Source organism: Salmo salar, chromosome ssa05 (genome assembly GCF_905237065.1).
Source record: "Salmo salar chromosome ssa05, Ssal_v3.1, whole genome shotgun sequence".
Classification (NCBI taxonomy): Eukaryota; Metazoa; Chordata; class Actinopteri; order Salmoniformes; family Salmonidae; genus Salmo; species Salmo salar.
Genome location: NC_059446.1, coordinates 21,047,066 through 21,119,154, shown reverse-complemented (window position 1 = coordinate 21,119,154; position 72,089 = coordinate 21,047,066). Strand labels below are relative to the sequence as shown.

Below are 72,089 nucleotides of genomic sequence, written 5' to 3'. Positions count from 1 at the left end.
GGGGCTCTGTCGGTGCCAACTTCCAGCACCCCCGCTCCGGTGCCCATGGAGTTGGGAGGGGCTGCGTGTAGGGAGACTGGAGGAGGAACCATCACGTGCACCATCTGTGGCCGCAGAGGGCACACTGCCGGTCGGTGCCGTGTTGGTTCCTCTGGGAGTCGAGGCAACAGGCAGGGCACTCTGGCGTCACCCCAGGTGAGTTCGAACCACACTCATCCAGAGTCCTCTGTTGAGCACCTGTTTATATCTGTTTGTTTCACTGATTTTGCCCCGCATTCCCAGCATAAGGCACTAGTCGATTCAGGCGCAGCTGGGAATTTTATTGAGAGAGCGTTAACCCTTAGCTTAGGGTTCCCCATTATTCCTGTAGTTAGACCTTTCCCAGTTCACGCTCTGGATAGTCGACCATTAGGGTCCGGGTTAATCAGGGAAGCCACCATCTCCCTGACCATGGAGACGCAAGGGGGTCACGAGGAGAAAATCAGTCTCTTTCTCATTGACTGTCCTGCGTTTCTCGTGGTACTAGGCCTTCCCTGGTTAGCTCTTCATAATCCCACTATTTCCTGGCAACAGAGGGCTCTTACGGGGTGGTCGCAAGAGTGCTCGGGGAGGTGTTTAGGGGTTTCCGTTGGTGCTACCACGGTGCGCATCCCCCCAGAATATGACAATTTGGCTCTCGCCTTCTGTAAAAAGAAGGTGACTCAATTACCATCTCCGGCCCGGAGGAGAGGTGCTGGGTTCCGGTTGCGGATGTTTTGGATCCCGAACTGCTGCGGGAGTTTCACCGTCGCCGGCCGGATCGCCCTGCGCCTCGCCCTCCGGGTTGTCCCCGAGGCCAGTGTCGGTGCGCCGCTGGAGCCACATGTCAAGGCGGGGGTACTTTCACGACTTCCACCGAAGTCGGCTCCTCTCCTTGTTCGGGCGGCGTTCGGTGATCGACGTCACCAGCTTTCTAGCCATCGCTGCGCTATTTTTCATATGTCCATTTGTTTTGTCTTATTCCATTCACACCTGGTTTTCATTCCCCAATCAATCTACATGTATTTAGTCCTCTGTTCCCCATCATGTTGTTGTGTGTAATTGTTCATTGTTAATGGTGTATGTTCACGCGCGATACTTTTATAGTTTATGTTCCGTGGTTTTGGGAACTTATGTCATTTTTTGTGCCTATTGTTGAACGGAATAAAAGTGCGCCAGTTTACTCTACTCTGCTCTCCTGCACCTGACTTCGCCTCCGTTACACAGCCTTAACAGATACTGGGTTTTTCCCATAACCGTATGATACTGGGTTTCTCCCATAACCGTATGATACTGGGTTTCTCCCATAACCGTATGATACTGTGTTTTGGTATCTACACCTATCATCTGAATCTGGCATTGAGCCAGTGGTGTGTAGCACATGCACTGTAGATTATTCAATAACTGTCTGTATCCAATAGAATGTTCCCCTAGGGGACAATAAAGTTGATCCTATTCTGTCCTGAGATAAACAGATAGACTTTTCCAACTTGGACAACCCAGGGTCATTCTAAACAGCTTTCTGCAAAACACACACACACACACACACACACACACACACACACACACACACACACACACACACACTGCACTAGCCATCACATTATGGGGGGCTCAGATCAGATGATGGTGGTGAGAAGGCCAAGGCCACCTTTGTTAGTCTGACCATTGTGTTTCATTCTTGGGCAACACTCTGGGAGTGGGAGAGCAGAACCCAATCCTTCAGTCTATGGATAGCAGGGCCAGAGAGGAGCAGAAGAATGGCAGAGGGTTAGGGTGTTCCCTGTATCAGACACTCTGAGAGGCCAACCTTTGGATCATCCCAAGTCGTTCATCAAATATTTAGCTCCTCTGTCGCTCGTCAACACCCAGGCAGGCCAGACCTGGATGAGACAGTCCCTTTTCACAGTTGCTGAGTAGATGCCATTGGATAGGCTAATTGAGGAAGCTTACCAGACATATTGCATCAGAGTAACTGTTTCCTCTGCGATGCTCTTGCTGAAGATAATATGTAGAAGATTAGCCTGGTCCCAGATCTGTTTATGTTGTCTTGCCAACTGCTATGGTCATTGTCATGCCAACCAACCATAAGAGTTGGCAATACAGCAGATCTGGGACCAGGCTAGGATAAGATTTGTTGCTGGAATTATCTGGCTCTCACTGGTAGCTTGACATCCTACAAAGTTTCTGGTTTCCACCAGGGTAAACAAACACTAAAAAACATTGTCACTCTTTTGGAACCCAAATTCCTTTCATCCCTTTGATAAAAGATTTCCTGACCATTGTCAACTTGTTATAACCTCATTGCATTGACTAAGGGTTCATATTCCTCCCAATGGGGATTGATACCTCAAGTTCTTTTGTGAATGTGTTTTGGAGAGTGGAGAAATACAAATATGTGGAGATATAGAGAGGAGCCCCGCCAGGCAGTACCCACCCCTTCACCACTTCTTTATTGTGCCAGTTTAGGGATTAGTTACCAGATACGACAGATTTCAATGACCATGAATTTCCAAACATCAGAACATCAGAACATAATGGAGGGACCTTTAAGTGGTAGTAAGTCCTGTCAGCCGAACAAAAGGCGCAGAAAATATTTTTGTGTCGACTATAACAACTATAATGTTTCAGGTGACATTCTCCCGCGATACACCTGAGACAGGTGACTTTTGCGTTGGGAGGATTATCTGTTATGCAGTATGGAGAAGTCCCCATTGTGACAGGCCAAGGATATGAATAACGAAAGAGTTGGCTGCGAATAGGGGGAAGACGGTGACACTGAACATCCCGAAAGATAACAATGTATGCCAATCAAAACTATAAGCATGAATTAATAAACAAGTAAAAAAATACTTTAGGGGTACCTCTAAGTACTCCCCAAACGCCTCCTGACAATGAAACACTAGCACCAGTAGCTTCTGCATAAATCATTGGGTATCCAAATTTGACTCAATTATTCAGAAGATAATTGGCCCAGCTTAATTGGTTGTGGAGCATAAAAGATTCACCTCGCCTCTTAAGGCACATCAGACCCCACTTATAATGAGGACAGATGGCTGTTTGTTGGGTAGGGTGTCAGGTGGGAAGGCTTTGTCATATTTACACTTCCCCTTGTTAGGGGGCGGATTAGATTATTCCTCCCAGCGCGCAACGCAGTTTCTCTTTTTTAGGGTCCAACTGCTGACGCTGTTGAATTATTGACACACTGTTCACTGATGAAGTGACAAATGTTTTGTTTGTTTTTATTTTGGCTTAGTAAAGGTTATGCAGTTTATTGGTCAAAAAGGTGTCATGTAAGGAAATGTATTCATGGCACAATTCGGATTTCAAAAAGTTTAATGTGTATCATGTTGTATTCTTGTTGTATTGTTTTGTATAAAATGGGCTTGCTTACTATGACACATTTCCAACATCAACACAAAATGTGTTTAGCCCATAAACAGTTAACAATTGTGACTGAATAGGGCTGTGCTCTTTCTCTCTCCCCACTTCCCTGCAGGTTGTCATACTATATACTTTCACATCAAACAGTCCTCACATCACTTCCATGCCTAATGGATCTCCCATTATAGGGATAAAGCCAGTTGTTCATGCTTGTGACACACAAGTAGTCCCTGTTAAACATGGTCCCAACTCCTGTAACATTAATATTCTGCAGCACTGACCCTCTTGAATAAAAGAAGTATTTCATCCAAGGACAAACATACAATTAAGTTGACCACAAATGTATTTATTTTCCCCCAACTATTGCTCTCAAAATTACCAAAACTCTCGCGAGGAACATCCATCAGCTTATTTTTATTCATTAACACTACATTAATACAAGGGTTAATTGCCTCAATATGGCCTGGCGTATTTAAGCAGAAAAAACATCATTATTTTCCACTTTGTCATTTCTCAAAAGTGTTTAATCACTAATGATATAATTAGTGTTCAAAAACACACACAAAGTTAAGAACTAGCTTGCTGATTTTTTAAGAGAAGCCTGAGAAAACTCAGCATTGTACAAGCGAGCTGTGCACGATATACACACTTCATTTCTTTGTGTGTTCAACGTTTTGTACATTTCCCGTCCCTAATGGTCTAATAATTTGAACACACTTAAGTCAGCTCATTAGCTGTATATAGACTTAAGGGGAGGAAACACCTGTTCATTTAGTTAACGAACTCCGAAAACACCTCACTAAATTCAGAGGTATAATAATAAACGGAGACATGGCCATGACAACATCGTGGTCTCAAGACACACAAACTTTTAATGGCACGCTGATACTGAGGTAAATATCAGGGTGGTTTGGGGAAAATGGCAGACCTCAGGTTATAGCCTAAAAGGGGATTGTAAATCAACTCTCCCTGTCGTTTTTTAAACGAAAAATTCAAATCTCCCTTTGCACTGTTGAACTACTGAGTTAGAAATAATGTAAATATCCTAGAGGAACACTACAATGTTTGTGCATGTGTTCTCACGTGTGTGTGTACATGCCCGCGCGTGCATTAATTAATGAATGTGTATAAACATTTACGCATGTGTCAACATTTACGTGTGTGTGTGTGTGTGTGTGTGTGTGTGTGTCTCACCTGGGACCAGCAGCGGCTCAGCCATGTCACCCATGATGGATGAGGTGACCTTGGGATGGACTTGGCCCATCCAGCCTAAACCTTTGGCATCGTCACTGCTACCCATAGCTCACACCTGGAAATCTAAGAGCGCAGGCCACAAAGGACTGTGTTAGCCATCTCACCTCCTCTCTCAGTACAGTAATTAACCTGCCTCTCACCTTCCTGTCCAGCAGCACCCACAAAACACCCAGATAATCACCAGACACTTCACACAACAGCCGTCGCACGGGAACTTGACCATTGGGCCTCTTTTGTTCTGTTGTGCTCTTTTCTCTACACTACTTCTCTTTCCAAATTAGGACGGACTGCCAGTAGCTGCCTCAAAGACACGCAAAGTTAGCACCTTGTGTAGTTTGTTTAAAGGCTCTGTGTCTGGTTACAAATGCTTTTTTTATAACACTGAATTGATATTATTTGATATTTCAGAATGTGGAGAGAGAGAAATGCTCTGTAAGTAAAATTCCAAGTGTTCAAGCTACATAAATGATGGACTGTACTTTCACTCCAGACACAGAGTACTTTAAAAGTAAGAAAACATTAAAGAGTTATTAACTTTTAGTGACCTACACTTTCAATTTAGGTAAAGAAATATGACTATGCTAAACATCAAATACAAATCATGAGTCCTTCGCTGGCTCGTGTCACTACAAAAGCAGGTCCTAAATCAAATAGGAACAAGTTTGTGTTGTTCTAAGCACGGTCAAGCTCTCCAGAAACTCTCCAAATCGACCAAACAAGTCCCAGCGAGAACGTTCAGAGCCAGCATTATTTCCACCAATGATTTCCTTCACTCCCCCTGATGACCTCAGAGAATGCTGGTTTTGATTAACAGTGCTTGGTACCAAAAGTTAGACCTGGAAGGTCTATGAATTTTGCAGGTGCAGACCGGGAGCAAAAATCGTCCTGGGCATTTCTTACACAATGGCCTACCAGTGGCAAATGGGCCGGTCCACTATTTTGGGCTGCTGTATGTGAAATGGGACAGCAGTCCATTAGCAAAAATGTTATGATGATTATTCTCTCATGAAAACATTAATTAAAATTTTAACAAAACATTTTTTTTTTTAAGTCAATGTCCAAATCACAGTGGAGTGGAAGAACATTTCCTATTAACCAACCAAGCAATGTTACAGGCACCTTATGAGCTGTCTCAACATGTCTTGAAGATATTATGTCATGGATATGGATGTAAATAATAGGACACATGATGATATTTTCATTCAGTAGTTTCAAAACATTTTTGTGAATAAGTTGTATATGTCATGCTGACACTAGCTTTTGTTCATTGATACAACAGTTTTTTTTTTAAAGTTAAATATCTGTGTTGCCATCCCATGGCATAAAATACTGCCCGAGTATACCATTGTAACAGCATAAATCCTCTGTGTACCCTAATTAACTAAAGCATTCCCAGAAATCACCTGAATGCAAACTCATACCCTATTTGTTTCATTGTAGGGAGTGGGATGGTACAGACAGACCACACATTTTAGTGGTTTAAGAGCTTGTCCCATGAGGGAAACGGACACCCACTCCCCGTCACTCATTGATGTCAACGCTGGAGACTTGGCTTTGACATGATGTCTTCTTAATGTTCTATTCTCTCTCCTCCTTTGAGGAGGCCACAGATGGGAATAGCCAGACTCTGCAGTGGATGTGTCCCAAATGCCTGGCTCTGGTCAAAAGTAGTGCACTATATAGGGAATAGGGTGCCATTTGGGATGCATACACTGCATAGGAGACTATACCACGCCAAATGACTTTTCCAGTAAGTGAGTTATAATGTGGAGCAAATGTTCCACCCTGTCACAAGTGAAATGGGACGTATTTGAGGTGCCAGCGAACATGGAATTAGCATACTTGTGCGAATCCGTAAAAGGTTATGCCCTCAGTAATAAGTAGTATTATTCAATTCCGTTTGGTCAGGACAATTTTTTCCCCATGAAACCATAAGGTTATCTTACTGAAGTGTTTTATTCCCAGAACAAAATGTGAGGGAACACCACAGCATGCTATTCTCAGATTTTTCTCTGCGAAGAAAACACTTCAACATCTCCTAAGTACGCTTTTGAAGAACTACAAAGCTCCTTCTACAGATAAATACTATTTTCAGTCGTGTAATGAATAGCACTTAAACGCACTGAATGGCTCATGTATCATGTTTGGGATCCTCAGTATTTGGGGGAACAATACAAAATTAATGACAAAGAAAAAGAGCCTTGAAATCTGCCTCACTCTTGACACTCACTTTTTTGTGTGTTTTTGTGAGGACGGGACATCCAAGAAGTGACATCCAACTCAGGTACCACCCAGCAACTGTTCAGACACACAAGCTTGGATTCAGGTGACGAAGAAACACTCATAAAAAAAAATATCATTGTGGTTCTGTCGAAAGGAGGAGATATTTATCAAACACAGGATTTCCACAGGCCTCTTATCTCTAAAGGTATCTTATCACCATAGGCCTCTTATCACCACAGAAAGGGATATGTTCATTAATCACTGACTGCTAGTGGGCAGTTTCAGCGGTGTCTTTGTGTTGAGTCTCTTTCTCTTTAACACACACACGTGAGCACGCGAACACACACACACACACACACACACACACACACACACACACACACACACACACACACACACACACACACACACACACACACACACACACACACACACACTATCAATCAAAAGTTTGGATACACCTACTCATTCAAGGGTTTTTCTTTATTTTTACTATTTTCTACACTGTAGAATAAAAGTGAAGACACCAAAACTATGAACTAACACATATGGAATCATGAATTAACCAAAAAAGTGTTAAACAAATCAAAATAGATGTTATATTTGAGATTCTTCAAAGTAGCCACCCTTTGCCTTGATGACAGCTTTGCACACTCTTGGCATTCTCTCAACCAGCTTCATGAGGTAGTCACCTGGAATGCATTTCAATTAACAGGTGTGCCTTTTCAAAAGTTAATTTGTGGAATTTCTTTCCTTCTTAATGCGGTTGAACCAATCAGTTGTGTTGTGACAAGGTAGGGGTGGTATACAGAAGATAGCCTATTTGGAAAAAGACCATGTCTATCATTACTTTAAGAATTCTTCAAGTGCAGTCACAAAAACCATCAAGCCCTATGATGAAACTGGCTCTTATGAGAACCGCCACAGGAAAGGAAGACCCAGAGTTACCTCTGCTGCAGAGGATACATTCATTAGTTACCAGCCTCAGAAATTGCAGCCCAAATAAATGCTTCACAGAGTTCAAGTAACAGACACATCTCAACACCCACTGTTCAGAGGAGACTGCGTGAATCAGGCCTTCATGGTCAAATTGATGCAAAGAAACCACTACTAAAGGACACCAATAACAAGACGAGACTTGCTTGGGTCAAGAAACACGAGCAATGGACATTAGACCGGTGGAAATCTGTCCTGGTCTGATGAGTCCAAATGTGAGATTTTTGGTTCCAACTGCCGTGTCTTTGTGAGACACAGAGTAGGTGAACGGATTGTCTCTGCATGTGTGGTTCCCACAGTGCATCATGGAGGAGGAGGTGTGATGGTGTGGGGGTGCTTTTCTGGTGACACTGTCTGTGATTTATTTAGAATTCAAGACACACTTTACCAGCATGCCTACCACAGCATTCTGCAGTGATACTCCATCCCATCTGATTTGCGCTTAGTGGGACTATCATTTGTTTTTCAACAGGACAATGACCAAAAACACAGCTCTAGTTGACCAAGGAGAGTGATGAGTGCTGCATTAGATGACCTGGTCTCCACAATCACCCGACCTCAACCCAATTGAGATGGTTTGGGATGAGTTGGACCACAGAGTGAAGGAAAAGCAGCCAACAAGTGCTCAGTATATGTGTGAACTCCTTCAACCATGAAGCTGGTTGAGAGAATGCCAAGAGTGTGCAAAGCTGTCATCAAGGCAAAGGGTGGCTACTTCGAAGAATCTAAAATATGAAATATATATTGTTATATTGTTTACACTTTTTTGGTTACTACATGATTCCATATGTGTTATTTCATAGTGTTGACGTCTTTACTATTATTCTCAACGTAAACATTTGTCAAAATAAAGAAAAACCCTTGAATGAGTAGGTGTGTCCACACTTTTGACTAGTACTGTACATACTATCAGAAACAAATATTTATGTACATTAAGTGACCTCAAAATCAGAAAATAGGTTGTTGACTTGTGAAGTATGGTAAGGTGGTGAGTGAGTACTATAGAAAGGGAGACTTTCAGTCGTCTGTCCCTGTATGTGCTTTTCCTGTCTGGTCCTTTCACCAGACCACCTGACTATAAATAAGACCGTTAAGATTTCCCACATCCTTGCCCCTAAAATAAATCCTCCACTATATGGCCAGAGCAGAAACCCGGCACCTATGAGGGACCGTGCAGTCTGACAGAGCGAGCCAAATAAGAGGAGCATTATCCACAGCATAGTTCCTCTGTACACACACACACACACACCACACACACACACAGCATTGCAGGAGGGGCCATCCCCTACTTGCATGGGAACTTAGTTCTGGCTCACCTCAAGGCGCTGGTTGTGGGTGCCAGTAATGTCCTCTCTGGGCCCTGACCTGCCTTGCCTGTCACACTCCCCTTCCTGCTGGCCCAGTGTACTGTAACAGAGTACCACAGAATGGGAGCCAGTGTGGGGATCTGGGGACTGCATCCAAAATGTTACCCTTTTTCCTATATAGTGCACTACTTTTGACCAGGACCCATAGCGCTCTGGCGGGCCCTGGTCAAAAGTAGTGCACTATGTAGGAATTAGGGGCCATTTGGGATATAGCCCTAGAACTCATCAGAGGGGTTGACTCAGTCCTCCTTGCTCCCTCAACGCTGTGGGTCTGGCACACTGCACAGGTGGAAAACGGAAGACAGTGAGTGGCTAGTCATTAGGGTGTTGGCCCCTCTCTGCCCACTAACTTTATCCACAACCATAGCCTCTTACTTACTTGTCATGTGCGGTTTAAAAACTGTCATCGCGGAGTCTTACCAACAAGAAACAGTCAGTGAAAGAGCAAGGGGGTGAAAGGGGGGGGACTAGAGATATTAAAAACAGTAACGCTGCCTTGATGATGCCTACTGACTTTGAGATAACACAGGTCTGTACACTGAGAACTGAGCTTCTAGCAGGCCTACATAATTATATGTGGAAAAAAAGATTCTCAGCATTGTAGAACAACTTGCCATTTAACTTGTTGTAGTTTAAAGGCCCAGTGCAGTCAAAAATAGGATTTTCCTGTGTTTTATATATATACTTCCACACTATGAGGTTGGAATAATACTGTGAAATGTGCAAATTATGATAATGCCCTTTTAGGTTAAGAGCTGTTTGAAAAGACTGCCTGAAATTTCAGCCTGTTTTGGTGGGATGGAGTTTTGGCCTGCCTGGTGACATCACCAGCCAGTCAATAAGTTAACAGACCAATAAGAGAGTTCCAAACCATTCTGCCAATAACCACTAGTTTTCAGTTTTCCACTCAGACCACTCCCAGACAGTCCTTGCAAGATTCTTGCTTGAGAAATTGCTATTTGTTAAAAAGTTATTGTTTCTTTCTGACCATTTTCATTGAAAACAATCACAGTAAGGTACTTAAATGTTACCCAGAAATGATTTGATATTGAGATAAAAACAGATGCATTGGACCTTTAAACAACGCACAAGTCAATATGAACAGCATCCCATATTTATTTTTACAAATGTCCATTCACTCTCTTAAATTCACGCAATAGGCTACTTTCCTTTTGTAGCAAACTTTCCATTTGAAAAGAACATTCCCAATTTTAAGCATACAATCATTCATAATGAACAAACTCTCAGCTGAGAAACAGGAAGGCAAAATACTCAAACCCGCTTGCCAATCAATCTGTCAAAACCTTGCCCTTTTCCTCGCATTATTGTCCACGGTATTATTATTTTTTCCCGTCTTTTTTGTGGAACTTCACTGTTGTTGAGTATTTAAACTGGAAACTGTCTGCAGTTGTTTTCTTTACTAAAACACCTGTCTAAACAGTAGAAAAGCCAAGGGTGAGTCTCGCCTGTCAGTGTTGGTGACAGGTCTTGACAAAAATTCAGTAGAGACGATCCTAAAGACGCCCACTCAAGCGAAACAATGCACGTGTGCTGGAATGACTCCAGCTGTGTCTGTGTTGCAATGGCTCACGTTTCTTCATGAGGTAAATGTTTTGTTTAGCAACACAAAAAAAGCAACAAGTAAACTAAAAAAGGCAGTTTCCTCCTTTATATTAGTTCATTAAAGGACACCTATCTTAGTTTTGTTCTTCTCTATGGTTTCCATCACCTATCAACCATTGTCTAAATAGGCCTACAGAAAGGTTTTCATGACCTTGACTCAGCAAAACAGTTACACCTGAAACCAAACCCCTCTTACAATTTTGTGAAGAGGACAAAAGGCCTAACTATTTAAGTGATTAATTAATACAACGGCTGGCATTTGGAACATCTGTAGGACCCGTTTCAGTGCAGATTTAAGGAACAAAAGCCAGGTGCCTCATTAGCTTTTGGAGTCTTTACTCGGTCTGTATGGGGGGGGTGGGGGGGGGGGGTGTTACCTCCTATGCTTAAATTTCTCATGGATCCTTAATCTGCTATAGCTAGGCTACCTGACCTTCCATCTCGCCAAGCTCCTCAGGTCCCATGGGGCCCCATTCTATTGGTTTGCTTTGTCCCACCTGGGGTGAAAAATGGCACTGTGGCCTTGGGCCTCTACACATCATTATACTGTGCATATCCATAGATGACAGTCCCTTTATTTCATGCTGAGGGGTATTACTCTGTTACTTCACTTTATCTCTGTATCAGTTGCTCATTGTACACCTTTGGAATGGGAACAGCCAATGTTCCCTCTCCTCTTACTATAAATTTGGATTTATTAAGAACATCAGGTTCAGCACAACAGAATAGAGTCCATTAATTAATTAAGCAATAAGGCCTGAGGGAGTGTGGTATATGGCCAATATACCACAGCTAAGAGCTGTGCTTATGCAACACAGAGTGCCTGGATACATCCCTTAGTCGTGGTATATTGGCCATATACCACACTCCCTCAGGCCTTATTGCTTAATTAATTAATGGACTCTATTCTGTAGTGCTGAACCTGATGTTCTTAATAAATCCCAATTTATAAATAGAAGAGTAAAAATAATAATTAGAAGAGTAAAATACCAGGGCTTTCAGTCAATCAGCATTCAGGGCTGGAACCACCCAATTTAAAATCAGTTTTAGATAATGGTGTTTAACATACAGGATAAATATGCACAAATGAACCACATTGTGTGTCCAGACCAACGTACAGCAATATGTTGGAAAATCACATGGTGATCAGTCATCATCAGTCATGTCAATCAATTACAAGTGTGTGTGCCTGCATGACAGCGCACGTGCACACACACGCACACACACATGCACACGCGCACACACACACACGGGTAATGAAGCATACACTCACATTAACCTCACAAACTAACATAACAATAATTATTTCCTGAAATCCACCTAGGAAACTATATGCATCAGTAATAATATATAAACTATTGCACTTTATAGCAGTTTTATTGTTCATATACAAACACAATGTCTGTACCACTTTTGAATGTTCATTAAAACAACCATTTTCTAAGTGTACAGAGGATATACCATTATTTTTCATACTTAACTTTTAGATTTTGTGTTTATGACAGAGGCAATTACATCCAATGAGAGGAGTTCTTGACATCTCACTGAAATGTGAGCAGCATTTTATAAATAAGATCTTCCACAAAACAATGCAGATAATTTACAAATATATAATTTACACAAGGCGAACACCATGGTTTACAGAGTAAAATCCAACCATGTCACCATGTCCTGTGATGTATTTTCTGTTGTACTACAAATACAATGTTGACATCCTCTGTGTACAAGTACAACATATCGGTCGAAGAAAACATTTTGACAAATACAAACTACAAGACAAAGCAGGGACGAGTACAAAACAACACATGCCTTTAATTTATGTATGTATACACTCTTAGAAAAAGGGTTCCAAAAAATGGTTTGGCTGTCCCCATGGGGGAACCGTGGAAAGGGTTCTACATGGAACCCAACATATTTATTGAAACGGTTCTCCCATGGGAACAGACAAAGAAACCTTTTAGCTTATAGATATAACCTTTTTATATAAGAGTGTAAGTTGGCTATTATTCAACTTGTTTGGACAAGATGAAGATCCTATGAAGACATTTCATGTTTCTAAGCAGTTCTTCATTGCAGTCTTTTCTGTTCTACAACAGACAGTTGAATAAGGCTATAAACATACAGCTAAGATGAATTGTCATACCTTTAAGCTGCTCCAGTTCATATTTAAATTTAATATTTTTATCCATTGTCAAGGTTAGAAATAGCAACAGAATTGTTCTATGCCAAATATATTTCAACTAGGACTACATAGGTTTTCCCCCAAAATATGGTCTTGATATGCATCACATGAAACTGAATGATGCTTCAATTAAAGATGTAATCAAACACAAAAATCAACACAAAAATAGAAATCAGGAAAATAGAAAAACTGAAATTCCTTATTGATCAGGTTAAATCAAAGTTTCTTTTTTCTAACTAACATCTGTTATTAATGTTATTATTAAGTCTTGAAAGTAATGGGAAAATCACAGTTGTTCAAGCAAGCTGCTAATTGGCAAGTGAAATAAAACTAGATTCCATTGACTACAGTGCCTAAACATCTAAACCTTTCCTTTTAGAAGGGCACTGTGTAGAGCACTCAGAATGCAGAAGCTATATATATTTTATAGTGACATATTCCTTAAGCACACTCTAAATGAAGCCAGCGGTTCATTTTACATTCAGCACATGGTTTTTACAGGTATTGGATCTTACTTTGAACAGTATTGTTGTAGCAAAATAATCCTGCAGCAACAGGATTTAGTCCATAATGTTGCTTGATCGGTGGTTGGGCAAAATTAGGCTACATGAAAAATGCAACACTGCTAATATAACTGTGTGTTGGTGCGGGTTTTCAGTGAATTTATGTAAATCACAAATCTCATCTGCATTTCCTGCGGCGCAGAAAAATTCACATCAACAAAACAGTGTTCAAATTAAGATTATAAACCGGGTAGTTCGGCTCCTGGATGCTGATTGGCTGAAAGCCGTGGTATATTTAAGTGATGATGCCCGATATATATCCTCCAAACACCGGCTTTGAGGGCATTATCGCGTCTATACAACGGGTTACCAACATGTTCAAATAACGATTTACATATTTTAATAAAAAATGTTATTTTCATAAATGTATTCATACTATTTCATTCTTCCACAAGATATAGTCCCGACACAAATCCAGGGTTGCTACCCAAGCCGGCTGGTTGTTCGTTCTATTGGTTCAGTTGCCAGAGACGCGACCCAGTCGTTCAGTGTTTTTGTTCTGTATCTATTGGCGCGACCCAGTCATTAGTTTCTAAATGTTCCATTGCCAAACTGCCTGGCAACGTTCTTATCCCTTGCTTGCTAGCTAGCCAACTATGACTAACTTACAGTCAGAATAACAGTAAAGTAGCTGCAATTGCACAAGCAGTTTTCTAGTGCCATTTATTTGGATACATCAATAACAATGAGCTAATGAGGTGCGATTTCGCCTGGCATAGAAAATGTGCTCACTCGTCAGGACACTGTTGTTCAGAGGAGCTAATTAACAACACAGCTAACACAATCACTTCGAACTGAAGCTGGAAAGACTGCAAACTAGCTGCACTTTGTTTCGTTTGAACTTTTTTCAATTTACATTTATTTGTACATATCCATTTATTTGTACATATCCATAAAAAGGATGCCAGCTGATTCATGACTTTGACTGGCTAAGCAACGCTGCCTGCCTGTCTCATCCCGACACATTCACTATTATGGGACAGCTGGAGATTGAATGTGATATTGAAACAATGTTGCAAATGTCAGAGAGACAGATAGCAAGGTTTACAGTATACAAATCTCTGCTGTTGAAAATTAAATGTTAGTCTAAAAGAAATTAGATGATGTCTAGATGCTTTTTATAGTGGAGATCAAGTTTATAAATTGCTTGGCTAGGCTGATGAGAAAGTGGATTGCGCATTCAGATGGAACAGAGTATATAGGCATGTTAATGTCATAGATTTAGCCGGTGGTAACTTGTGGAATAGACACCGGCTGGAATGCGGTTTTAACCAATCAGCATTCAGGATTAGACTCACCCGTTGTATAACAGACAATATAAACCGGGTGGTTTGAGCTCTGAAAGCTGATTGGCTGAAAGATGTGGTGTATCAGACTATATACCACAAGTATGACAAAACATTTGTTTTTACTGTTCTAATTACGTTGGTAACCAGTTTATAAAAGCAATAAGGCACCTCTGGGTTTGAGGTATATGGCCAAGATAAGGGCTGTAGCCAGGCACTCCGAGTTGCATTGTGCATAAGAACAGACCTTAGCTGTGGTATATTGGCCATATACCACACCCCCTATGGCCTGATTGCTTAATCGTACATCTGTATACCAATGAAGCAGCCCCTTCTTTCTTCACCACTCTCTGCTCCCAAATAGCTCCTTGCCCCACCGACCTACCCAAGCTCATCCCAAAACTCCTGTTTCAGCACTGGGAGCTGTGGGAGAGGGGGTGTAGTGGGAGGTGTGGACAGTACCACTTAGAGCGATAAAACTAATCCTGATATCTAAGCATACAGATATCGGATCTTAATTTGAGGCAGTTTCACACAGCAGGAAAATAATCCTGCAGCAACAGGAATTGTAAATTGTTATGCGATTATAATTAATGGATATTTTCAGTTATGGCAAATTAAGTCTGAAAGTGGAAAATACTAGCTTTAGAAGCCTTTTTAAATGTTGAATACACTACAAGTTTGCAGGAAAGTTCCTGCAACAACAGGATGATCAAATTAAGATATGGCATCTGTATACACAACAGCAGAGGGAAAACACATTCTATCATTAAAACTACATTTTGGAAAACAGTGGTTTATGTATATTTTTCTGTTATAGAAACCAACTTTTCATATCTATATACAATCAAATGGTCCTTTAAAGAATAATTGACAATGAAGATAGTAGAAAAAAGATGTCAAAATAGTAACAGTTTCTCAAAAATAAAAGAAATATTGACAAATGTGTTTAAACTGCTAAAAAAGTGGAGGTCCCATTTCCTTTCAGCATAACTTTCAACAGGTGTCTGCTGTAGCCAAAGCTGGTTACCACTCAAAAAATAATTCATGAAAATATATTAAATACTGAAACCAGGAATATACTGTGGGGTCGCTGTAAATATACATACTGTACATACAGAGAGATTCTCATATATAAATCTTAAAATATGCAGTACTTGGTCCGATGACCCTGACAACCTTAAAAAAAGGAAATACTGATATACAGACTTTCTGAAGACTTGTGCGTTGAGAGAGAGAAGGGAGGAATCGGTGTGTGTGTGTGTACAGCAGAAAGAACCAGGCCAGCTCAATTCTCCTGCTCTGGCTATGGGCCAGTGTGTTGGGGCAGCCTGCTGGTCAGAGGCCCTCACTGCTGTATTCAGTTTGTGGAGGGGCAAGAGGGAAGGTGGGGGGAGAGGGGGTCACTGCACCACACAAATCGAGCTGCGCGGGGGGTTGACTGTCCTCGCCACAGGCTCTTGACTGTAGTTCACGATATCTGCCTTCACCACACGCTATGGAAACACACAGACATAAAGACAGAGACATAAACAGAGGCAAAATATGAGAAAGTTGCCACTAGAAAATCCATCTGATTTATTCACAAATTACACATTTTAAGATTAAATTACCTAACTGATACTACTAAATATTTGTAATTTGTTCTGGCATAGTCCAGATATCTATATTGACCACTTAAAGCAGACCCCAGGTCTTCCTTCTCAGGCCCCAAAGCATACTTGTATAATTCAAATGCATTAAATTTGTCAGATTCAGAAAAACATGTAAACTCAAGTATACAAGCTAATGGATGAATGTTGTGGTAAAAATAAAGATGAAAAATCTACAGATCTGATCTACAGTAAATACAGTTGAAGTCGGAAGTTTACATACACTTAGGTTGGAGTCATTAAAACTCATTTTTCAACCACCACAAATTTCTTGGTAACAAACTATAGTTTTGGCAAATTGGTTAGGACATCTGCTTTGTGTATGACACAAGTAATTTTTCAAACAATTGTTTACAGATAGATTATTTCACTTACAATTCAAAGTATCCCAATTCTAGTGGGTTACATACACTAAGTTGACTGTGCCTTTAAACAGCTTGGAAAATTCCAGATAATTATGCTAATTGTCGGAAGTTTACATACACCTTACCCAAATAAATTCCTGACATTTAATCCCAGTAAAAAATCCCTGTCTTAGTTCAGTTAAGATCACCACTTTATTTTAAGAATGTGAAATGTCCGAATAATAGGAGAGAGAATTATTTATTTCAGCTTTTATTTCTTTCATCACAGTCCCAGTGGGTCAGAAGTTTACATACATTCAATTTGTATTTGGTAGCATTGCCTTTAAATTATTTAACTTGGGTCAAACATTTCAGGTAGCCTTCCACAAATTTCCCAGATTAAGTTGGATGAATTGTGGCCCATTCCTCCTGACAGAGCTGGTACAACAGAGTCAGGTTTGTAGGCCTCCTTGCTCGCACACACTTTTTCAGTTCTGCCCACACATTTTCTATAGGATTGAGGTCAGGGCTTTGTGATGGCCACTCCAATACCTTGACTTTGTTGTCCTTAAGCCATTTTACCATAACTTTGGAAGTATGCTTGGGGTCATTGTCCATTTGGAAGACCCATTTGCGACCAAGCTTTAACTTCCTGACTGATGTCTTGAGATGTTGCTTCAACATATCCACACAATTTTCCTACCTCATGATGCCATCTATTTTGTGAAGTGCACCAGACCCTCCTGCAGCAAAGCACCCCCAAAACATGATGCTGCCACCCCCGCGCTTCAAGGTAGGGATGGTGTTCTTCGGCTTGCAAGCCTCCCCCTTTTTCCTCCAAACATAACGATGGTCATTATGGCCAAACTGTTCTATTTTTGTTTCATCAGACCAGAGGACATTTCTCCAAAAAGTATGATCTTTGTCCCCATGTGCAGTTGCAAACCATAGTCTGGCTTTTTTATGGCGGTTTTGGAGCAGTGGCTTCTTCCTTGCTGAGCGGCCTTTCATGTTATGTCGATATAGGACTCGTTTTACTGTGGATATAGATGCTTTTGTACCGGTTTCCTCCAGCATCTTCACAAGGTCCTTTGCTGTTGTTCTGGGATTGATTTGCACTTTTCGCACCAAAGTACATTAATGTCTAGGAGACAGAATGCGTCTCCTTCCTAAGCGGTATGACGGCTGCGTGGTCCCATGGTGTTTATACTTGCGTACTATTGTTTGTACAGATGATAGAGGTACCTTCAGGCATTTGGAAATTGCTCCCAAGGATGAAACAGACTTCTGGAGGTCTACATTTTTTTTCCTGAGGTCTTGGCTGATTTCTTTAGATTTTCCCATGATGTCAAGCAAAGAGGCACTGAGTTTGAAGGTAGACCTTGAAATACAGCCACAGGTACACCTCCAATTGACTCAAATGAGGTCAATTAGCCTATCAGAAGCTTCTAAAGCCATGACATAATTTTCTGGAATTTTCCAAGCTGTTTAAAGGCACAGTCAACTTAGTGTATGTAAACTTCTAACTCACTGGAATTGCGATACAGTGAATTATAAGTGAAATAATCTGTCTGTAAACAATTGTTGGAAAAATTACTTGTGTGTCATACACAAAGTAGATGCCCTAACCGACTTGCCAAAACTTTAGTTTGTTAACAAGAAATTTGTGGAGTGGTTGAAAAACAAGTTTTAATGACTCCAACTTAAGTGTATGCAAACTTCCGACTTCAATTGTAACTCAATTCCCACAATTAAAATACAATGAAAACAGCTACCATTACCACCACAACCACTTTATAAGATGCTTTAATTGTGTTTTTACACCAGGCACTAATAGATATATTTCAGGAGATAAATACATCTATGTGTGACTGTGTGTAAACATACTTCCAACTACTGAACAGAACAGATTTTGCTCTGATTGGTATCTTGTCTAATGGGGGCTTCGTCCTGAGGGTAGTCCACCAGCTCAGCTTTCACGATCCTCTGAGCAGCATAACACACCACCACACCAGCAGAGAGATGGAAGGAGACAAAACCAGGCAGGAGAGAGGGATAGAAAAGGAGGTCCGTGGGTAGAGGAGATGAGGTGTGGAATGAAAAGAGAGAGAAGACAGGAATGAAAACAAAGATGCAGACGGGAGGTACAGTTGGTTGGAATGGAGGATGGGGAGAGGTGAAGACAGGGTCGTGGAGGTGACGGAGAGAAATGAGAAAGACAAATGGATTTAACAGAAGAACATACTAATGACATGTTCCCGGGTTTACACAGCCAAATGTCCATGAACAAGATACATTTATGAAACATTTCTCCATGTACAAATGAAGAACACTCATGTATTATAATACTCCCAGCATGATATGAATGGTGTGCCAAATGTTGGTATATCCATAAAGATCTGGGAGTGAGACTTTACATTTGTTTAAGTTTAAGCCACTAGTCTGCACTTCATTAACTGTTTTTGGGTGTGCGTTCTCAGCTCCTCATCTACAAAGATGTTACCATGCCAAGTTTTAAATCAACCATTACATCTTCATTGAGGAGAGGTATTAGAGGTCTCCTCCCATGTCCATGTAATCTTATTAATTATGATCTAAAAGGCTAAACTGATTCTAGATCAGTACTTCTTCTCTGAGAAGCTTTATGAATACGGGCCCTGCATATTGAGTAGCAGTAATTGGACGGATGGTTTCTGAACTTACAGTTAGACCTCACACCTGGATTGGGGAGTGAGCAAAGAGCAGAGATCGTGGTTGTAACCCAGGCACTGGTTGGCTATTCTAATTAATGAGCTGCCGATGCCTGGTGTCGGACCCTGTGAGTGATCAGCGGCCCCAGTATCTGATCTTCCAGACAGGGGACCATGATGGAGTGGGCTCCCAGGCCGATAAGATCTTGTCAGGGTCCCTGACCCCCATGTATAGCTCTCTAAACCTGACAGCTGATAATCAGGCTGTTCTGCCTCCCAACAATAACATGGAGCTGCCCTTGACCTCCTTCCCCAAATCCATTTGGCTACAAATCAGAACATCACTCCTCCCATTGATAACACTGCACAGCAACAATATATTTTTGGCAGACAATCGCCCCCCCCCATTTATTTTTCTACTTCTTTTTTCTTTGTCGATCTCCTGTGAATGTTGAGGCCTTCAACTACTGTAGCCTAGAAACCTGACCCATTCTCTATCCAAGATGAAGATACACCATTGAAGTGGGATAGTCTTCACTCCACTAACATATTACTTATTTTATGTAGAAACATTTATTGGGTTAACTTGCATCCCTGAAGTGACCCATGAACATCATAGATTACATCTCTGTGACAGGCAGATCAGATCAGATCAGACTAGGGCGGTCATGAAATTGTGTCAGACGGTTATTGTCATGCAAAAGACTGCCGTCTCATGGTAACTGACCATTAATAAACAAACTAATTTAGCATTTCCAGGTCTCCACGCTTACAAGCCACATACAAGCCACTCATGCGCGCCTTTGGAACATCTACATTTTAAAAAGTTGAATAAATCAATTTATTATACACCATCACAATAAATCAATTTATTTTAGGCAGGTCTAAAGAAATCTTATGATAGGAAATGTATTTCAGAAGAACAGAATATGAGTTGGCCTACTGTATGTTACATTCCCCGGCTATGCTCCATGCCATAGGCTGTAGGCTTATTCATTTAGCTGACATGATATATAAAATAATAGCCTGGGACTTATAAGCATATGTTTTTATAGTAGAAATAATATAATTGAACTTAGCTGAATAAAATAGAAAGGATATTTGTCCCATTCCGGGGCAAGTGTGCATATGAAGTAGCTTTGTTGAGCGTAAAAGTAATCATTTGAAACAGGTCCTATATGCTAGATTTAGAGTTATTTGGCAACTTTAGTTGTGAATGATCCAAACCTTAGAATGTCAAACATATATGGGCTACATAATGCGACTATAGGCTATTGATGATTTGAGAAAGTCTTCATTTTTCAATCATGCCGGGTAGGCTACTCTGGTTTTATAGCAGAGCATGTGCTTAATATGAGCAACCATCAAAACCCTGCTTTCACACGGGATTACATAAAAGAAATGTCTGGGCTTATAAGAACACCTATTTCACTCCACATATCAACCACTGTTTGAGGAGCACACTGTGCGACAGAGCACTTGAGAAAGGAATGAAGGAGAGAGAGGAAGAGATGGAAACGCACGATGGTGAGATATCCTGTAGCTAAACGTAATGTGTCAGCCTATTCATTATCAAAATATAAAAAAATGCCCCATTACTAGGCTATTCAAAATCAAATACAAATTCACTATAAGTGTAGGCTAACTCCGTAAGCCACCCTGCACTATCAACGAACCAACAGCATCGCCTAGGCCTATAAGTTCTCTCCCAGACTCATGGATAGACAGTTTGTAGCGTAGCATAAGATAACCAATCCATCCAGTATGCATAATAATACAGTCCAAACTCAGAATTTACTAGAATTTGTTTAATTTTGGAGTATAGGCGAGACCAATTATGTACCAAAGACATCTTAAAATCAGTAAAAAAAAAAATATGTTTTTCTGCTGTGCGTAACACACAATAGGCTATGTATTGTATTATGGCACAATCATTTTAATACAGGTTTTTTTCAGGCTCATAAGCCTATGCGTATGTATAAGCTCTAATACAGTATGTGTATGGGTGTTTTGAATTAATCATCACATTAGAAAGCGCTGTCCATTTCGTTGGGTTAGGCTTTGAAACAACATCCACAATGACCATGTTTTCCACTCAGTTTCAACCTGCTGTTAAACTTCTTTCTTCAAATTGATCGATCACAGTGAGGCGAGTTTTAAAAGCACGATACTGTTTTGATGATAAGTGTTTGATGTGATTTTCCATTGCATTTGTATTGATGTCAGAATGTCCAGAGTGCATAAGAGGAGATTACCGTGACTCTATGGTCACGTCGAATTTTACTACGGTCATGACTCATGACTGCCGGTGTGGCGGTAATACAGTCACCTCAAAAGCCCTAGATCAGACCACTCATCCAGCTTGTTTAGCTTGGATTAAAGCACTTGGGTTTATTGAGGTAGCTATCATGGGAGGTGACGGAGGGGAGCGGAGATGGACACCTTCATTAGCCTGCCTGTTGACAGCAAAAGAGGCAGGGTGGGGGTGGAAGTGTGTTTGAGAGTCGTCTCCTAGCCTACACTCCCTTGGTTCTCTCCCTTCTCTTGGGGTCCTGACCTCCCCATAGCCCCAGCCTCATCAGCCACTCTCTAGCCAGCGTGGCACCGACCAGTCATATCACAAGCAGGATGAATGCCTCTGGGGGAGGTGCCCTGAGTAATCCCACCTCTGTCACCAGTGACGGGGCCACCTGGTCTGGCTGGTTCGCAGAGGCCGAGCTCGGAGAGAGATAAACTCAATAAATCAGAGGACGCATCCTAACCTTCCCACCCTACACCGCCAACCTCTTCACCTCTCACCTCATGCACGATTGGGCTCTAACGTCGTCAATGTGGCTGTATTTACAGATGGACAGTCGCAGGTACAGCATAACTTGAGTAACAAGGGTCCTGTGACCTGGCACACACTGTTTGACCTTGTGTACATGCGTGTGGTTATAAGAAACCATCCAAACAATGGCAACATGACTTGCTACATAATTTACTCTTTGCTTAGCCCTGCCCCAGAATTTTGGGCAACCAATAGCAGCGCTCCAATGGATAGGAAAGGTCATTGAGTCCGACACCTTGGACAAGCTCACGTTTGAAACACATGAAAACCACTGAGAGCATTACAAAAACTGGAGTTTTCATCCAAAAACAAATATTTTAAAATGGCTAAATAATTTAACAATGCACTGGGGTACTGGTACTGTGATCTGAAATGCAGAGCCTGTTGGGTTATTTTTCTAATCTGAAATTATACTTTAGTTACATTGTTTGCTAGCTGAGCTGGTTAGCTAGCTCTCAGTCTCATCGACCAGCCAATGTTAACCCTAGCTAGTCATTGAATAGCTGCCAGCCAGCCAGCCAGCCAGCCAGCCAGCCAGCCAGTTAATAACCTATTTTTTCCAAATGAATACTACCTTGCTACAGTGAGCTCCAAAAGTATTGGAACTTTGACATTTTGGGGGCTTTGCAATCCAGAACTTTGGATTTGAAGTGATACAATGACTATGAGGTTAAAAAGCTTTAATTTAGAGGGTATTTTCAATCATATCGGGTGAACTGTTTAGAAATTACAGCACTTTTTATACTTAGTCCCCCCATTTTAGGGGACCAAAAGTATTGGTACAAATTCACTTATGTGTATTAAAGTAGTCAATAGTTTAGTATTTTGGACCATATTCCTAAAACGCAATGATTAGATCAAGTTTGTGACTCTACAAACTTGTTAGATGCATTTGCTGTTTGTTTTGGTTTTGTTTCAGATTATTTTGTGCCCAATAGAAATTAATGTTAAATAATGAATTGTGTCATTTTGGAGTCACTTGTATTATAAAAAAGAATAGTCTAAACACTTGTATATTAACGTGGATGCTACCATGGTTACCAATAGTCCTGAATGAATCATGAATAATGATGAGTGAGGAAGTTAGATGCACAAATATCATACCCTCCCCAAAAAACGCTAACCTCCCTGTTATTGTAAATGATGAGAGGACATCAAATCAAATGTTATTGGTCACATACACATGGTTAGCAGATGTTATTGCGAGTGTAGCGAAATGCTTGTGCTTTTAGTTCCGACAGTGCAGTAATATCTAACAGTAATCTAACAATTCCACAACAACTACCTGATACACACACATCTACACTACCGTTCAAACGTTTGGGGTCACTTAGAAACGTCCTTGTTTTTGAAAGAAAATGGACACATTTTAATGGACACATTTTTTTGTCCATTAAAATAACATCAAATTGATCTCAACGTTAACAGTGAAGAGGCGACTCCGGGATGCTGGCCTTCTAGGCAGAGTTGCAAAGAAAAAGCCATATCTTAGACTGGCCAGTAAAAAGAAAAGATTATGATGGGCAAAAGAACAAAGACACTGGACAGAGGAACTCTGCCTAGAAGGCCAGCATTGAGACCGGTGTTTTGCGGGTACTATTTAATGAAACTGCCAGTTGAGGACTTGTGAGGCATCTGTTTCTCAAACTAGACACTCTATTGTACTTGTCCTCTTGCTCAGTTGTGCACCGGGGCCTCCCACTCCTCTTTCTATTCTGGTTAGAGCCAGTTTGCGCTGTTCTTTGAAGGGAGTAGTACACAGCGTTGTATGAGATCTTCCGTTTCTTGACAATTTCTCACATGGAATAGCCTTCATTTCTCAGAACAAGAACATACTGACAAATTTCATAAGAAAGTTCTTTGTTTCTAGCCATTTTGAGCCTGTAATCGAACCCACAAATGCCGATGCTCCACATACTCAACTAGTCTAAAGAAGGCCAGTTTTATTGCTTCTTTAAATCAGCAGAACAGTTTCCAGCTGTGCTAACATAATTGCAAAAGGGTTTTCTAATGATCAATTAGCCTTTTAAAATGATAACGTTGGATTAGCTAACAACATCCCATTGGAACACAGGAGTGATGGTTGCTGATAATGGACCTCTGTATGCCTACGTAGATATTCCATTAAAAAAAAAAGATCTGCCGTTTCCAGTGTTGATCAATTTGATGTTATTTTAAATGGAATTTTTTTTGTTGCTTTTCTTTCAAAAACAAGGACATTTCTAAGTGACCCCAAACATTTGAATGGTAGTGTAAGTAAAGGGATGGAATATGAATATATACATATAAATATATGGATGAGCGATGACCGAGCGGCATAGGCAAAATGCAATAGATGATATAAAATACAGTATATACATATGAGATGAGTAACGCAAGATATTTAAACATTATTAAAGTGGCATTATTAAAGTGACTAATGATCCATTTAGTAAAGTGGCCAATGATTTGTCTGTATGTAGGCAGCAGCCTCTCCGTGTTAGTGATGGCTGTTTAACAGTCCGATGGCCTTGAGATAGAAGCTGTTTTTCAGCCTCTCGGTCCCAGCTTCTGGATGGTAGCGGGGTGAACAGGCAGTGGCTCGGGTGGTTGTTGTCCTTGATGATCTTTTTGGCCTTCCTGTGACATCGGGTGCTGTAGGTGTCCTGGAGGGCAGGTAGTTTGCCCCCGGTGATGCGCTGTGCAGACCGCACCACCCTCTGGAGAGCCTTGCGGTTGAGGGAGGTGCAGTTGCCGTACCAGGCGGCGATATAGCCCGACAGGAGGCTCTCAAGTGTGTGAGGGTTTTAGGTGACGAGCCAAATTTTTTCAGCCTCCTGAGGTTGAAGAGGCGCTGTTGCACCTTCTTCACCACACTGTCTGTGTGGGTGGACCATTTCAGTTTGTCCATGATGTGTTCGCCAAGGAACTAAAACTTTCCACCTTCTCCAAGGTGTGGATAAGGGGGTGCTCCCTCTGCTGTTTCCTGAAGTCCACGATCATCTCCTTTGTTTTGTTGACATTGAGTGAGAGGTTGTTTTCCTGACACCACACTCCAAGTGCCCTCACTTAGCATGTCTTGGGGACATGATATTTGTGCGTCTAACTTTTTCACCCATCATTATTAACAATTAATTCAGGATTATCTGTAATCATGGTAGCATCCACATTAATCCACAGTAGAAGTCTTTAGAAACTTATTCTATTCTTATTTACAATAAAAAGTTAATCCAAATGTAAAATGACACAATACATTATTTACCATTAATTTCTATTGGGCACAAAATAATCTGAAACACAAAAGAAACAACAAACGATTCCAACAAATGTGTATAGTCGCAAGCCTGATGTAGTCATTGTGTACTATGAATATGGGACCAAATACTTAACTTTTAACTACTTTAATACACATAAGTGAATTTGTCCCAATACTTTTGGTCCCCTAAAATGAAGGGAGTATGTACAAAAAGTTCTGTAATTTCTAAACGGTTCACCCGGTATGGATGAGAAATACCCTAAAATTAAAGCTGACAATCTGCACTTTAACCTCACAGTCATCGTATCATTTCAAATCCAAAGTGCTGGAGTACAGGGCCAAAACAAACAAAACAAAAAACACTGTTCCAATACTTTTGGAGCTCACTGTAAGTTAGCCATGTTATGAATACAACTTTCATCTGCTGTCGACATCAGGATACGATTTGAGAGCACTAGTTAACTCCAAACGTGGTTAGTAACTTTGGCTGCATGCTGACAGTACATTCAGAGCCATCAAGTGGCTAGCCACACTACAACCTTCATTTTACCAGGTTCCTGTGATTGAAATGATCGTAATGAAAGTCCACCACAACATACCAGAGGGTTTCCTGATTACCAAGGGGTAGTCTGTGTTTAATTTCATTGTGTATTAAAAACACAGTTTGAGATCATTGTGAGGGGATTTCGCCAGTGGTTAGAAGGGGGAATGTTGTCTGAGGTTGCAACTGTAACCAAGGCGGGCAGGGCTTAGCGAAGGGTCAATTCTCTCTGGGAAATGTGAGATAAAAGGCCTAATGAAGGCGAGGCTCACCTGGGACTGCTCCATCTCCGCTTTATTGAGCTTCACCCCCAGAATCTCTGCAGCCACTCTCTGAAATGCCAGGAACACCTGAAGGGAAGGCAGGACATGAAAGAAGGAGAGATGAGCAAGAATATAGAATACATCTTCTTCTTGGCAAAACATCAGTATTTCAGTAGCCATTTCTTTTTATATATGGTGCGTGTGTGCCACTTTTGATGTGATTTACTAGGTAAACCGACTCACCGAGTCTCCAGACTTGGCAGATACGAACTGACTGATGAGGCTGTTCTCTTGGCAGAAGCGCTGGTGTTTGTCAGCCTTCACTGTCCTCATATGCTCAAGGTCGACTGTGGACAAAATGTCAGAAAATTGCACAGATAGCAAGATTGACTTGACACAAGGTTATACTGTACAGAGACAGGGCAAACCTCATATCTGGACTTGCACAGAAAAGTTAAGGTTTACACCAGCTCAAGATAGACTCAGGATTTGCCTGCTATAGATAACTGGCAACATACTTGAATTATTGTGTGTCACATTCAGTTTTTCAGAAATATATTTTGAGAAGGTCCTTTCAGAGGAGGAAGTGATGAATTCAGAGACCCCTGGCCTCCATTTCCAGGTGTGATTAGCCTACAGCTCAGTGTCACACATTCCATAACTCAGTCCTGGTACAGTTACACCCTGAAGCCATGCACCTTTATATCTACCTCCACATGACCCAAGTCAAAAGAGCCCGGCTGTGGCTCTTCAAACACAATACATGGATGACCAAAGACTTCAGGCTACCCCAAAGTATGGCTGTCTGCTGAGAGAAAGCCATGACATATCACGTAATGACATATTGAATTAAATCAGGCCTTTAAGGTGCACACATGGGCCTATAACCTAGCTGTGGCTGATGACGGCATGCGCACAATGACAGAGACTATCTTTCTAGCCACTGTGCCTGCGTCTCTGTGCATTTAACTCTGGTGCAGTGATACCAGGCGTTTCACTTCTCCCCTTCCTCAATACGGGGTCACACCAAGGTCACAAGGGAAGGTCACCTGGGGGTCTCGCTGCTGAAAGCAATAGCTTCCCTCTTTATTTCTGGCTTTGTCTGACAAGGCGGCCACGCCCGGTATCTGGTGCATACGTGTCTATGGGAGCTGGAGGAGGTAGTAGGCTACTGTATGGTGTTGCATTTCTCTCGCCCCCCCAAGTTTAGCTCTTTGTGTGAAGCTTCATTCAAGCTGTCAATGTTTTCTGCCGTTCTCATGCCCCTTGGGTTAGGTGTGTGTGTGCGCGCAGGGTCGTAATCTGATTACAAAAAAACAAACTGTAATCAGTTATGTTACCAGCTAAATAATTTTAATCAGATTACAGACACTTTTGAAAAACGCGAAAATTACTTCTACGATTACTTTTAAATTCAGAACCGATGTTGGCAAAAAAAATACAGTACATTAACACCTTTGTATTTTCTCAATGACATTCAATTCAGCATTGAAAAAAGTCACAAGTTTAAGTTTGTTCCACCTGAGGGTCTGACTACAAGTCAGAGACCACTATGATACTTTTGATGGATCCTTTTTGTCTTCTCCTAATGCCTCTTAAGGGGAAAGTAATCCAAAAGTAACAAAAAAATTATCAGATTACGTTACTGAGTTTGGGTAATCCAAAAGTTATGTTACAATTTTGTACAGGTAACTAGTTGGTAACTTACACATATTACATTTAGAATGTAACCGACCCAACCCTTTGTGTGTGTGTGTTCTAAAGAGCAATATAAACAGTGTCCTCCAGTATCATTAATAACATAGTAGGTCATAGTGACCCAAATATAAAAGGCCAGACACCATCCATAGCAACACACAGCCATCCATAGCTATTTCCGAGAGAAAGGCAAATTTTTTACAGTGTTTTGTCATTTTTATGTCATGTGAATCCTTCTAAGAATGTTGACACCACATAACTTGGAAAAGGTAATTGTATATGTCATGACATATGAGTCCAGAACTTAGACAAACCTTTCTAGTCCCCCTGGACACACACATACAGACACCAATTATGCTACAGACCAAAACAGGTTGTCTCGTCTCTCCGCATGCATAAACATGGCTATCTTGGAGAGGTCAGCACGTTATTAATTCCCGTCACTAAGAGCGGAGGTACCCTGCATGCTACCAGAAGTAAACGATGCTAATCCTTTGGATCCTGAACACTTGGGAGGGGTTATCAATCATCTGTCAGAGTCAGATTAGCCAACATTAACAGACTGAGGCCGGGGAGTGGCAGGACACTAAGTAAACCGGACCATGGGGAGAAGTGAAGATGAAGTAATTAAACCCAGTGACTAAGGTTTCTCTGTGCTGTCATGACTGACAGGGAATACAAGGAAAAACAATCCTCGTCTTCTATTGTTGTATAGTCATACATGTGACAGCTAACACTCTTCGACCTGTCATGGATGAAAATAAAAAGATGTGTTCAAATAATTAACATACAGTATATCCTTAGAAATAATAGAACACATGATTTGATGATTTGCAGAAACAATAAAAAAGGCTGGCTAGGCTAACCAGTGATGCTTTTGGTAAGCCATTGTGTATGTAAGGACAACAGTGTTTCCCCTATATTCATTTCGCAGCGGTGGCCCACTGCTGCTAAATTGTGGCCACAGATGCATTTTTATATACACTACCGTTCAAAAGTTTGGGGTCCTTGTTTTTGAAAGAAAAGCACATCTTTTGTCCAAAATTGAATATCTACATAGGCGTAAAGAGGCCCATTATCAGCAACCATCACTCCTGCATTCCTATGGCACGTTGCGTTAGCTAATCCAAGTTTATCATTATAAAAGGCTAATTGATCATTAGAAATCCATTTTGCAGTTATGTTAGCACAGCTGAAAACGGTTGTTCTGATTAAAGAAGCAATAAAACTGGCCTTCTTTAGACTAGCTGAGTATCGGGAGAATCAGCATTTGTGGGTTCGATCACAAGCTCAAAATGGCCAGAAACAAAGAACTTTCTTCTGAAACTCAGTCTATTCTTGTTCTGAGAAATGAAGGCTATTCCATGTGATAACTTGCCAAGAAACTGAAGATCTCGTACAACGCTGTGTACTACTCCCTTACCAGAATAGAAAGAGGATTGGGAAGCCCCGGTGCACAACTGGGCAAGAGGACAAGTACAATAGAGTGTCTAGTTTGAGAAACAGACACCTCACAAGTCCTCAAATGGCAGCTTCATTAAATAGTACCCGCAAAACGCCAGGCAACAGTGAAGAGGAGACTCCGGGATGCTGGCCTTCTAGGCAGAGTTGCAAAGAAAAAGCCATATCTCAGACTGGCCAGTAAAAAGAAAAGATTAAGATGGGCAAAAGAACAAAGACACTGGACAGAAAAACTCTGCCTAGAAGGCCAGCATCCCGGAGTCGCCTCTTCACTGTTGACGTTGAGACTGGTGTTTTGCGGGTACTATTTAATGACGCTGCCAGTTGAGGACTTGTGAGGCGTCTGTTTCTCAAACTAGACACTCTAATGTACTTGTCCTCTTTCTCAGTTGTGCCCCGGGGCCTCCCACTCCTCTTTCTTTTCTGGTTAGAGCCAGTTTGCGCTGTTCTGTTACGGGAGTAGTACACAGCGTTTTACGAGATTTTCAGTTTCTTGACAGTTTTTCGCATGGAATAGCCTTCATTTCTCAGAACAAGAATAGACTGACGAGTTTCAGAAGAAAGTTCTTTGTTTCTGTCCATTTTGAGCCTGTAATCGAACCCACAAATGCTGATGCTCCACATACTCAACTAGTCTAAAGAAGACCAGTTTTATTGCTTCTTTAAATCAGCACAAGTTTTCAGCTGTGCTAACATAATTGCAAAATGGTTTTCTAATGATCAATTAGCCTTTTAAAATAATAAACTTGGATTAGCTAACGCAACGTGCCACTGGAACACAGGAGTGATGCTTGCTGATAATGGGCCTCTGTACGCCTATGTAGATATTCCATACCTAATCAGCCGTTTCCAGCTACAATAGTCATTTACAACATTAACAGTGTCTACACTGTATTTCTGATCAATTTTATGTTATTTTAAAAATGGACAAAAAAAAAAAGCTTTTCTTTCAAAAACAAGGACATTTCTAAGTGACCCCAAACTTTTGAACGGTAGTGTGTATATATATATATATATATTATGCAAATATATATATATTTGCAGACACGATTTTAAACAGATAGTCGTTGGCTCAATGACTGGAAGTTTATGGAAACAGCTAGCATGTTCCATAGACTTGATCACCCCCCCACCCCGCTAGTAGCAATGAACCTTCCCCCCTTACACTTGCCCCCACTGCAAAAAAAATACAAAATCCTTTGGGAGACACTGGATCAGGCCCAATTCTGCCAGCCAGAATGGCCTAACAAAATGTCACTTATTTCACAAAGCAATAGACAAAATGTTTATTTAAAAAAACCTGCTCCATAGTTACTAAAGACTAACGTATAGAATTTGTGACCCAATCCTAAGACATGGGAGAGTAGGCATGTGTTATTTTGCTCTGGCAGTCGCAGGGAGAGTTAGGTTATCACGTTCCCTCACAGGAATACCAGAGAACAATCCTGACCCAGAGACTCAAAGTGCCTCCCTAATGAAAATATAACATGGGCTATGTATACATTTGGATTAACAAATTGGACAATTCATTATATTTTCATGGATGCCAAGAAAAGACTTAATAAAGTGCAGTAAATGACTACACATAAAGTATAAAACAATACTGTATTTAATAATATAGGAATGCAATGATTGATATGTTAAGGCATAAATTCATGTATTTTTTGTTAGAATTCAAATTGCCAGAAATAAGAAATGTTTTCAATCTTGCGAGGAGGACTGCCAATGACAACAAGTAAAAATGTAGAACAGCAAATACTGTTTAAAATTGCCAAAAACCACAGTTTCTCTCCCAAACAGATTCTAGCTTCATGTGTCGTCGGTCTGTGGACACTGAGCTCACGAAAAGCCTACAGTTATGGAGTTTCTTTTTATAACCCGTGTTAATGTAGCCATTTTCACTTATCAGGTTGAAACGATCTTCCTCCGCTGATCTGGTTTCTCTCCTTTCCTGACAAACTGTACGTCACGTTAACTACCTCCAGGAAGTGACTGCAAACACGAAATCAACTGTTTAGGCCTCCTAGCACATAGAGATAGCAGAATGGATCATCACTCGTCAAGACCGATGACTCCATCACACCCCAGTCACCATGAGTGTTTACTTTAAAAGCCAGTCATCATTGTGGTGAATCTCAGAACATTTAGAGAGACAAATACATTGGAAGAAATCATTTGTTAGGTCAGAGCCAAAGGGAGAAATATAAATGATAAGGATATATTCCCGGACTGGTTTTAACCTCTTGACACAGTCAGCTGTGTCAAAGTAATACAATGAAGGGACTTTAGAAAATCAAGTTAGTTAGCAGCCTAAAGGCTAAACATTAGAGAAATGTAAACTGCCTTCCTCATTGGTAGATTTGGGGAAACACAATGAGTGTCCATGCTAATTACACTGTTTTCTTCTGATAAACAATACAATTTGGTCAGTCAAGAAATTAAGACAGTATTCAGATTTGTAATAGGCCAATACATTTCACACATTCCCACTAACAAAGGTGTATCATTTCACAGGAGACAGTGAGTATAGTGCTGTGTGGTCCCCGGCGTCATGGCTTTTTAAAAACACAGTGATAGCACAGGGACTTGTTGCACTGTTCCACTGCGTCGACTGCTGGGGACCAAGTGGAACATTTAATCGAGCGAGTAACTGCCAGCGAATAAACTTGACATAACACAGTTAATCGCCGCCAACCTCATTTAAAACAAACAACTGTTGGAGCATTGGGGAGAGTTGGGAAAATGACTTGAGGGGGGTCCGGGGGTCATACCCCCCTAGTGAAAGTTGCAGGGTTTAATAAAACCCGAGGGAATACCTCTCACTTCCAACATTACCTCACTGTGCCTTGCAGACCCATCAGTAGGGGGTTCCTTTCCCTTCAATATCATCCATAAATTGACATTGAGCTACTACCCTTGCTGCTGGATTTTGAGAGTTGTCTCTACTCCGAGAGTGTATCGAACTGAACCGTAGCCACACCCAGACCACAATCTCTCACAGTACTTGGTGGTCTCAGCCAAACTTTCCTCTTCAGGCCTACTCTGTATCCACTGGAAGAAGACAAGAACAGGATGAATCTTCAATCTATCTTCTCCCAAATCTATACTGTCCTCCCCTCACACCTGTACTATTATAATGACTTATGCTCTATTATGGTGTCTAAGGTGCCATTACTATGATGGGTGACAGAGGCCTGATATCAAAGCACTAGGCAGCTTTATTCGTCCTCCCTTTTGTTGGCATAGGGAATGAAGGAGGTATCCTGGAATACGGACCACCGGCACACCCATTATGGCAGATGTGCAGCTCAATAAAACAGCTCAACAGTCCACAGCATGGCCAACTGCTGGGTTTTGACCTCTTGGGTCATGTTCAGTAGGGCACACCGTAGCATTTTTTTTGTCACGGTTCGTATTGGACAAGTTGAAATGCCTCCCTGTTTCAAAACATTTCCTTCCTACTGAACACAATCAATGGATTATGGATGTGTACTGGACTGATGCCAAAATAAGAGTCAGAGGTGTTCAGCTGAGTAGACACCAATACCATCCTCTAATAGTGTGTCTGAGACAGGCTCATGACATCATGAAAGGATTCTACTGCAGCTGCACTTTTTGTGGGATTTATTTTCTCTCCAAATGTGATATAGAACCCAGGTTAATAGCAAGTGACATTTTATTTACTGTTAAACTTACTGTTTGTTACTAGACGTGGAAAACTTCTACAATCTCACAAACGTATTACAGAAAGCCTTCTCAGTGTAATGTTTAATGGCTTTCGGCATTGATTGTGCTTTTTGTGCATGAACTGGCCTGTAAAATTAAACTGTAACACCAATTCATGCAGCACAGTTAACCGATTAATACCCTACTGGTTTACGTGACATGAGCACAGCTCATAAAAAGTGCAGAGTTGGGAAACGCAAAAGAGCTTTGGTGCTTTGAAATTTGCACGAAGAACAACATGAACATACCATAAATGTCATGCCATAATTCACCAATCAAAACAGGATAACACGGCCACTGTTTGGCTCCACCAACAAACAGCTATGCTTTATCCATCATCAGCAAACTCCTGCTAATCATTCTATGATTTTCATCTTTTGAGCAGAGTGAACTGTTAAGGTCCGTTTAGGCATTTGCTTTAAGTCAGTCTTGCCTCTGGAACACCATGCATTCATTCAGAAGCCATGCAGTAACCAGAGCTTGGGAGTCCAAAATGCTACTCTAGTGCATTTTTATTGGGCCTAAACAGTCTGGGTATTGTTTAAAGCAAGAACTGTTTATTTCTGGAGGAATGGGGAAAAAAATACTAGATTGATGTTACAAAACATTAGTATGTCAATGAAATACTGTTTATGGAAAAGTATGATTTTGTTTTGCTAAGGAAGTACATCTAAGGTAATTTCGACAGGCCTACACGTTTTAGTGCACTATATTGCCATTTTGTGAAGCCACGTGTTTGATTAGCTTGCTCATCAAAAGCGAGAACAAAATCTCTGATATTCAGCATTACCTCCATTTATAATGTCTCATTTTCAATGGTGATTTCATAGTTATCAAAATCTTACATACATTCAGGGGCCAAAGGACTGAATCTGAGTCAAGTAAAATAAGTGTTTCATATCAAAAGTCAGTAAGCTCAAATGGCGAACAGTAATTTGTGTCAAAAGACTTGAGTGACTCAGCACTATTATTATTATTATGATGATGGAGGTATCAAGAGAGAGTGCAGGCCAATGAGGCGTTGCAGCCCGATGTCGTCAGGGTGAGCGTCATGGTGAGTGTCAGGGGGAGTGGGGCATTGGTGGAACCCTTGGGAAGGGAGGAGGGGTCCTGACAGAGACAGAGCACTCTTTGTGCTCCGGCGCCCCTGCCCCGGTGGCCTGAAACGGTCCAGGACCGTCAGGGGACCAGCTTTCCTCCGGGTCCGAAGTGTTCTGTCGACAGCTCATTGATCACAGCTCATCTTGTCACCCGACCATTCCTCCCAAAACACATGTGCAGACACACACGCACACGTCCCGCTTGTACACACCCGTCTCACACTTTCAAACATAATCAGTTTCTCTACAGTGACCCGTAAAACAACATTGAGCGTGGTCTTCCTCCCCTGTGAGTGGGTGTAAAAACAGTAAAGTGGCCAGCAGTAGCCAGGACAGTGGAGGTGGGGGCGGACTGGGGAGTGTGAGGTTGTCACTGCCACAGTAAAACACGGGGGCGGTGGGCCTCGCCGGCTGGGTTACCGGGCTCTGAGGACTCGTGAAAGTGAACAAAAGGCCCAGTTCTGAGCCAACCGCACAAGACGCTGCCCAGGGTTTCACTGGCCAGGTCCTCAGAGCTCTCCTGTCGCAGTTAAACTAAGTGTGCTTTTATGGGCGAGCTGTAATACTCTGCACTATGAGCCATAATAATCATACAGGCCACTAGGAGCCTTCATAATAACACACAACCCATTCCCATAAGCCAGTGTTTCCCAGTACACCCAACAGCAGACATTTTTGTTGTAGCTCCGGACAAAAAAACCCTGATTCAACTTGCCATAAGCCAAGTCATAATCATAGTTTAACCCATGAGGCATCATTCATTATAGCTGTCATAAACTCCAAGTTAAGCCAGAGCAGGTGTATTTTGTGGCTTTTGGCGAATGCTTTCTAATGATCTGAAGTCGCTCTGTTGCTACTGCCTGTAAACACAGTCTAGTTCAAAAAGTGAATAATGGCAGGCCGCCTGTGACAAATGGATTATTTGCATAATAGCCTACTAGAGCTCTGATTGGCTATGGAGCACCGGTTTGTGTAGAGTCCGGTCCTGGACAAGACAGATGTTTTTATTAGGTTTTATTTACTGCAGTGTCTATTAATTGTCCAAATGCACGGCCCGCTTTCCACTCTATATTGCTATAGAATTTTCACTACTGCCTTAGTATAACATGCTGACCACAGCAATCGCATCAAGTGCACGAGTTGCAAAATAAAATGTACCCATACATGTTATTCAATCATTGCACCCACACTGCTCGCGAACGTCTGCGTGGCCAGGCGCTAAAACAGAAATTGGTTATATTTCTGACGCTCAACGCGCTGCAAGTCCAGGCTCTCCCATCTCCTCATAGTTTTTTTAGGAGCATATACCCACGTGGGTGATTGAAAGACTAACTGAGGTCCGCACTCCAGTCGGTTGTAGTGATGCACCATAAAGTTGGTTGCCAACCACCATATAAAGTCCAAAGAAGAAAAAGAAGTGTGAAGGGAGAAGGAGAGATGATGAGAAATGAATTCGGTTTACCGTTTTATCTGTAGATTAATTGTCAGAGTAGTGGACCTTCTGCATTTCAGGCAAAATAACAACCCCATATTTATATACCAGGACAAATTAGCTAACAACAGCAAGCTAGCTAGCTTAATTGCCATAAATGTTTAATGCTTTTTGACCTGTCCCCAAATTATTATAATTGGTTCACAGTTTGTTTTGATATTTCAACCTGCGTGTCCTGATCGCTTCTGGTGTGGGTGAACAAAATCAACGCGCACGTCCGGTTTGGACAGCATGTTAGTCATTCCCAAACAGTCTATGAAACATGAAAGTATGAACACGTGAAAATGACAATGTCTACTCAGTGCTCATGTAAAAAAAGGCATATTCTTCCTGGGGGTGTATATGAACAGATTTTAATAAGATTCATGTTGCTAAGGTGCTCAGTTCCACTTTAAAGATTGAAATGCAACACTGCAAAATAAGAACAAAGGAGGTACTTCCCATCCCACTCTCAAATAACAGTCAAAAACATAATATTAAGCTAAGGGCTTTATTAAAGTGATGCTAGCGAATCCAAAGCAGCATCGGCAAGTATCCTATGCTGTGTAAGCTTAGTCAAGGCATTCCTCCATATCAATGTTGTGGAGAAACCAAAGAAATAAAGCGCAGCTTGACCGTGATGATGGTTCCAGGCTGCCGTCGGGTCAGGTGGCTAAGCTGTGCTGCGTTGTGCAACTTAAATGGCCCGTGACTTACCACACAAGAAGGCATCCGAAGACTGATCATCTACTGCACGTGCAACAATATTTGCTTTATGGATGGCTAAAATGAATGAGGACTTTTCATTTTACTTCAGGCTCGGGACGGAGTAGGAGAGATGCGTGTACAGGTATGTTTTCAAATGGCCGCCATATTTCCATTGGGTGCCTGGCTGGCTTATCTGCAACAAAGTGCTAAACCTTCCCATTCATCCTCAGCCTCCCACTGCGTCATAGTAACCTGAATCTGTAATTATCACAGAGAATTATTTTGAGCAAAGAGGGCCTGCTGCTTTAGCTAATGCGGTCATACTTCGGATTCGATACAATAAACATCCAATCCGGCCAGTGTTTCCCTTTAATAAAATGAAAAAATAAATAAAAAATAAAAAACAGGAAACGCTGGACTTGGTGTATACTGTAAACATTCCTAATCTTTACCCAAGCATGCACCATCCCTTACTGGGATCTATAGACTGTATATATAATGTTTTACAGTGTCGAACCTGCGGTCACCCTCCCTGCAGCGCTACACAGACACTGCTGACGTGTACATCTCCTATATCTGGGAGGGGGGGGGACTGGGCTTTTGTCCCACCACATGTCTATTGTGGCTAAACCGTCCCCTCGGGGGCAATTAGGGCCTTTTAGTTTGTTGTAAGAGGACCTAAGTACGAGCGGGCCAAGCCAGGAAAAACATTTCTGAGCTAAACCAAAAACAGAAGCGCATTGAGCTCCTCCGGGCTCCTGGACTTCTGAGCATCTCTATTAAGAAATGTGCAGGCCTACACAGAACAGACAGGAACTGTGGCAGCTTTACTGGGGCAGGGGGTTGAGGGGAGTGGAGAGGAGGCCTCCACCCTGGGCCTTGCCAAGAGGGCAAACAACTCCGTCCGGACAATGTTGGTGGAGGAGAGACATTTTATACCGACAACCGAGTTTAGAGATGTTATACAGATGTAGGATCTTAATTTGAGCCAGTTTGCTACAGCAGGAAAATAATCCTGCAGCAATAGGAAATGTGAATTATTATGTGGATTTATTTTTTTGTAGGGTTTTGTACATTTTTCGCAAGGGAATATACCTAAAATCTCAAAGTGGAAATTACAAACTTCAGAAGCTTTTTTAAACCTCATATACACTACAAGTTTTACATTTCTCGCATTGCAGGAAAGTTATCCTGCAACAGGGTGATCAAATGAAGATCCTACATCTGTACGAGAACCGAGTTTTTAGAAGCAGGCATTTGAGTTTTCACATGGCCGAATAGGCGGCAGTGAAGAAGAGTGGGATGGGTAACGGTATGTGGAAAGGTTTGCCGTACCATGTAGAAGGTAAACACGCATATTGTTTGACACACAGAGCCAATGAAAACATTACTGTAAAAGGCAGGGAAAGAGAACATGTTAGTTCAAACTTCCGAAAGATAGTGTGTAAGTACAGGGCTGAGCGTGTGACTGAAAGAAAGATAGTGCAACATATGTGAGAGCGAGAGAGGAAAAAAAAGAGAGGAACAGTCTCTCGGTGCAGGAGTCTTATCGCCCAGCCAGAGGAGGGATCATGTCCCATGGAGAGCTAGCGTGGATCTGGAACATTTCCCATGGTGAGCCAGCGTGGATGAGGCAAAAAAAAAAAAACATCAGAACCTCCGTGCTAAAAGGCATGAGTGATGAGGAGGGGTTAAGAGAACTGAACCCATTTAAGTCACCCAAATAAGGGCTGTGGGAGCCCATGATGGATGCCCCCAGAGCTCCTAAGGGATAGTGATATCGAAAGGGAATGGGTGGGTGGGTGGGGAGGGGCAAGGGTCCAGTGGTCCCCTCTTAATAAAAACAAATTGGCTTGATAAACTGCAGAATGAAAAGAGGGTACACAGTTCCAATGTCAGCATAAACATGCCACTTGTTAAATACATTCGATAAATTATTCAGGTAATGACCAAAACACAGTATTTCAAGGTTTTAAAAGGGAAATTTCCGTGATTTAGCATTTTAAAATAATTTGTTTCCTTACCTTGAAAGCAGTCTGGAAAAGGAGTGACTGCAATCCACACTTGGTTTTGTTCAACTGGCCAATGCAAACAATTAGCAACAATAGCATTTCGGGATCAATTCCTCATGTAAATCAATCTGCCACGTTTAGCATGTATCAAATGTCATACCATAATCACCTCTTAAATGGATTGCGTTACTCAATTAATTGGTTTAAATTATTTGTAGATTATTTATTGTGGACATTACATTTAAAACATGCTAAACAGGGACATGGATTTTGATCCAAAAATGCTAGTTTAATTAACGAAATCAATGAGTGTATTGTAGTCACTCCTTGTTCATAGACTGCATTCAACGTAAGGAAATAAATATATAAATATATAAAATCCTGGAACTATCCCTTTAAGATGATCATGAGACATCACATAAAATATCAAATGAAAACAAAGTTGTACTTGATCGACTATTTACGATACATTGACTTAGCACATCATTCATTGCATAGATAAACTATAGAGTAGGGTATGACATTTGACACAATGGCTGTGTAAAATAAATACAAATACTGAGCGATATTGTATGCTAAAAGAGAAAGGGAAAATATTTTATACTAATACAATTGCTCAAAGAAAAACATTTTGTTTAGCAAGTAATACAAAAAAAATTATCCAGAAGTTATGGGTCAAAATGATTGACATCCCAAGATTCTTATTACTAAAATAGTCTACAGTTTAGTATTTGGTACCATATTCCAAAGCACGCAATGACTACATCAAACTTGTTGGATGCATTTGCTGTTTGTTTTGGTTGCGTTTCAGATTATGGTGTGACCAAAATAAATTAAATGGTAAATTACGTATTCTGTCATTTTTGAGTCACTTTTATTATAAATAAGAATATAATATGATTCTGAACAGTTCTACATTAATGTGGATGCTACCATGATTACAGATAGTCCTGAATGAAATCAGGAATAATAACGAGTGAGAAAGTTAGAGGGTCAAAGTTCATACCCCCAAGACACACTAACCTCTCACCATTACCAATAACAGGGGAGGTTAGCATGTCTTGGGGGGGGGGGTCTTTGATGCTCTGTAACTTTCTCACTCATTATTCACAATTCATTCAGGATTATCCGTGACATTAATGTAGAAGTGCATATAAACATATTCTATTCTTATTTACAATAAAAGTGACTCCAAAATGACACAATACATTAATGGTAAACAATTTCTATTGGGCACCAAATAATCTGAAACACAACCAAAACAAACAGCAAATGCATCCAACATATTTGTAAAATCACAAGCTTGATGTAATCATTACGTGCTAGGAATATGGGACCAAATACTAAACTTTTGACTACTTCATTTATAATAATCTTTAGGGGTGTCAACTTGGATCTACCTTTGAGAATAAAAAAAAGTATTAGTTGTGAAACAAAATCTTTCCCTAAGCAAATGTATTATTATAAAATTATATAATTTTCCAATTTTTGGGAGAATACAATATAGCTCAGTATTTGTGTTTATTTTATACAGTCATTATTGCACATTTTTACTCAAGGGGGTCTATAATTTCAGACCCCACATAACATCCTTATTCACTATATCCAACATAATAACAGATGATTAAATCTGCAAGTTCAAAGCCCTTTAGGAAGCTGCAGCTACAATAGAAAGACCAATTCTTCTAACAATTAATGGTGCCATCGTTCACCTATAAGTGAAGACATCATACATCATGAATTCACACAGCGTGCAGTACGACACCTTTACCTACACGAACCACAGGTCTCAAACTAGCCCAAGTATCACCTTCAAGACTATTAATCACTAATTCAGAAGTTGTATGACAGTAAAACAAAAAATATAAATATTTTGAAACATACATTGAATAATAAAGGAAATCAATATCTGAATAAGTGAGGGAGACTGCATGCATATGAAGTCTACATTTTCCTGAGAGGATACTGTGTACCATACGGTGTTACACTGGGCTGTGCTGTAATAAACAGTTATAGTATGTTTAGACAGACCAAGAGCTGAGCATTCTTCCATTACCCATGTGTTCCTAGAAAAACCCACCCTCTGCAAGTGTTTGAGTGTCTCTATGTTTCTCTGTGTGTGTGTGTCTGTCCATGTGTGCATAGTTTTTGTGTTTCTGTGTGCGCAGTGTGTGCGTACGTTTCTGTGTGCGTGCGTTTCTCTGTGCGTGCGTGCGTTTCTGTGTGTGTGCGTTTCTGTGTGCGTGCGTTTGTATACACGTGTGTCCTCAATAAAACATTTAATTGGCTTCCTCCCTGAATTGTTACAAGTGGTGCCATTATTTAACACAAGGGTCTGGACAGCATGTGGAGGGCAAGGAGGTGCACAACGCTGGCTTAACACGGCACCTTAACCCTACACGGCCGTGTTAAACAGAGAATGGGGAGGCTGTTCCCCACCAGCCAAATGGCAGTGGAGGGCGGTCAGGCAGGCCAGGGTAAGGAGAGGAGGGAACAACAGCATCCCAAATAAGATATCCATTTAAGCCCGATTACGCTAAGTATACTGAGGTTTGGCAAAGATAAAGGGGGGGAGGGGGGGTTGTTATTTGTGTCTGTCTCAAAAGCATTGCACAGGTACGAATAAATGGTGGGGGTCAGACTGTCCTCTTTGAAGCCTTACCCTCTGACTGTTTGTACACGATACTGTAGACATCCAAAAGCAAGTCGATAACACACTAGTACTGCATATATGATAAGTGAGAGTGAATGAAGGGAAACAACAGTAAAACATGTCAGTGGTTAAGAGAGAGAAAGCATCTCCCAGAGGACATGCCCTCTCATAAATCTGTATAGTGCAAATCATGCTCTTATAAGCTCCTGGTTAGGTCCTTCTATTTCAGTTGACATGGTCTGAGGGCTGGTGGCTACTTCACTCATTTGGATTTCATGGGAACCTACAAAAAAAATCTCAACATTCCCCCCAAGAATGCTGTATATTTTTTGTTCTATTCATTATAACTGGGTGACGGCCGGGCACTTGGTAAAAATAAAAAGAGCTATGATACATAAGTGTTAGAGGGGCTCCTCAGCAAAAGAGCGAAAGACGACGGAGCAGGGGAGGGGGAAAAAAGAAAGCAAAACAGAAATGTCTGTGTGGGCAATTCCCACAAGATAGCTAGACTAACTCTCTCTTCATGCCCTCTGAAGAAACGGAGTCCGTGAGAGGGTTCAGGGATTCATAAAGTCTCGCTAGGTAATTGATTGCTCCGGGTAGGGCAATCTGTGTGGGATTTTGTTTTTCTTCTTTGCGGACTGTAGGAGCCAAAAAAACACACATGGGCGATTCTTAGCAATATGGCCATTAAGAGCAGACTGACTGAGCGGGCGAAGGGGGGACCCTGACAGAGGGCTATACACTTCTTAAATACATATTACAGTATACACACTGACACACACTATAACAAACGCACTTACACACACGTATACACAGACACACTCACCGACAGTATACAAAATGTAGCCTAAATACGGAGGCGCCTGCCGTTAGGCCCGGGCATTAAGAGATGCGCCCTAATGCGAAGACAAGAGAATCCCTGCGCTAGACAGGCGTATTAAGCCCTGACCTAAAGGCCCCGTTGAGTAACATTAGAGAGGCTTCCTGTGTAGATACCACTCTGTGGGCCATTCATCACTGGAGCAGAGGAGGAGTGGGGTGGAGGGGTTCGAGGCTGGACAGTCGACAGCCATCATTACACACGGGGCTGTGACTGGGTGCTTTACAATAACACGGCGGCAGCAATGTCTCCCCATCTGTCAGAGGGGATGTTTAAAAAAACACAGTCATCATTATTAGTTTTATTTTGGAGAGATGCGGGTGGGGAGAGGGGGGTTCGGAAAAGGTTGTCTGGTTATCATCTAAGATCCTCTCCTCATCCAAAGTGGTGTCCAGGCGGGAGTTAGAGTAGAGGGAGGGCGCCCTGTAGCCACCACATTAGGGTCTTAAATCACTGAGGGTCACTCCCCAGAGCACGCAAACATCACCGTTCCCATCGCCCCAGGAGACCCTGCTCCTCACTATCAATTAGCTAATCGAAACACATCAATTAGCTTGAGCCGTTACACACAAAGGCCTATCTGGTATTATCGACTGCAACACACTCCTACACACATGCACACAGAAACAGGATCAGAGAAGTGGAGACAGAAGGGGAAGCGAACAATCAAGAACCCCAATAGAAAAATCAAATCTCCAGTTTCTAGCTAAATAGAGCAGGATACAGTAATACGTTCGCCGCCGTACCGCTAAATAGAGCCGAATACAGTAATCTGGTCGCAGCCATACTGCAAAATAGAGCTGGGAACAGGAATATGGTCACTGCAGTACCGCAAAATAAATCAAATCAAAATCAAATGTTATTAATCACATGCGCCGAATACAACAGGTGTAGACCTTACAGTGAAAGACTTACTTACGAGCCCCTAACCAACAATGCAGCTTAAAAAAAATATGGATAATAATAAGAAATAAAAGTAACAAGTAACTAAAGGCCAGCAGTAAAATAACAATAGCGAGACTATATCCAGGGGGTACTGGTACAGAGTCAACATGCGGGGGCACCGGTTAGTCGAGGTAATATGTACATGTAGGTAGAGTTATTAAAGTGACTATGCATTGATGATAACAACAGAGAGCAGCAGCGGTGTAAGAGGGGGGGGGCAATGCAAATAGTCTGGGTAGCCATTTGATTAGGTGTTCAGGAGTCTTATGGCTTGGGGGTAGAAGTTGTTTAGAAGCCTCTTGGGCCTAGACTTTGCGCTCCGGTACCGCTTGCTGTGCGGTAGCAGGGAACAGTATATGACTAGGGTGGAGTCATGAGTGAACAGGGAGTACAGGAGGGGACTGAGCACGCATCCCTGAGGTGCCCCTGTGTTGAGGATCAGCGTTGCGGATGGATGTGTTGTTACCTACCCTTACCACCTGGGGGCGGCCCGTCAGTTGCAGAGGGAGGTGTTTAGTCCCAGGGTCCTTAGCTTATTGATGAGCTTTCAGGGCACTATGGTGTTGAACGCTGAGCTGTAGTCAATGAATAGCATTCTCACATAGGTGTTCCTTCTGTCCAGGTGGGAAAGGGCAGTGTGGAGTACAATAGAGATTGGATCATCTGTGGATCTGTTGGGGCGGTATGCAAAACTGGAGTGGGTCTAGGGTTTCTGAGATAATGGTGTTGATGTGAGCCATGACCAGCCTTTCAAAGCACTTCATGGCTACAGACGTGAGTGCTACGGGTCAGTAGTCATTTAGGCAGGTTACCTTGGTGTTCTTGGGCACAGGGACTATGGTAGTCTGCTTAAAACATGTTGGTATTACAGACTCGGACAGGGAGAGGTTGAACATTTCAGTGAAGATACTTGCCAGTTGGTCAGCGCATGCTCACAGTACAAGTCCTGGTAATCCGTCTGGCCCTACGGCCTTGTGAATGTTGACCTGTTTAAAAGGTCTTACTCACATCGGCTGCGGAGAGTGTGATCACACAGTCTTCCGGAACAGCAGGTGCTCTCATGCATGTTTCAGCGTTATTGGCCTCGAAGCGAGCATAGAAGTAGTTTAGCTCGTCTGGCAGGCTCGTGTGACTGGGCAGCTCGCGGCTGTGCTTCCCTTTGTAGTCTGTAATGGTTTGCAAGCCCTGCCACATCCGACGAGCATCAGAGCCGGTGTCGTACGATTCGATCTTAGACCTGTATTGATGCTTTGCCTGTTTGATGGTTCGTCGGAGGGCATAGCGGGATTTCTTATAAGCTTCCGGGTTAGAGTCCCGCTCCTTGAAAGCGGCAGCTCTAGCCTTTAGCTCAGTTTGGATGTTGCCTGTAATCCATGGCTTCTGGTATGTACGTACGGTCACTGTGGGGATGACGTCATCGATGCACTTATTGACGAAGCCAGTGACTGATGTGGTGTACTCCTCAATGCCATCGGAGGAATCCCGAAACATATTCCAGTCTGTGCTAGCAAAACAGTCCTGTGGCTTAGCATGTGCTTCATCTGACCACTTTCTTATTGATCTAGTCACTGGTGCTTCCTGCTTTAATTTTTGCTTGTAAGCAGGAATCAGGAGAATAGAATTATGGTCAGACTTGCCAAATGGAAGGCGAGGGAGAGCTTTGTATGCGTCTCCTTGTGTGGAGTAAAGGTGGTCCAGAGTTTTTTCCCCCTCTGGTTGCACATTTAACATGCTGACAGAAATTTGGTAAAATATATTTAAGTTTCCCTGCATTAAAGTCCCCGGCTACTAGGAGCGCCACATCTGGGTGAGCGTTTTCTTGTTTGCTTATGGCGGAATACAGCTCATTCAATGCGGTCCACGAAAAATACAGATGAAAACTCTCTTGGTAGATCTCTTGGTAGATCGAGTATCTCATGATAGACCACACTACCTCAGGAGAGCAATAGCTCAAGACTTCCTTAGATATCGTGCACCAGCTGTTATTTACAAAAATACATAGTCCGCCGCCCCTTGTCTTACCAGACGCCGCTGTTTTATCCTGCCGGTGCAGCGTATAACCAGCCAGCTGTATGCTGATAGTATCATCGTTCAGCCACGACTCCGTGAAGCATAAGATATTACAGTTTTGAATATCCCGTTGGTAGCTTAATTTTCCGCAACTGTCATCTATTTTATTGTCCAAAGATTGTACATTTGCTAGAAGAATGGAAGGAAGTGGGTGTTCTTACGATCACCTACGAATTCTCAGAAGGCAGCCCGCCGTCCGGCCCCTTTTTCTCCGCCTCCTCTTCACGCAAATCACGGGGATCTGGGCCTGTTCCCGAGAAAGCAGTATATCGTACTGGGTACAGTAATATGGTCGCTGCTGTACTGCAAAATAGAGCTGGGTACAGTAATATGGTCGCTGCTGTACTGCAAAAAAGAGCTGGGTACAGTAATATGGTCGCTGCTGTACTGCAGAATAGAGCTGGGTACAGTAATATGGTCGCTGCTGTACTGCAAAATAGAGCTGGGTACAGTAATATGGTTGCTGCTGTACTGCTAAATTATGCAGTGTAAAGAAAAGTGAAAAAAATATTTTAAAAATGATCCGGCAGTGAAAATAGTGATTTTTCTTTACTGCACTGAAAATGACATTGTCTTCACAGCTCTCTGTGTTCATACATTATGGTTGACTCATCTGCTTAGCCTTCAGTCCCTTTTATGATGTGTAAGAGCGTGGCCTATGAGCAGAAGAAAAGAAAGGGGGAAAGTGGATACCTAGTCAGTTGCACAACTGAATGCATTCAACCGAAACGTGTCTTCCGCATTTAACCCAACCCCTCTGAATCAGATCGGTGCGGGGGGGCTGCCTTAATCAAAGTCCACGTCATCACCCGGGGAGCAGTTGTTGTTGGGGGTTAACTGATTTTTCCACCTTGCCGGTTCGGGGATTCGAACCAGCGACCTTCAGTTACTGGTCCAACGCTCATAACCACCAGGCTACCTGCGCGTGCATGTGTGCTTGCATGTGCATGTGCGCCAGCGATACTCACTTTTGTTTCCCACCAGGGAGACCACAGGCTGGACGTCAGACTCTTCATTGGCCTTCTTGACCATGCCATACCAGTCCTCCAGATTCTTAAAGCTCTGGTAGTTTGTAATGTCGTACACTAGAAGAACACCCTGAAAAACAATACCATTGAAAATCTGAAATGATGTAATCACAACATTCCAAAACAAATTCAATTTGACATCAGATGAGAACAAACATGACAGAGAGGTTGAGTGTGAACAGCAGGTGGCACTAGTGTCTGAGAAAAGACAGTCCTCTTCTTACCCCCATCCATCTCAAAACACACACTCCCCAAGGAGTTCGCACCTCCTCGGCTCTCTCTAAGTTAGTCATGGCATTAAAGACCTAGATCGCTGTTACAGATGCAGAGAGACATGCTAAGAACATACAGCCGAACCACTACGCCTACGCTCTAATTTGTCTGTTTGTGGACATCGGGGCGAGGGGAACCGCAGAGTTTTGTCCACCCAGTCAAACAAGCATAGGAAGGTAAGATGGGGGTTAGGTTAGGTTCTCTGGCCACAAAATTGGCTCTGTTGTCTGTGCTTACAAATAAAAGAGGGTAATATACGTGTGGTTATGAAGGAGGTCTCATCCCCCTCTCTTTGTCAAAATACTTTGTAAGTATTGTCAGCGTAGGTACAAAAACGGAAGTAGTCCTATAGCAAAGCACAAAAGGTGCCCATCGGAGTAACCAGACCGTTAAAGCTGGCATCTTTACTAGTTGACATGTAAACAAAGATGAAACACTTCAGTGTACATGTTAAAAACAAAAACCTCAAGTGCCAACATTGTGTCAGTTTCTCTCTTTACCATTCCAAAAGACTATAGAATATGAAAAGGAGCCAAAATAAATAGACTACCTCGCCTTTGATTGCATCATCATGAAACAGAATTGCAGCTCCTTTTTCTTCAGGAAGCGTCTGGTCCGGGACACGCAATGTCACAACACAAGGCCGGTGACGACAGTTTGTGTCAGTTACAATTACAGCGCGTCGCTACCAATGACTATGATTGATTGTCGCCCGTGGCGCGTCGAACAATGGTCGTGAAAGCCCCATAAAGCTCTGGTGAGAAACCCGCAGAGCAAAGTATTCCAATGTGGCATTGATGTACGGCATGTTGTTGTTGTGTGTGAGTGAGCGGGCGGGGCGGCTGAGGAGGTATTACAGTACAGACATGACCGGCCTACACACACACACACACACACACACACACACACACACACACACACACACACACACACACACACACACACACACACACACACACACACACACACACACACACACACACACACACACACACACACACACACGTGTTGTCTTGGTCTCTACATCCCATACAGGCCCCACGCTCTTCAGATAAACCAGATCTATAGCTATATCTATACCTCTTCAAACAAGTGCAGCTTTGAGAGCGTAGACTGTGGCTTTGGGTGACAGATAATGGTAGCCTATATAGCAACAACCACTTAGGGATGTTGCTTAGTGGAATGAGGCAAACGCACAAACATAACACTCCCACCCACGTGTTATTGCAGTGTCAACACAAACCTCGCTCTATTCACAATAATTTGTAAATATGCTTATTTTGTTAATAAATAATGAAGTTAGAGCGGGGGAAGGGAGAAAGCGAGAAAGGTGTTTCTTACTCCCCCTCATACTGTACATAGTCTAGTCCATATGACCAGCTAAGTAGTAAAACTTGGCTGCAGTCTGTGCAGGGTCCTGTTGCACTAATATTATCATAAAGGCTTATTAACTACCCAAGCCTAATAGGGAAACACTACTACATTGTAAATTTGTTAAATACAGTTAAAAAGTTCAGAGCTCTAACGTGAACAACGACAGACCACCTCAGCGTTTATTGTGTGTGTGTGTGTGTGTTACAGTACCTGAGCACCATAGACATATTTATCCAGCATTTTCCCTCCAATCGTTTGACCTCCAATATCCCACACTTGCAGGGTAACATTCAAGTTGCCTGAGGGAAGAGGAAATGGAGAAACTTAAAATCATTAGAAACTATTAAATGACTTCAATGTTTCAAACAAAAGCTGCTGCAATGCAGCCCACATATTACAAAACTATCAACGTTTAGCTTGACGCGTTAGCTTCTTTTTCATACCATCAACTTCTGACTAAAAAGTGAACGTAAGTCGATCAACTGGAAAAGAACGTGACAAGAGAAGACAAATTCAATTGTACTGTAATTTGTGAGCTTTCCATCTTGGTTGTTTTGGTTCCCTTTATATAGGCGTTTGTTTTAACAAAGCTCATAATCTTTGGGAAATCACGAGTCAGTCGTAACCGGAGCCTATATTTTGGGAAAGGGATTTCTATAATAAAACGTTGACTTTGTTCATGTACATATTGGAAACAATAAATCATAGATTAATCTTTAATTTTTAACCGCTCGCCTCTGGCAGGTCACACACGCTCCACATCCAAGAATATCCAGAGGAGAGATTCAGGGGGATGGATAGGTATGCTTACCCTGTAATTTAAACATTCTCAATACCCCTGGCCGGGAAAAAAACGAGCACTTATTAGCCTGGGAATAGCTGTTTGCATTGTGTCGTTCTCTGCCAAGTCGAGGAGAGTAAGGAGAAATATGTGGTGTTAAGAAAAATACAGATAATTAAACACAAAATAAGAAGCAAAAGAAGACTACTGTCCCAATTTATATAGGAGGGAGGTGGGGAGAGGGAGAGAGAGGGACAGGGTACAAAACCAAATCTAAATAAATATTTTCCTCCTCTGGAAAATGAAAGAGGTGGTTGAGAAAAGAAAAGAAGACCAGACAGTGAGGAGTTTGTCGGTGTGATGAGGGCCCTTCATTGGCCTAGAGCGCTTATGGCGAGCCGAGCGTACAGTGTGGACACGGCTGGACGAGCTGACCCCCACCACACAAGTCCCTGTTTCTCCGAGGAAGGAAGCGCGAGTGTTCACAGTGACTACATCTAGACTATACAGTGTCAATGTAAAGCTGCATTGAAGAGTGCAATGAATAATTGCCCTTGGTGTTACAGCATGCGAGCTATCCCCACCCATCCCCTGCAGTCGGACACAAACTTTATTTCTGTTTAAAAGACTCAACAGACCCAAAGTTTCCCTGCTTACGTGGTGAGTTAGTGGCTGTTTTTGTGTTTTTAGTAGTCTTCATTAGCTATTAGCACTGTTCAGTGGAACCCAATAAAAACACTATCAAAACATTACCATTTTGATAAGTATTAATTCACAGACCAAACATGAGACATCTGGAAGAGGTATTGTTAAAAGCACACAAAGAGAAGTTTGTGTGCCAATCGGCCTCACCTCACCTCTCTACGCGTTGGAAAATGTACATTAAGTTTGACAAGCTGGGCCTTCACGGTGAGAGGGGCCAGCGCCGGCTATACTCCCCCCCCCCCATCTTGGAGATCCCCATAGAGCCCCAGAGAGCCACACAACACATCCAGTCGAAGGCGGGCGTAGGTCCTAACGAAGCTCAGGACCACCCAAATGGCAAACACAGCCATCCTCTTCATCAGGTCAAGAGAACCCAATCCCCCAGAAAATGTGCCATTTTACAACTCGTGTTGAACCAACGTCTACTATTTTATATATATATATATATACACATACGCACGCACGCACACGTCTTGCCGTGCTGCAGATAAGTAATGGTTCTCAACTATTTTTAACAGAATCACAACAACTAAGAGTGGAATTATTTGTGCGATGTCTCATTGAAGCCTTGCCTTTCCCTACTTCACTAAGGTCTGCCTAATTATCTCTACTAAAACGTTCATGTTTTCTTTCTCCTACTATTACCAACTGAAACTGAATATAGGAATAAATGTAATAGTTTCAAGTTATTATATATTTATTTTAGTACTTAATCCACCCTTGCTTAAATGTTATTTTATTAGTCATAAAAGAATGGAGCTACTTTGCAGACTTTTGCAGCTTTATGCCTTGGCACCATTTTAAATATGCAATTTAAAATGCTGAAAATCCCCATGCCATATGGTAGGAAGTGAAAATGGGGGGCTTTAGTCTAAATATAACATTAGTCAATAAACATTTATTTTACACATCTAAGAGGATACAGAGCGAGGCTTTATTTCCGTGGGTTTGAAAATAAACAAATAAGAACATGAATGTTTTATGTGGTTCAGAACAAAGATCAGTTGAACCCCGGGATATGAATATAAAATGCTAAATGTATTTACTCTGTACTGTGCCCACAGAATTATGTGTAAGGCTCGCCTCTCTGGACATAAGCTGTCCATTGGCTTCATGGAGGGAAAAAATCCTGGTGTTTGCCCTAGAGAGAACAGCTTTCAGAATGAATAAGGATGAGAAGTGGCAGACTCTCCACAATGTGGTGCTACCAAGAAAGACACATTGAAAGTCCTGAGATAACCTGAGGAACAAAATTGTTCGGTTTTACCATGAAACACTGGGGAAGGAAAATACAAAATGCAACACATTTTGTATCAATTTGAAAATAAATTCAGAAATTCTAATGCTTTGTGTAAAAAAATAAAAAGTTAAATTGTGCACAAACTCAAATTCACATACAGCTTTTGTAAAAAGAAATGTAATAAATTCCAAGTAGGCTACTTTAATGATGTCGGAATACTTTTAGATATGCACGTTTCATAAGCAGCATTCAAGAGATTTAAAGTCAGACACTGCAGCATCTTACATCAATGTGCCTCTAACGCAGGGTTTCCCAAACTCGGTCCTCAGGACCCCAAGGGGCGCACGTTTGGGTTTTTGCCCTAGCACTAAACAGCTGATACAAATAATCAACTAATCATCAAGCTTTGATCATTTTAATCCACTGTGTAGTGCTAAGGCAAAAAACAAAACAATCACCTGGGGGGGCATGTGAGTGCGTGTGCCTGCGTGAGTGTGTGTCTATCTGTGGTGTGGTACAGAGCAGGCCGGCACACCCAAAGGAGGAAGGTGTTTTACCTGGTAGAGTTATTCTCTTCAGAAAGAACCAAAGGATGAAGGTGTCTTACCTGGCAGTTATTCTCTTCAGAAAGAACCAAAGGATGAAGGTGTCTTACCTGGCAGTTATTCTCTTCAGAAAGAACCAAAGGATGAAGGTGTCTTACCTGGTAGAGTTATTCTCTTCAGAAAGAAATCCAGGCCAATGGTCTGTTTGTACTGTTTCCCAAAGGCCTCTTGCGCAAACCTGGTGGCGAGTGACGTCTGAAACAGAGAGAGATCATGCTAAGACCCTTTTCCTGCCATTAAAACGACTAAATAAGTTGAATTCAAGCCTTATGAACAAGTCTGAGTGTTGGAGTTGGAGTGGTGTTCTGTATAACAACTAGGCCTATTCATAACTCCAAATGAACTGGGCCCATGATTTCTTTTTTTAATATATATATATATATAAAAAAAGTCATGGGCCCAGTTCATATATATATATATATATATATAAAATATAAATAAATATCATTATTTTTAAAGAGTACACTGCTTGGGAAGACGTTTACCCTAGCAATTGTAATTAATGTGAGGTAAGCTAAAGCAATTACCTCTGCTGTCTCGCAAAGCTATCAAGGCCTGCCTGACTGTAAAAATCCAAGTGAATTAAGAAAACAGGTGTCTGGGTAGACGAGTCATACATCCTAACTACAGCTTCTAATTGCCACTGCACAAAATTAGAAAACTCCATCTCTCCATGTCACTAGGCTAGTCTTAAAACCATGGGAATTCACAGCACAGACTTGACATGCCAAGTTTAATTCATTTTGATGGATGAGGACAAGAAAAAAAGCGCTAGATGTCTATTAGCTATCTTTAGAGCAGTGTGCTTACATAAACATGGAGGGATAATGGAACAGTGGGGCTTCCTAAGTCTTCCTGTGGTGAATTCATTTTATGTACTACTTGACTATCACTGAAGGTTATAGAATTTGAAATAAATTGTTTCTTTACGTCCAGAGAGCATTCATATAATCTACTGCCATTTATTTTCTGATATAGTTCAAGTTGCCAACAATACGTCAAAAATAAAGGACAGAAAAGTCATATGGAACTGACGCCAAAAGGGAACACACAGGGGACTACAGTTAAACCTGTTATCTACATTAGGCAAAACATTCAAGCATAGGCTATTTCAACTTTTTGCGCCATGAAAATATGCCCAATTTCAGTCAATCATTATGTTGCAACTCCACTGTAGAGTATTGTAAGGTCTATCCCAAATACAATCGCTGAAGAGGAGTCATCTTGGCAGCGATTTCTCATGTGGCTGAATAGGACAGATCTTCATTATATTGAAGTGGAGTCATCTTGGCAGCTGTTTCTCATGTGGCTGAATAGGACAGATCTTCATTATATTGAAGAGTCATCATCTAGGCAGCTGTTTCTCAAGTGGCTGAATAGGACAGATCATCAAATGAAATTGTATTGGTCACATATACACATGGTTAGCAGATGTTAATGCAAGTACGGTGAAATGCGTATGCTTCTAGTTCCCGACAGTACAGTAATATCTAACAAGTAATCTAACAATTCCACAACAACTACCCAGTACACACAAATCTAAGTAAAGGGATGGAATAAGAATATGTACATATAAATATAGATGAGCGATGACTGAGCGGCATAGGCAAGATGCAATAGATGGTATAGAATACAGTATATACATATGAGATAAGTAGCGCAAGATATGTAAACATTATTAAAGTGGAATTATTAAAGTGACTAGTGATCCATTTATTAAAGTGGCCAATGATTTTGAGTCTATATGTAGGCAGCAGCGAGGAGTCATCTTGGCAGCTGTTTCTCAAGTGGCTGAATAGGACAGATCTTCATTAGACTGAAATACCCCAAATACCTTGGAGGCCAACGCTTTCTACATAGGTTGCAGTGTCCTTATACTTTCATTAAACTTAAGCCTTCGACTCTGAAATCGTGCGTTGACCAAAAGGTCTGAAAAAGTCGACTTGTTGAGCATTTCACAAGCTCAATGCTGAGTGACAACTTACTGGAGGTGACTGACACAACAAGGAGAAAATTGGCCATTTAAGTAGCCCACACAATCACTGACAACACAGGAATAACTATCCCGGACAGCAACAATCTATTCCACATGCTGGCGTTGGCTTAGGGAGCCATTGGTCTTGGCATTCCAGTAGCTTGGCTCTACTCCCTCTTCATAGGACCCTTTTTTCCACCATACAATTGGAACTAACCAGGGCATGTAAAAGCTGGCGTAATCCAGACTTCTCTTCAATAAGGAGACGGCACAGGGTCACCAATGATACCACTGCCGGGAAATGAGGGAAGTTCCATTGAGAGAGAGAGAGAGAGAGAGAGAGAGAGAGAGAGAGAGAGAAGAGGTAGGAGAGAGAGAGAGAGAGGGAAAGAGGTAGGAGAGAGAGAGAGAGAGAGGGAAAGAGGTAGGAGAGAGAGAGAGAGAGAGAGAGAGAGGGAAAGAGGTAGGAGAGAGAGAGAGAGAGAGAGAGGGAAAGAGGTAGGAGAGAGAGAGAGAGAGGGAAAGAGGTAGGAGAGAGAGAGAGGGAATGAGGGAAAGAGGTAGGAAAGAGAGAGAGAGGGAAAGAGGGAAAGAGGTAGGAGAGAGAGAGAGAGAGAGGGAAAGAGGTAGGAGAGAGAGAGAGAGGGAAAGAGGTAGGAGAGAGAGAGAGGGAAAGAGGTAGGAGAGAGAGAGAGAGGGAAAGAGGTAGGAGAGAGAGAGAGAGGTAAAGAGGTAGGAGAGAGAGAGGGAAAGAGGTAGGAGAGAGAGAGAGAGAGGTAGGAGAGAGAGAGAGAGAGGGAAAGAGGTAGGAGAGAGAGAGAGAGAGGGAAAGAGGTAGGAGAGAGAGAGAGAAAGAGGTAGGAGAGAGAGAGAGAGAGGGAAAGAGGTAGGAGAGAGAGAGAGAGAGGTAAAGAGGTAGGAGAGAGAGAGGGAAAGAGGTAGGAGAGAGAGAGAGGGAAAGAGGTAGGAGAGAGAGAGAGAGAGGGAAAGAGGTAGGAGAGAGAGAGGGAAAGAGGTAGGAGAGAGAGAGGGAAAGAGGTAGGAGAGAGAGAGGGAAAGAGGTAGGAGAGAGAGAGGGAAAGAGGTAGGAGAGAGAGAGGGAAAGAGGTAGGAGAGAGAGAGGGAAAGAGGTAGGAGAGAGAGAGAGAGAGGGAAAGAGGTAGGAGAGAGAGAGAGAGGGAAAGAGGTAGGAGAGAGAGAGAGAGGGAAAGAGGTAGGAGAGAGAGAGGGAAAGAGGTAGGAGAGAGAGAGAGAGAGGGAAAGAGGTAGGAGAGAGAGAGAGAGAGGGAAAGAGGTAGGAGAGAGAGAGAGAGAGGGAAAGAGGTAGGAGAGAGAGAGAGAGAGGGAAAGAGGTAGGAGAGAGAGAGAGGGAAAGAGGTAGGAGAGAGGGAAAGAGGTAGGAGAGAGGGAAAGAGGTAGGAGAGAGAGAGAGAGAGGGAAAGAGGTAGGAGAGAGAGAGGGAAAGAGGTAGGAGAGAGAGAGATAGCAAGTCACAGTATGTCCATGATGTGACATCACTAATATTTAATGTGAGCTTAGTTAGGGTGCTTTCCTGTCGACAAAGGATCCTTCCATTTCTACCATATGCTGACAAGTAGCAATACATATCTTAGATTTAGGATAGTTTATTAATTCCTACTCTGCATGTATGCTATGCTATTTCAACAACACAAATATGTCGAGTTAAAAGTCCTTTAGCTTCTGTAATGTCACGTGACGCCTGATGAAACTGGGAGTATCCATATTTTTGACAGCTCCTACCTCAGGTGGTGGACAAGCCTTCACACATCTCCCCTACATTTTTCTGAATGGACAACCGCATGTGAAAATACCCCGCAAGATGCCGTCCAAGAAAAACTGATCCGATTGCAATTTGCTGAGCAAATTGACATTAATAAGGGGGGAAACAGCATTCAAGATGTCAGTCACTGGTGCCTATTCAAAATAGGGGTATGGGTCCTGTTTTCTGCCCAAAACAGACAAGCAGGTAAGTCATGGAGACAGTGATGAACTGACACCTGGCAGCAGTGTGAGGGGGGGTTATTAATGTAGCGTTTCTACTGAAAACTAAGCTGTGTGTGTTCTCTGTCCGCCTGAAGAACTTCTCAGACTGGGAACATTCATTTTTCTCGTTGAGCCTACATAGGGTAACTGCTCCATTTGTTTTCTTTCTCTCAGAGGGGGAAAAATGACTTTCAAGAGACTAGTGAAGCCGAAAAACCCTTCAAATCACTGCAACACATTCACACAATAATTTGAGGATTCAGAGATGCACTGAAGAAGAAAAATTGCAGCATTGTCATGACAACCTCTTTGCCTTGCTGCCACCTGTCTGTGCTGTAGAAAATATATTTTCGGGGGGCGGCAGGTAGCCTAATGGTTAGAGCGTTGGACTTGTAACTGAAAGGTTGCAAGATCGAATCCCTGAGCTGACAAGGTACAAATTTGTCATTCTGCCCCTGAACAAGGCAGTTAACCCACTGTTCCTAGGCCGTCATCGAAAATAAGAATGTGTTTAACTGACTTGCCTGGTTAAATAAAAGTTATTTTTTAAAAACATTTTATTGGTACATTTACCTGCATTATGATCATGCAGGCAAAGCAGTCTCATACAAAACACTTGTCCATAATAAACCTGAACATTTGCATGTAGGCTTTTCTGCAAAGTAGGCTATAGCGCCTAGGTCTGGAAAATATTGGCCTAGCCTATATCTACCAGGAAGAGAATGAACGAAAGACTGAAATAGTTTTAGGTGAGGTTAATACAAGTTTCTATTTTTTTGTGTGTGTCCAGAATGGTGACTGGTTTTATTACTGGCCTCAGTGCTGACAGAAAGCAAGTAACCTAACAATGATCCAGACACCGTGTGAACATTTAATCACTGCAGAACTCTCCAGCCTCTTCCCACTAAACTTCTACCACAGTTGGTTATACTCTAAACGTAATAGAAGAGCATAGGCGTGAACTGAAAGCTTCTCATTAAGAAAACAATAAACGCATGTAGAGGGTTTTTAACAAGAATAACAGCATATGAGTCTTAAAGATGTGTGCAATCTGGAGCGAGGTCAATACTATTTCTGAGGTCTGAGACTTGTCCCCTGCTGGTTCATATGAATGAATCGGTCATGACTGCAAAGCAACAACGGTCATGTTAATGCGCTGCTTCTGCAGCAGGGAGTCAACTGAGAAAACAACTTTAACTCCTGAATATAGCATATGGCAAGGAGAGGGTTCACTTAAAAAAATGTAGGCTACACTTTTTCCTCTACTCAACCACAAGCTGATTTTGAGATTCTAGACACTATTTTATCTACATTGAATAGTATACCTGAGTGAGCCAATAGACCTAGGACTATATAATTGCCCTGTAACCTAGACCTACAATATGAATTATGTGAGAACAGGTTTAAAAATGTAGACAGGTGTGTGCCTTTCCAAATCATGTCCAATCAAATGTATTTACCACAGATGGACTCCAAGTTGTTGAAACATCAAGGATGATCAATGGAAACAGGATGCACCTGAGCTCAATTTCGAGTCCCATAGCAAAGGGTCTGAATAATTATGTAAATAAGGCATATTTTTATATATCTCTCACATACATTTGCAAAACTTTCTAAAAACCTGTTTTCCCTTTGTCATTATGGGGTATTGTGTGTAGATTTAATCGATTTTAGAACAAGGCTGAAACGTAACAAAATGTGGAAAAAGTGAAGAGGTCTGAATACTTTCCGAATGCACTGTATCTAGGCTGCTAGGCTACCATGTACTAGGCAATACAGCAACTACATTTATTGTGTAGTCCACACACACCTGTGTGGCTTACCTGTAATCACTGGCTAACATAGTAAAATTAGACAACCAGAGTACCATGGTCCAAAAGTTGACAAAAAATCCCTCCAACAACACATGCAACCTGGATTAAGGGTCAGGAACGATTAATAGGTTTACAAGACTGGATTCATGCCAGATATAAATCCACTATGCCATCTTTGAAACAACTTATAGATCTGTTACACAGTAACAGTACTTTGATCATCTTGGCAATCTCCCTCTGAACAAATGAAGACTGGAGCATATAGTGTACAAACCATTACGAACGACACCGAGTTTTATTTCATAGCTTTTTTCATTATTGGACATAAGACTGTAAAAGTCACCAGGAAATCAGCTCAGTGATTATACATTTAGGAAATCTGTTCCCACGTATTCCCACACTTAAATAGAGAGACATACAGTGCATTTGGGAAAGCATTAAAGACCCCTTCGCTTTTTCCACATTTTGCTATGTTATTCTAAAAAAATATACATATAGTTTTTTAATTCATCAATCTACACACAATACCCCATACTGACAAAGCGAAAACAGGTTTTTAGAAATTGTGTGAAAAATGTATGAAAAATAACAGAAATACCTTATTTAAGTATTCAGACCCTTTGCAAAGAGACTCGTAATTGATTGGAGTCCACCTGTGGTAAATTCAATTGATTGGACATGATTTGGAAAGGAACACACCTGTCTATACAAAGGTCCCACAGTTGACAGTGCATGGCAGAGTAAAAACCAAGCCATAAGGTCGAAGGAATTGTCCGTAGAGCTCCCAGACAGGATCGTGTCGAGGTACAGATCTGGGGAAGGGTACCAAAACATTTCTGCAGCATTGAAGGTCCCCAAGAACACAGTGGCCTCCATCATTCTTAAATGGAAGAAGTTTGGAAACACCAAGACTCTTCCTAGAGCTGGCCGCACAGCCAAACTGAGCAATCAGGGGAGAAGGGTCTTGGTCAGGGAGGTGACCAAGAACCTGATGGTCAATCTGACAGAGTTCTTCTGTGGAGATGGGTCAAGCATCTCTACAGCACTCCACCAATCTGGCCTTTATGGTAGAGTGGCCAGACGGAAGCCACTCCTCAGTAAAAGTCACATGACAGCCCGCTTGGAGTTTGCGAAAAGGCACCCGAAGACACTCAGACCATGAGAAACAAGATTCTCTGGTCTGATGAAACCAAGATTGAAACCTTTGGCCTGAATGCTAAGTGTCACGTCTGGAGGAAATCTGGGATCATCCCTACGGTAAAGCATGGTGGTGGCAGCATCATGCTGTGGGGATTATTTTCAGCGGCAGGGACTGGGAGACTAGTCAGGAAAGAGGGAAAGATAAAACGGAGCAAAGTACAGAGAGATCCTTGATGACAACCTGCTCCAGAGTGGTCAGGACCTCAGACTGGGGCAACGGTTCACCTTCCAACAGGACAACGACCCTAACCACACAGCCAGGACAATGCAGGTGTGGCTTCGGGAAAAGTCTCTGAATGTCCTTGAATGGCCCCGCCAGAGCCCAGACTCGAACCCGATCAAACATCTTTGGAGAGACTTGAAAATAGCTGTGCAGCAACATTCCCCATCCAACTTGACAGATCTTGAGAGGATCTGCAGAGAAGAATGGGAGAAACTCTCGAAATACAGGTGTGCCAAGGTTGTAGCGTTATACCAAAGAAGACTCGAGGCTGTAATCACTGCAAAAGGTGCTTCAACAAAGTACTGAGTAAAGGGTCAAAATACTTACGTACAGTTGAAGTCGGAAGTTTACATGCACCTTAGTTTTTCACAATTCCTGACATTTAATCCTAGTAAAAATTCCCTGTTTTAGGTCAGTTAGGATCCCCAGTTTATTTTAAGAATGTGAAATGTCAGAATAATAGTAGAGAGAATGATTGATTTAGCTTTTATTTCTTACATCACATTCCCAGTGGGTCAGAAGTTTACATACACTCAATTAGTATTTGGTAGCATTGCCTTTAAATTGTTTAACTTGGGTCAAACAAGTCAGGTCGCCTTCCACAAGCTTCCCACAATAAGTTGGGTGAATTTTGGCCCATTACTCCTGACAGAGCTGGTGTAACTGAGTCTGGTTTGTAGGCCTCCTTGCTTGCACACACTTTTTCAGTTCTGCCCACACATTTTCTATAGGATTGAGGTCAGGGCGTTGTGATGGCCACTCCAATACCTTGACTTTGTTGTCCTTGAGCCATTTTGCCACAACTTTGGAAGTATGCTTGGGGTCATTGTCCATTTGGAAGACCCATTTGCGACCAAGCTTTAACATCCTGACTGATGTCTTGAGATATTGCATCAATATATCCACATAATTTTCCTTCCTCAGTATGCCATCTATTTTGTGAAGTGCACCAGTCCCTCCTGCAGCCGCGCAACATGATGCTGCCACCCCCACGCTTCACGGTTGGGATGGTGTTCTTCAGCTTGCAAGCCTCCCCCTTTTTCCTCCAAACATAACGATGGTCATTATGGCCAAACAGTTCTATTTTTGTTTCATCAGACCATTTCTCCAAAAAGTGCGATCTTTGTCCCCATGTGTGGTTGGTTGCAAACCGTAGTCTGGCTTTTTTATGGCGGTTTTGGAGCAGTAGCTTCTTCCTTGCTGAGTGGCCTTTCAGGTTATGTTGATATAGGACTCGTTTTACTGTGGATATAGATACTTTTGTACCCGTTACCTCCAGTATCTTCACAAGGTCCTTTGCTGTTGTTCTGGGATTGATTTGCACTTTTCGCAACAAAGTACGTTCATCTCTAGGAGACAGAACGCGTCTCCTTCCTGAGCGGTATGACGGCTGCGTGGTGTTTATACTTGCGTACTATTGTTTGTACAGATGAAAGTGGTACCTTCAGGCGTTTGGAAATTGGTCCCAAGGATGAACCAGACTTGTGGAGGTCTACATTTTTTCCCCTGAGGTCTTTCTTTAGATTTTCCTATGTCAAGCAAAGAGGCACTGAGTTTGAAGGTAGGCCTTGAAATACATCCACAGGTACACCTCAAATTGACTCAAATTATGGAAATTAGCCTATCAGAAGCTTCTAAAGCCATGACATCATTTTCTGGAATTTTCCAAGCTGTTTAAAGGCACAGTCAACTTAGTATATGTAAACTTCTGACCCACTGGAATTGTGATACAGTGAATTATAAGTGAAATAATCTGTCAGTAAACAATTGTTGGAAAAATTACTTGTGTCATGCACAAAGTAGATGTCCTAACCGACTTGCCAAAACTTTAGTTTGTTAACAAGAAATTTGTGGAGTGGTAGAAAAACGAGTTTTAGTTACTCCTACCTAAGTGTATGTAAACTTCTGACTTCAACTGTAAATGTGATATTTCCGGTTTTTGTATTTGTAATAAATTTGCTAAAATTTAAAAAACTGTTTTTGCTTTGTCATGATGGGGTATTGTGTGTTGATTGATGAGGAGAAAAAAAACTATTTAACCCATTTTAGAATAATGCTCTAATGCAACAAAAATGTTGAAAAGTCAAGGGGTCTGAATACTTTACGAATGCACTGTATGTTATCGTATCCCAATGTAATCAAGGGTTGAAATTATCCTGTTTTTGCCAAATACTATATCTGTTTGGGATTCTTGCAGTGAATTTGCAGTGAACAAATTATTTATGACAGTAGCTAGGTTTCCATCAAAATGACAACAGCTTTTCATGTGAATATTCTAAAATCTGCATAATAACAATGTATCATGTGATGGGCTAATATGTTGGATAGATGTCAAAAAGCTTAGAGAAGACAAATGCAAAAAGTGTCCCACTTTACAGTACCAGTCAAAAGTTTGGACACACCTACTCATTCATGGGTTTTTCTTCATTTTTACTATTTTCTGCATTGTAGAATAATAGTGAAGATATCAAAACTATGAAATAACACTAAAAAAAGTGTTAAACAAATCAAAACATATTTAGATTCTTCAAAGTAGCCACCCTTTGCCTTGATGACTCAACATTCCATGACATACACTAAGGCATTGTTGGCAGAATAGATGGATGCGGTTCACAACATGATTAATATAATTCACCAATACATTTCTTGGTAGTCCAAAAACTATTGCTATCAGTTTGTAAATCACAGCTGGACTGGTACATTGTTTGCTGCCTGCATTTGGGATGCACTATTTCAATTCCAATGACTCAATATTTTGGACAAAACCGGACGAATGTAACTACGGCTGGGAATGTCAATACAATCCAACTAGCAAGGGCAATGATCACAACAGTTACAACGTGGCAAATAGGCTAGCATATCTATTTATATAGTAAGCTAAAAACACGGAGCCTAATGTTAGCTACTTAGCGAGCTAAGAGGATGTCATGTAATGTTATTGGAGGAGTGGGTGACTGACTTTTCCCCCTCATATCGTTTTTCGGTGGCTATACACAGCTAAAGTCGCAGGTGTTATTTAATTAGCTTGCAAGAACTTGAACTACTGTTATCCAGTTAGCATATATCTTGTGTTTGCAAATTCACGATTTCAGAGCACTCTCGACTGAGTGCCATAACGCTGAAAAACTGATGATTTTACGAACGCGCAACACCCACCAGATATGACCGGTGTTAGTAAACGTAAACAAAAAAATTATAATAGTAGCGAACACTTTAGATAACGTGTAAACACCCTAACCAGTTCTGCTACGGCGAGTAAAATTGTAAGACTGATGAGTGCTCTCATTTGTGTCTGGAAGTACCTAGCTAGCAAACTAGCCACATTTAGCCAGTTAGCTTGGGTGCTTGGTTAGGACAAATATGAATGCATTGGCAGGCAAGCTGCAGATGGACGAGTAGGCTACATTCCCCATTGTTTAACAGTGCAATTTTGATGAGCAACTAGCTGAAGAAGTTTGAATGTGTTTACCTAAATGTTCTTTGTTAGATTTTAGTTCATCTTGCTCTGGCTAGCATTAGTTGTTGATGTGAATAACTGAGGGAGAGAGAGCCTACCATTTTCATGGTTGTTTGATCAACAGGTCTGTAAAGTTCCAAAATGTAAGAGGACTCCCGTGGTATTTACATATTTGCAGAAATCCATTCAGGTGTATTTTGTGGCTTTTGGCGAATGCGTTCTAATGATCTAAAGTCGTGCTGTTGCAACTGCCTGTAAACACACAGTCCTGTTCAAAGTGAATGATGGCAGGCCTGTGTGACAAATGGCTTCTTTGCATAAAAACCTACTGTAGCTCTGATTGGCTATGGCACAACGGTCTGTGTAGACTCCGGTCAACTGTGGCTCAGTTGGTAGAGCATGGTGTTTGCAACGCCAGGGTCGTGGGTTCGATTCCCACGGGGGACCAGTACGGGGGAAAATGTATGCATTCACCACTGTAAGTCGCTCTGGATAAGAGCGTCTGCTAAATGACTAAAATGTAAAATATCAATATTTGCGCATAATGGGGTTTCCACCACCATTTCTCGCATTATTAAATTGACCCACAATAAAAGATCCCAAAATGGCTAGCGTATTTTCTTTTGTCAACAATTGGAAAGTCTACCAACCAATGTGGTACCTTACTGAGGTACCTTACAGATGTGTGGGGTACAGAGAAGAGGTAGTCATTCAAAAATTGTTAAAAACTATTGCAAACTTATTGTGTGACTTGTTAAGTACATTTTTACTCCTGAATGTATTTAGGCTTATTGACTTAAAACATTTCAGCATTTCATTTTTTATAAATCTGTTGGGTTTTTTTAATCGAAAAACATAATTCCACAATGACATTATGGGGTATTGTGTGTAGTCCAGTGATGCAAAATCTAAATTTAATCAATTTTAAATACAGGCTGTAACACAACAAAATGTGGAACAAGTCAAGGGGGGTGAATAATTTCTGAAGGCACTATAATTGGGGAACTCTGGCCTATAGTTTCTATCAGAGCAAAATAATATCCTGAACTCATCAGCCCTAAATGTGACAGATTAGGGTGATACTTCTGTCTCCTTCCTGATGTTCTTCAACCATGGACCTAATCACTGTGGCCCAACCTGGTCTCAGAGCATTTCGGATTAGTAAATCTGAGACACTCCATTGAGTATGATATGTTAAGCTTCGCATGGTATTTTTAAACTGTGGATGCCATCATCCATTTCATATACACTGCTCAAAAAAATAAAGGGAACACTTAAACAACACAATGTAACTACAAGTCAATCACACTTCTGTGAAATCAAACTGTCCACTTAGGAAGCAACACTGATTGACAATAAAGTTCACATGCTGTTGTGCAAATGGAATAGACAACAGGTGGAAATTATAGGCAATTAGCAAGACACCACCAATAAAGGAGTGGTTCTGCAGGTGGGGACCACAGACCACTTCTCAGTTCCTATGCTTCCTGGCTGATGTTTTGGTCACTTTTGAATGCTGGCGGTGCTGTCACTCTAGTGGTAGCATGAGACGGAGTCTACAACCCACACAAGTGGCTCAGGTAGTGCAGCTCATCCAGGATGGCACATCAATGCGAGCTGTGGCAAGAAGGTTTGCTGTGTCTGTCAGCGTAGTGTCCAGAGCATGGAGGCGCTACCAGGAGACAGGCCAGTACATCAGTAGACATGGAGGAGGCCGTAGAAGAGCAACAACCCAGCAGCAGGACCGCTCCCTCCGCCTTTGTGCAAGGAGGAGCAGGAGAAGCACTGCCAGAGACCTGCAAAATGACCTCCAGCAGGCCACAAATGTGCATGTGTCTGCTCAAACGGTCAGAAACAGACTCCATGAGGGTGGTATGAGGGCCCGACGTCCACAGGTGGGGGTTGTGCTTACAGCCCAACACCGTGCAGGACGTTTGGCATTTGCCAGAGAACACCAAGATTGGCAAATTCGCCACTGGCGCCCTGTGCTCTTCACAGATGAAAGCAGGTTCACACTGAGCACGTGACAGACGTGACAGAGTCTGGAGACGCCGTGGAGAACGTTCTGCTGCCTGCAACATCCTCCAGCATGACCGGTTTGGCGGTGGGTCAGTCATGGTGTGGGGTGGCATTTCTTTGGGGGCCTGTGCTCGCCAGAGGTAGCCTGACTGCCATTAGGTACCGAGATGAGATCCTCAGACCCCTTGTAAGACCATATGCTGGTGCGGTTGGCCCTGGGTTCCTCCTAATGCAAGACAATGCTAGACCTCATGTGACTGGAGTGTGTCAGCAGTTCCTGCAAGAGGAAGGCATTGATGCTATGGACTGGCCCGCCCGTTCCCCAAACCTAAATGAATCCAATTGAGCACATCTGGGACATCATGTCTCGCTCCATCCACCAACGCCACGTTGCACCACAGACTGTCTAGGAGTTGGCGGATGCTTTAGTCCAGGTCTGGGAGGAGATCCCTCAGGAGACCATCCGCCACATCAGGAGCATGCCCAGGCATTGTAGGGAGGTCATAAAGGCACGTGGACGCCACACACACTACTGAGCCTCATTTTGACTTGTTTTAAGGACATTACATCAAAGTTGGATCAGCCTGTAGTGTGGTTTTCCACTCTAATTTTGAGTGTGACTCTAAATCCAGACCTCAGTGGGTTGATAAATTGGATTTCCATTGATTATTTGTGTGATTTTGTTGTCAGCACATTCAACTAAGTATTTAATAAGATTATTTCTTTCATTCAGATCTAGGATGTGTTGTGTAAGTGTTCCCTTTATTTTTTTGAGCAGTATATTATGTTATGAGTTACAATTCGTACAATATGTTACAAATTTGCTAAATGTATATGTTATGAACTCAAAATTGTTGTGGCTAATGGCTAATGTTAGATAGGCTAGGGGTTAAGGTTAAAGGGTTAATGTTAGGGGGGGGGTAACGGTTAAGGTTGGCTAACATGCTAAGTAGTTACAAAGTAGCTCAAAGGTAGTAGGTAGTTGAAAAGTTGCTAATTAGCTAAAACTGTCCGTGATGAGATTTGAACAGGCAACGTTTGGGTTACTAGCCGTTCTCATTATACACCTACGCCCACCCAACACATTTAGCCTTAAGTAACCTTCTGTCTTATTAGGCTGGACAATAGAACGAGTCAAAATTCACACAAGGCTGAAAAATGGCAACAGAATGTTGGCTAAGCTAGAACACTAGCGCGAACCCATAGCAAATGAATAGAAACAAACATTTGGAGTAACACTTAGAATTCCATTTCGCCTAAATGGCACAAAAAAATGTATTTTTATTTTACCACTACACTGTGTTCTTAGGATGAAACTGAAAAATAACTTGTGTAGATAGTAAACATCCAACATCTATTTCTGGTCTAGCGATCGATGACAGCAGAGTAAGCTGCCTAACCTTATGTAATTAGAAAGAGGAGAATATGCTGATTCGCAATCCAAATATACGCATTGCGAGATATTTGGCAAAATATACCAGCATGCCTCTCCATTTACATTTACTATGTTGCGTCTGGTCTATGAGACCAGGTTGTGTGGCCGGGAAACATGTTATGCACCGCAGGCGTAATTGTCCTTTCTGTTGACACTGACTGTTGGGAAGATAATTCAGAGGACAGTAGCTAGCTCTCATCATAGACAATGACTAGACTTTGTTCCATGTCGTTAGTTAGCTCCACAGGAACACAAACTAATGCTATTAACATCACTCTGGCCCCTGTTGTGAAAAATTAAGACGGTAACTAACCAACTAAATTAGCAGCATTGGCTATAGTTAGCTATGCTAAAACAAAAACACTGCCTGTTTGACAAACCTCGGTGGTTTGGTTCATGGTTCTACCTGTCTGAAGAGCTAACGTTAGCTAGCAGCTAACAAGCATAGGTAAAACGTTGGTCTTGCACACGCAGCTACGCAGGACAATTCTGTAAGATACTTCTGAGCTAAAGTTATCTACTGCACAGTAATTTACCCAATTGCCCCCGTGACATAGCTATGTTGCTAGCTATTCAGCTAACGTAACTCAAAATAATAAGTCTAGCTGCTAACTACCGTTAGCTAGCTAACTAATCTAAAAATCCCTCACCTTCCCCGATGCGCCGTCTCCGATGACTACAATTTTAAGTTGCTTATCTTGACTGTCCTCTTCTGAGTCCGACATATTGAAATATATTGCAATGAAGATAGTATTGTACTGAAAATGTAGCTACTGCTATTCACAGTAATATAGTCAAAGCTTTTAAATATAGCTAGCTTGCTAATCAGTTAGCTAAAATAGACCCAGCACCAGGCAACCAGACGCCATTTTTCACCAGCCACTGATGCCAGGCATGTTCCATTTATGTTTTGTAAGCCTGTTATTTACAAACCCTTTATCGGCCAACTGAAATACTTGTACATTAAGGACACATTTGATGTTACAACTTTTATGTAAAAAAATATCATCCAAGAGTAGCAAATAAAGAAGGTTAAAATGTTCATTGAATAAAACTGCTTTACAATGGACCAGTCCAAGGACCTGAACACTCAACAGTGACCATAGAGTAAGCGTCCTTGTTTCTATGGTAATCAAGGTCAAAGACTGAGAGGCATTCTTCCCAGATAAATAAATGTAGAATTTAAAAGTATTGACCATTCCATAAATAATACTTTACTCCCCCCACATGATGTAGCATAAATTGCATAAAATAACTGCATGAACTAAAGTATGTAGCTATACACCTTCAAAAACGTTCCACATCTAGACTAGCCTAGCCTATTCATCATGATGGTCCATAAAAAAATATTCAAATTCCCAGGTAGCCCGAGGCCCTAATGGATTTTAGGTTCAGTAGACCTGAATTGTGTTCATATGGGATTGCTGCTACTCAATCATAGTGATCCATTCGGACGTGGTTTAAATGATAATTTTCCTAATCCCATGTGGCTCCGTTGCTGGACCATGGTGCTTGCAACACCAGGGTTCTGGGTTCGATTCCCACAGGCGACCAATAAGAAACAAATATAGACGTACTAGGCTACTGTAAGTCACTCTTTATGAGCATCTACTAAATGAATAAAATGTTACACCAATTAATGCTGTCACTGTCTCCATGTCGGGAGCACATTCATCATTGTCGTTTGCAGAGGAGTATGAAATTTAATATATGGAAAACCCACAGGTCATTTTCATTTTAGATTTAGGAATGAACGTGAGAAAATGCATGTAGCTGTTACTTTGCAAAAGCATATTGTATTCGGCCTAGATAGCCTATATCTTCAAATGAATATGTTGCTTTTCATTGATGTTAAATGTAGGTTAATGGTCCATTAAAAATAGTTATAAATGTATTCATTTCAAATTTCACCGTTTTCAAGATGGCGTCAGTTTAATTTAGTCTGTTATAAGGGATGTTATGTGGTCACCGGGGCCCACCAGCAGGTAACCCAGAGGAATTTGCACCTGGAGCGGTTTGAGCCCGGTGGCAGTGACTGTCAGGTCAATATTGGCCCATCAACGTGGTAAGTGAGGGTGCCAAGATAGATATAAGAGTATTGTGAAGGTATATGCGTGAAAGACCCTAAACTGGACATAGAAAGGCACATGCACGCACACACAAAGCATGCACTGTATAGGTTATTGAACATAATAATGTGTTATGCGAAAATTACTTTGATATTGTTGTTACTGTATAGTGAAACAAAATAGACTCCAGTACAGATGCTACCTAAATTGGTTGATTGATTTCAAAGGAAATTGTTGCGCTACATGATAGCGGGCAGTTATGAAATCTAAGAAAATATTCTTGCCAATATCTTGCACATGTTCTTCAATTATGGGTACCATCAGAACCCTCATAAATATATGGAAGAATGGAAGAATGGAAAATTAATTTTCATAATACAAAAAGTACTATTTTTCAGCAACATAAAGGTATTCTGAACCAGCAGCATGCCAGGTGATGCCTTAAATATGAATCTTCAGTGAAAATCCAAGGCAGTGGTTTAATGGCACGGAAAAGGGCACATATTCAGTCGAGAGAGGACACCGATTCACTAAACAGGTATGGCTCAGATTCATCCAAAAACAACAATAACACGATTTCATTTTCTCCCGTCTCACGTTGGTTGTTTGGAAATGCAGAGGAAAAGTAGAGATTCATTTGAGGACACATGGGCAAATAGATATGGTCATGTGGTATAGTAATGACATTTGTTACAATATTAATGTTTATATAGAATAGCTACATCTGCTTGTTGGAAGGACTAGTCACTAGAGGTCATCCCTAATCATTATTATATATCCCTAATAACATAATAATGCATAATACAGCATGTGTATGGGTTATGATTAGGTTTTCCTTCTCTTAGGTGAGTACGTATATTAATCAATAAAGCAATAACTTTTTTGAATATGTGTGAACAAAACCAAATGTGAGAATCAATCTTCAGGCTACGCATAATGTTAGACTACATAGGTCCTATTTAATGCATTATTTGTTAATACGTGTGAATATATTTTCGCATTGTGTGGTACAACCTACAGCCTTCACTAGTAAATGTTTAGGTAGGTTGGTAAAGTTTATTTTGATACATTTATAACACAAAAATGTCAAACACCTTATAATGATATTCATTTGGTTGCCTAAATCTTTAATTTGAATCAGCATAATAGCCTCGGTCGCGAATTGCAGCATGGGTCAGGCTAGCGGTAAATTATTTGATGTGCTATTTTACAATAGCCAACTATCAAATACCTATTTCCTTTGTTTTATGTAGGCTATAGGCCAGCTCAGTACTATAAAATAGTATACATTTCCAAATTATGCTGCTTCAGTATTTGCCAAATACAAATGTACAATATTTAGCTTGTTTATGCAGTAGGCTAAACAATAACATACATGTTATAGGCTAGGCTATAACTTTTGATATTTTAAATGATATCTTTCTTGAACGTTACATTTGTATCCATTCGGAATCGAATCTCTGAAAATATATAGACAGACATCGAACGCTATAGGTTTTAGACCGTTCAAAGACCGTTATATTCCAATACCCAAGAGTAGTCAGACTAGACTATGCTTAGTACCTTTTTACTTATTATTATAATTTTTGATGCACAAGACCAATCCACGTATAGATTCAGTTTTGTCTCGCAACTAATATTGCAACATCATTTTTCAACCACCATGTCCACGAGCCCTAATCTATACATCCCCAAGTCGATATGGACGCGTGACATTCTGTCGTCTACCCTCTCCAGCCCTTGTTGTGACTGGGAGGGACACATTGGATCAGTAGCTTAAAGCTGATGTAGGGCCATTGTATAGGTTCACTAGCAGTTTTGGGGGAGGGCAGTACCCCTGTGACAACAATTTTGGACCCCCTTGTTGCCCCCCCCCAAATTTGGAGTATGAAATAATTTTTACATAACACATTTTTGCTATCGTTCTTTTTTACATCCATTATTAGACAGAAAATGCAAATTAATTGTTGAATGATTATGAACATGGTATTTTGCCTGATAATGCCTGCAATGCAGTGAAGAAAACCATATGACAACAATAACGTCTAATGTAACTGGCCCCTCTAACAGTACAACTGGCCCCAGCTTGGCCCCCCCAGTTGAAATGGTCTAGAACCGCCACTGTATAGGTTATCACAGTTCAGAAGTTGTGTGAAATTCTTTATCGTGCAGTTTACCTGCGCTCTATCGAAGTTGTCAAACCTAGTTGCTTCTGTTTTTTGTCATGTCATTTTTCAGATTATCACTAGCAATAGAAAATGTATCTTGCATTTTCTCGATCAATATGGTTTAATGTTACTTAACCATTATTGAAATAGACTAGAATGTAAGCGCTTGCTTGGCCTTCAACACTAGTCAAGCCGTTTGGAAATAGGCCTACTCGTTTGATATTAGGCTACATTTGACAAACGAAATATTTAAACTACTGTATAGGCTGGACAGTCACTTTTATCATTATAAATGTTCTTAAATGATATATTAGTATACTATTTACTTTGATGCGATACATGCCTCCTTCTCCATGATTTACTTATTTATTTATCGTAGGACCTTTGTTTGGGTTTAATGTATGCAAGTATTACCCGAGATAGCCTACTCCACGAGATCTGAAAATCGATCAAAATGTAATTAACATTTTATGATATATATATATATATATATATATAAGTCTATAGCCTATATGCACCGATAGATTTTGCCATACATATGGGAACATATGGCCTACCTACCATATGTGGCAGCTTATATACATCACCGCGAAGACCTTGATGGTTTAAATGGTGGAGGTCAAAATGTACCATTTAGTATGAAATGGAGCAAGGACACCTGCTGGGTATTTTACATTTTCGTTACATATTTTCTTTAGGGCTGTTATTATTTCGATTGAACTTTTTGTAATTTTTTTGCATTCTATTTTTATCGTGATTGATTGCATTGTCTGAAAGCGGTCAAAATATACCGAAAGCATCCAAAATACACAATGTATACAGCTAAAAGCAACAAATCCATGTCAAAACAAGTTGATGTTGAGGTTACAGAAAGTGTGCTTTATCAATTTACTTAATTTTGCTAACCGTTATCTTGGACAAAATCAAAACGTCAAAATTCTTGTAATGCTTTTTGTATATATAAAATCTTAAATCTCAATTTGAGTAAATTCTGAATTTGAGATTAATCGTGTAATCACAGCAAATTCTAAAATTAACTCGATATTAGTTTTTTTAATCGTTTCACAGCCCACGTTCTCTTATTTGAAATGTATGCAGTTTTGTCCTTGAGCTGTTCTTGTCTGTCAATGTTCTGTATGTCATGTTTTATGTTTTGTGTGGACCCCAGGAAGAGAGCTGCTGCATGAGCAACAGCTAGTGTGGATGCTAATAAATAAATAAATCATCATAGCTGTACTTTTCTCTCGGTGTTTGAAGCAGAGAAATAATTCTGCATATTATCAAAATCCATAATTGCACCATGTCTACATGTTCATTTTTGCCTTTCTCCACAAATTCATCCAAATGCAGTCTCCGGATGTGACTACTCAATAAATTATTTTATTTTGAAATGTGTGGTTTTACAAGGTCAGCCATAGTAGTGCGGTGCCCATGGAGGAAATTAGGGTTGAGTGCTATGTTCAAGGGCACATCGACAGATTTTTCACCTTGTCAGCTCGGGTATTCGAACCGGCGACCTTTCGGCTACTGGCCGCTATGCTACCTGCCGCCCTAATAATGATGTCTCGTCGGTTATTTTCCTTTTGACAAGGTACACACAAATAGGCTGCGGATGGTATATACACTTCGTGTGAACGCATTATGAAAAAATGAAGAAGAAAAAATGTATCCCACCCGCAGCGCAATAGCCTCTTTACATGACTAAATATCGAGGTTGTGTAACTGTGCTATTGTAACCTGACATGTCCACATATCATTTAATTAAGTCTATAGCCTATATGCACCGATAGATTTTGCCATGCATATGGGAACATATGGCCTACGGATTTAAGTCTCAAAGAACGTCATATTAAATACCAATTTTCTATCATTAGATCTGCAACTTGATCTAGAACAACAACTGGAACATGTCTCTGCGAGAGAAAATAATTTCACTGATTAAGTCTCATTATACGTGTCAAGCGAACATGTATGGAATTGTCCTTGACATCATGCAAGATCTTATAATATATATATATATATATATATATATATACAGGCATTCAGATGATAGTAAGAAAAATGAAAAAGTACTAATAAACTGGTAAATTACTATACCATGTTGAGTAAATCATGTATGATATTTCTTGTACTGGCAAACAAAAGAGCAGTGACTGTGTGTGTGTGTGTGTGTGTGTGTGTGTGTGTGTGTGTGTGTGTGTGTGTGTGTGTGTGTGTGTGTGTGTGTGTGTGTGTGTGTGTGTCAACAGAGAGAGAGGGAGAGACAGGAAGGGGGAGGGAGAGGGGGAGAGACAGGGAGAGTTTGAAGGTGTTTGTGTGCGAGTCGAGAAACGTATCTATATGGTAAATATACATTATTTATTCATCTATGTCTACCAGCCTCAAACATTGTGCTCTTGCTCTGATTTAGGCCCACACAACAACACTCACGAGTCACATTCCGAAAAAGTGCACCAATGTATGGCAATAGATATTAGCGTTCCATGCACATGAATTGAGGATTTCGTTCGGTGGAGACAAATTTGAGCATATTGAGCAATA

The 72,089-nt window shown here is 41.4% G+C and overlaps 1 protein-coding gene across 3 annotated transcripts; it reads right to left on the bottom strand.

Annotated features, from left to right (window-relative positions):
* Positions 1-12,223: 12,223 nt before the first annotated feature.
* LOC100195985 (ras-related protein Rab-28) lies at positions 12,224-66,199 on the bottom strand. Of its 3 annotated transcripts, XM_045717976.1 has the most exons (8): positions 65,962-66,199; positions 51,283-51,379; positions 48,064-48,152; positions 46,147-46,276; positions 26,695-26,798; positions 26,461-26,538; positions 18,780-18,878; positions 12,224-16,392 (listed from the first exon to the last, which is right to left on the bottom strand). In XM_045717976.1, exons 1-7 carry the CDS (start codon positions 66,034-66,036, stop codon positions 18,786-18,788), a joined length of 666 nt encoding a protein of 221 aa, XP_045573932.1. In that variant the 5' UTR covers positions 66,037-66,199; the 3' UTR covers positions 12,224-16,392; positions 18,780-18,785. The 3 variants fall into 3 exon arrangements, with proteins under 3 accessions (XP_045573932.1, XP_045573931.1, XP_045573933.1); XM_045717975.1 differs by lacking the exon at positions 18,780-18,878; XM_045717977.1 differs by lacking the exons at positions 18,780-18,878; positions 65,962-66,199 and adding an exon at positions 61,956-62,009.
* Positions 66,200-72,089: the final 5,890 nt, after the last annotated feature.

Coding starts and splice junctions, on each gene's coding strand:
- LOC100195985 (XM_045717976.1), bottom strand. CDS start 66,036: ATGTCGGACTCAGAAGAGGACAGTCAAGATAAGCAACTTAAAATTGTA. Junction 51,380..65,961: donor GAGACGGCGCATCGGGGAAG/GTGAGGGATTTT, acceptor TCTCTGTTTCAG/ACGTCACTCGCCACCAGGTT. Junction 26,539..26,694: donor CTGCCAAGTCTGGAGACTCG/GTGAGTCGGTTT, acceptor CCTTCCCTTCAG/GTGTTCCTGGCATTTCAGAG.